The sequence below is a fragment of the Hydra vulgaris genome, chromosome 09 (genome assembly GCF_038396675.1).
Source record: "Hydra vulgaris chromosome 09, alternate assembly HydraT2T_AEP".
In the NCBI taxonomy this organism is placed as follows: domain Eukaryota; kingdom Metazoa; phylum Cnidaria; class Hydrozoa; order Anthoathecata; family Hydridae; genus Hydra; species Hydra vulgaris.
The window spans coordinates 58,800,321-58,872,409 of record NC_088928.1 but is presented as its reverse complement, the minus strand read 5'-3'; the positions used below and the strand labels follow the sequence as shown (position 1 = coordinate 58,872,409).

At 29.7% G+C, this 72,089-nt stretch overlaps 2 protein-coding genes and 1 non-coding gene across 4 annotated transcripts; 1 reads left to right on the top strand and 2 right to left on the bottom strand.

Moving 5' to 3' along the window:
- Positions 1 to 2,105: 2,105 nt before the first annotated feature.
- Positions 2,106 to 2,582, bottom strand: LOC136085617 (uncharacterized). The gene has a single exon (XM_065806941.1). It carries the CDS (start codon positions 2,580 to 2,582, stop codon positions 2,106 to 2,108), a length of 477 nt encoding a protein of 158 aa, XP_065663013.1.
- Positions 2,583 to 3,287: 705 nt separating this feature from the next.
- Positions 3,288 to 3,359, bottom strand: trnam-cau (transfer RNA methionine (anticodon CAU)). The gene has a single exon. It is a non-coding gene; the product is annotated as a tRNA-Met (tRNA).
- An 18,533-nt stretch (positions 3,360 to 21,892) lies between these two features.
- On the top strand, positions 21,893 to 58,103 carry LOC136085143 (transmembrane protein 272-like). Of its 2 annotated transcripts, XM_065806444.1 has the most exons (6): positions 21,893 to 21,995; positions 43,472 to 43,561; positions 56,609 to 56,636; positions 56,829 to 56,888; positions 57,041 to 57,100; positions 57,568 to 58,103. In XM_065806444.1, the coding sequence occupies exons 1-6, from the start codon at positions 21,984 to 21,986 to the stop codon at positions 57,876 to 57,878; spliced, it is 561 nt and encodes a 186-aa protein (XP_065662516.1). In that variant the 5' UTR covers positions 21,893 to 21,983; the 3' UTR covers positions 57,879 to 58,103. The 2 variants fall into 2 exon arrangements, with proteins under 2 accessions (XP_065662516.1, XP_065662517.1); XM_065806445.1 differs by lacking the exon at positions 43,472 to 43,561 and having other exon boundaries at positions 21,901 to 21,995.
- Positions 58,104 to 72,089: the final 13,986 nt, after the last annotated feature.

Below are 72,089 nucleotides of genomic sequence, written 5' to 3'. Positions count from 1 at the left end.
ACAAAAAAAGAGAAATCGGAGTCAGTTTGTAACATATGCAAATCTATAATTCAACGTCCGGGATCTAATACTACTGGAATGATTAATCATTTAAAATTACATAGCATATCTTTACAAAAAATAAATTGAAAATGAAAATGATGCGTCTTCTTCGAAAAACACGAAATCAGTCGGAAATGGAATAATAAATTTCATAAGTCGAGAATCATTGAATGAAATATTGGCGAAATTGTGCGACAAAAGATGGATTTAGCATCAAAGGAATTACTTCATCTGAAGCCATTAGGGGTTTCGTAGCAAGTCGTAATTATAAAATGCCATAAAGTGAAACAACGGCAATGAAATATATAATGGATTTTTATAAAGAAAAAAAAGAAGAATTAATGGCGTCGTTATTAGAGCAAAAAAAATTTGGAGAGAGATTCAGTATTACTGTCGATGAATGGAGTGATATAAACGTTAGAAGGTTCATGAATATCACTCTTCATTCAGCAACAAAGCCACCTGTAGTCTTGGGTCTATCTGCAATAATAGGTTCTTGTGATTCAAATGCCACTATCGATTTGGTAAAAGCAAAACTTAAAGATTATGGAATTGAAATGGATAATGATATCGTCGGATCCACACATGATGGAGCAACAGTCATGGTAAAATATGGGAAAAATATTTTACCATTTTCTCAGTTATGCTACAACCATGCTATACATCTTGCTGTACTTGATGTATTTTATAAAAAAAGTGGGAGTTTAATTACGAATGATGATGCGGTAATTGATACAAATTTCCAAGATGATGAGAATTTAGAATATGATGAAAATTTAGCAGATGATGATTGTGTTGAAACTACCGAACAAAATGATGAGGTAGCTGATGCATTTGCTTTTGATGGTAACTTAAATTTCCAAAAAGATTTAGTTAGACAATTACCAATCTTTCGTGAAGACATTGGCAAAATTCTTGATGAAACACGAAAAATTATTAAATTTTTCAAATATTCTTCAGTTCGAAGCAGTGTTCTTGAAAAGCATATAATAGATCAAGAAGGCAAAAAGTTACGATTGCTACTCGATTGCAAAACAAAATGGAACTCAATAATACCAATGGTAAATCGTTTCATAAAAATATACGATTGTATACAAAAGACTCTAATGGAGTTAGGTCAGCAAAAATGTTCACAAAAAAATATCAAAGTTTTAGAAGAAATATCACATGTTTTACAACCGGTTGAGCTTGCTGTTAAAGAGCTCAGTAAAGATAATAATAATCTTTTAAAAGCTGAAGGAGTATGGATTTTTTTGCTAAACAAACTAAAAGAAACAAATACGCAGTTAGCCATGGAAATGTTCACTGCTTTGAAGAAAAGAATTGAAGAAAGACGAAATGAGGATGTTGTATCACTCTTGCGTTTTTTACAATCTGGAAATTATCCTAAACCTGAGATTACCTGCCATTTTACTTATTTAAAAAAAAGTTCTAATCATTTATTGGCTAAAGAAACCTTCAAAAGGCTGTTCAATGAAGATCCTGCAAACACACAGATGGATACAGAGTTAACAATTGAAAATGAAGAAATAATTTCAAATAATGGTTTGGTTTCAAATTATGATGAACTCCAAAAAACAATTGAATTAATTATGACTGTTCCGAAAGAAAATAATGAGAGAAAATCCACATTGGAAAAAGAAATGAAGTTGTGGGAGAAAGATTGTTCAAAACGAGGTGACTCTATTGGAAAACTTTTTACAGCATTATTGACAATACAACCAACGTCAACAGTAAGTGAAAGAGTGTTTTCGGTAGCTTCAGCTTTTGTCACAAAAACCCGAAATCAGTTAAAAATGGAAACAGTTGACAAACTTGTATTTTTAAAGTATTATTTTTTAAATAAAAAATATATTTAAAACTAAAATTGTTGCATTTTATTTAATTAACACAACATGGTGTGGGTAAATTTTTTTTCGTTTACCCGGATACCCGGGTACCCGGGTAATTAAAAAAATAAATACTTGATTACCCGGATAACGTAAAAAAACGATTATTTGGACTCACTAATAGTAATACAAGCCGTTGTAACGAATATTGTCGCGGAGCATAAAATTTAAAATTTATACTTTAACAGCCGTTAACAAATGTTTATCTAGTCTAGCTTTAAAAGAATTTACTTTTATTGCAGAAACCACTTTTTCAGGTAAAGCATTCCAATGAGGTATCACTTTGTTCGTAAAAAAACTGTGTTTCAGGGTTGTTTTTGCAAATTCTCTTTCAAATTTCATTAAATGACCTATTAGACTTTGGTAAGAAGCTTTATGAAGCTCTTTATACCACAATATCTTATCAATACCAGTTGTTATTTTGAAAAACTCAATAAGATCACCTCTTGTACGTCTTGTTTCCAGAGTTGTGAGACCCAACTTTGCCAATATTTGAGTATAACTTAGATGTTTTAGTTCAGGTGCTAGCTTTGTTGCTCGTCTTTGAATTTTCTCTAGGTCATTGATATCGTTTTTATTACCTGGACTCCACTCTGGAACTGCGAATTCCAGGTGTGGTCTAACCAGCGATGTGTATAATTGCCTTACCATTTCAGTATCAAGACAAGTAAAGCTATTTCTTATTAAATATAAGATTTTTTGTGCTTTACTTGTAGCTGCTTGAACCTAATGATTCCATTTCATATTGGATGAAACTAGGTAAAAATTGCCGAAAAAATGTTGACGTAATTAATGGACGGCCCCGTAAGGGTGTTACTAAAACATAACTTTTGAAATATTAGAGATAATTTTGCTTTGTAAAAAGAATAAAAACACCAATAAAATGTTTTATCTTACGACATTTAAAAAAAAAATCAGAAAAATATATTTCCGATAGATATTATCATATATACTCATTGTTTGACTATTATATAATTTAAAAAAACCTTACTTAATTGTTCAAGGTTAACTAAAACAAACTTAATTGAAGTCTGAAAGCAAAGTTTTTGCAAAATTAAGAAAACTGTCGTTAAGAGGGGGATTCGCTGTTAAATAAGTACGTTTTTATATTTAAAGTTCTTGTTTTAGAAAAACTTTTTGCGCAGATATAGTATAAGATTTCAAAATCTTATACTATACCAGCGCAAGAAGTTTGAATTTGGTCTTTTTAAAGTCCTACCATAGTCCCTCTATTCCTGCTGTTGTGCGTGAAATGTTTATGATTGTGTCAACTCTAAATGACAAAATTATTATTTATTTAAAATATTATTATTTAATTTAAATTTTTCTTTTTTAATGTGAAAAAAAAATCGTATGTAGCAGAGGGTAGTTTCGATCTACCGACCTCTGGGTTATGGGCCCAGCACGCTTCCTCTGCGCCACTCTGCTGAAAGCTCTACGAAGAAATAATTTTATTTATACTACAATGTTAAAAAATTAAAGCTATGTTAGCGCTTTTATAGAATTGTCGCTTTGTTAAATGTTTTTTTCTTTTGTTGTTATTTATAAAAGTTTAACAACGTGAATTTTTTTTTATTTTTAATATAAAAACTTTTTCTAATCAAAAATATAGATAAAATAAAAGAATGCTTGTAAAAAAAAGTGATATTGACATTTAAATACAAATTGATAAAGTTATAACAAGTTGAGAAATACTGAACAAGAAATTCTGACCACAATCTCTTAAACAGTATACCCCAAAACTTTTTACTTGCGTTTTTTAGAATTGTTCGATTAAATTTTTTTTTAAGTTTTCCTATATATCTTTATTAATTAGTATCTAAATGTCATTATCGTGGTATCAAACGATAGCACTGCAGTGCTATCCCACGGCTGTTTCTCGCAATCATAGCGTTCTCTACTACAGGCCTATTCATTAGACACGGTCTCGAGTCTCGATTTCTCGTCTGGTATCGGTGCGATACCATACAGTATCGATATCGAGATCACGCGATACTGGTATTGAAGGTATCGTTTATGTAGGTATCATTTGATCTCGGTGCGATACCTTACGGTATCGATATCGATACTAGTATCAAAAGTTATCGGTTATGTTGGTATTGTTTGGTACCAATAATATCATTTGGTATTGCAACTCGGGTCATCATGATAACATCCATATTATTTTTATAAACGGTTTGTAATTTGAAATAGTAAATTCGTATAATTAATGAGATATATATATATATATATATATATGGCTTATTTATTATAAAAAAAAGTTCTGTAAGCTGGTTGTATGGCATCATGTCTATCATTTAATTTCTCATCTGATATCTTTGTTTTAATTTAAATAATTGTGTGGTACCACTTCTGTATTTTAATTTCTCATTTGTTATCCTTATTACAATATTTTTTACCGTGATTAAAAGGAAAGAAATGATTTTTTCAACATTTATTTCTATATTAAATTTTTTAAAATTGTTAAATTATGTTAAACAGTGTGTAAGGGCGGACAAAAAGGGAAGGGAGGGGGGGGGTGGTATTCGGGGTAACTACCCCCTTCCCCTACCTAAGAAACGTCAAACTTCAAAATATTATTGATAAAACTAAAAAATAAGAAAAATTGAAAAAAGTTTATATAACCATTCAATATATTTACTATTACTAACTATCTTATAACCTTTCTAAAATCATTCTAAATATCAAATGAAACAGTTATTTTATTTTGTAAAAAACGCAAACCTTATTTTTATATTTTTTTTGGTCCGACTACCCCCCTAGAACAATGACCTGGATCAGCCCCTGCAATGTGTAATTTTTCATGTCGTTATTCCAAACTCTATCGAATTTTTATTCCATTCAAGCGAAAATTTTCTGTGCGGATTAATTTCCAAGGGAATCGTTTTGCAATCATTAAAGAGTGTTTTTCCTATAATTTTCCAAAGAAAATTGCTTGTGATGCAATGGTTAATGATTATTCTAAACGAGTATTAGAAATGGTTGTTCAAAGGGAATTAGTTTTGTAACTATCATTAATTAGAGTTTTTCATATAATTCTCTAAAGGGAATTGCTTGTGATGTTAATGATTATTCTAATAATTAATTAAACTAATAATTATTATTCTAATAATTAATTAAACTAATGATCATTCTAAACGCAATCGTTAATGATTGTTCTAAACGCTTATTAAAAATGATTGTTCAAAGGGAATTGATTTCGTAACAGTCACTACAGTTATTTTAATTTAATTAATTGTGAGATATTGCATTCATATTTTAATTTCTCTTCTGGTATCGTTACTTTAATTAAATCTCTCGTGGTATCGTAAATATCGTAATCAAACTAATCTTCACTCGTCATGCCTTTTACAACATCTTTAATCTGGGATTATTTCAAGAAAAATATAGATAAGCACTACTTACTAAGTATTTTTTATACTTTATCTCAAAAGGTAATTGCTGGCAATGTCGAGAAATAATTCTATAATTAGTTACGGGCAAAATTATTGTTACATATAATAACATAAATCATAAGATCGTAAGTTTGCGTGGCCAAGCGGATAAAGTTATCGCATCTCAGCACGGAGTTCTAAGTTCAAGTCTTTCATGAGAAATTAATTTTTTTAATTTTTTTTTAACTAAAAATGCAGGGTTTTTTTTTGACATTTTTACGTTATAACTATTATTGTTTATTAACTATAAGGATTTAAAAAAAAATTAATTTAATTGGTGGAGCAATAATTCATAAATCGCAAAGCACAGTGTGCTAAATTGATGGCCAGGTTGTACGCCGGCCCACTCTGAATTTGTTTTTGTTTCATAAAAAGATACCTAGTAACTAATTGTAAAAAAAAAAAATTAAATTCACGCCTATTAAAGGGTCTTTTTTTGGTAATAAAATTTCTGAAATTATTTAACTCTTTTGACATTTTTTAGAGGTAAAATTTTCAGTTAATGCCCCCAAAACTTAATTTTGCCTCAGGCCCCAAGTGAATTCAAAGCGTCCCGGCTCTGTTGTTTTAATTAAAAATAAAATAAAATAATAATAAAAAAGTAAAACCTTTTTTTTTGTTATTAAACTGTATTTTACATTTTAAGGAGAATCTGCTCTGTGTAAAACTTGTGGAAATAAGCTTGTAACAAAGCAAGCAAATACTACTGGCTTGCGAAAGCATATTCAAACACAACATAGGAAGTTATTCATCGAACTTTAAAAAAACAGAAGACGAGCGGAGATCACAAGTAGATGAAGAACTAAACGTAATCGAGGCAGGTGGTTCATGATCCGCAAAAGATGTAGCCTTCAAAGCTCTCACTCTCCCGAAGAAGGCGGTTACAAAGTGGCCACTTCAAGATCGGTGTCAATTAGTAGTTGATCATGACATCATTACTTTGATTGCTACTGGGTGCTTGCCGTTTAGTTTTGCTGATTCTGAAAATTTTAAGAGGTTTATGAACAAAATATTACCAAATGCTACAATAAAACAATCAACGACTTTCTCAAAAAATAAATTCCCTCAGCTTTACCATACACTAAAGGTAGTAATGCATGAAGTTATAGAAAAAGAGCTCATAGATCTTAATCAGGTTGTCATAATCACTGACCACTGGACATCAAGGGCACATGATTCATACGTGTCCGTGACATTACATTAATCTCGCCAGACTTTGCTCTAAAGTAATTTACATTAGAAGTGTGCCTATTCAAAGAGCGACACACTGGTATCAACATTGCAAAAGCACTTGATAACACACTCTCATACCCTGAATCATTAAAAAAAATACCCAATAAACTGTGTGTTATTGATCAGGCATCAAATATAGCATGTGCTCTAAATAACTGTGTGTCTTTAATAACTAAAGAAGAAGGTTCTGTTACATGCAGTGATCACAAACTCAACACTGCACTTTAAAGAACAGTTAAGGGTACCCCGGAACTGAAAGATGCTTTTCTTAAAGCCAGCTCACTTACTAACAGGGTTCATAAATCGACAGCCTTATGAACAGATTTATGAACAGGGTTCATAAATCGACAGGTTAGATGTGAGTTATCTCAAAATACCTTCCACAGTAACCAAGAGGTGGAACAGCCATTACGATATGCTGCACGTCATGCTTCAACTGAAGGTTCCACTCATATACTTACGCAATACAGAAGGTGATGATTGGAAGAAAATCGTACCTACAGATGAACAGTTCCTACTCTTTGAAGCTATTGTTCCAGTGCTTAAATCTGTTAAAGAATTATCAGTTTTTTATCTTCTGACACAGAGATCCGATGACATGTCAGTGTGGAATATAACAACACTCATCAACATCATCGAGAAAGAAAAAAATAATTATGTTAATCATCGAAACAACAAATTAGTAGAAAAATGTATTCTGACTGATTGCCTATTTCATTATATTCCATTAAAGAGTGGAATAATGAAATAGACACACAGACAGTCTATTATTATTACTGTATATAGTCGAACTGCTTTTTTATGCAATGTTATTTAAGTGAAGATAATTCCAATAATAAATGTAAGTGAACTTTATATTTAAAAACAACTGTGTTACATTTTTTTGTTTTGTTTTAGTAATAAAATGGTTAATAAATGTGTTGTTACAAACTGTAAAACTGGTTACTCTAATGGTCCAAAAAAGTCAACATTTCATTTTCCTGAAAAATTTGATTTGAGAGAACAATGGATATACTTTGTTAATAGAAATGATTGGCTCCATCAAAATATTCAGCTATTTTTGTGAATTATTTTGATGAAAAATTTATTAATTACAGAAAAAGATGCACCTTGAAATGGAATCTTCTTCCAGTTCCAACTATTCAAACCGATGAAATAAGTGGATCGTCAACTCTAAGGGTTCCAAAGTTGTCCCGAAAAGAACCAACTTCAAGATATTTAGAAAAAGATGAGTTTGAAGATTTTCAAAGTGTTGATAAAATAATTAATCTTGATTCTTTGACAGAACAACATTCTCCGCCAGGTTTTACATTTAAAAAAATTCATGATAGTGTTGTTTATTATAAACTATGTTTTGATGAAAAATCAGGCATACCAACTGTTTTTGAGTCAATAACTGTAAATAAAGATTTTTATGTTTCATTGTCATATAAAGAAATCATATTTCTTTACCTGAATGGTTTCGTAGTGATCATAATTGCAAATTAACAAACTGTAGTATGTTAGAAAATTTTCCTGTCTATATTAGAAATAAAGCCAATGATATGAATCAATTTTGACAGAGTTAAATGAAATTAGATACTATTCTCCTCAAGACAGACCTCCATAACTTGCATCCATTATACGTTATGCGCTATTTTTACGTCACACTTCAACACAGTCTTAAGTTACTAGAACAACTACCTTTACCATCTTTTAGTTTACTTAGAAAAATCCAAAGTGGTGATATAAATGCGTATAAAGCTATAACAGTTTTGTTACAAAAACATTGTGTATCATGTGATTGTGTGCTTCTTGGGGATAAAAAGTATCTGCAGAAATCAGCCCAATATCAAAGTGGGAAAAAAGAAATTGATGAGTGCATTACCTCATTGCACCAACCAGGTTTTAAACTAAGAGCTATTGTTACAGATAATCATTCTACCAATGTTAATGCATTTTCAGAGTTACATAAATCATATACTGGAGATGGAAAACTATTTATTTATCATCCAGCTTATAATGGAGTTTTAAAAACATATCTATTCTATGATATAATCCATTTAATAAAAAATGTTAGGAATAACTTGTTGAATGGAAAAAAATTTGTTTATCCTTCTTTTTCGTTTGATTTCTTTAGAGACAAAGTTGAAGTTCCAGCTGGATTTATTACTTGGGATTTATTTCATAAAGTTTATGAAAAAGACCAATTATTAAATGGAAACTTGAAAAAAGCGAGGAAAATTAATTATCAGGTCACTCATCCTGGAAACAATAAATAAGATGTTAACCTTGCGTTGTTGATTGTTAACATTGCATTAGCAATTTTTGATGAAACAACTACAGCTACAATTATAAGTTATTTACCTGAAAGAAATGATGCAGCACAATTTTTATCATTGTTTCATAAGTTATTTATTGCACTTAATTTTAAGCAGATGTTTAATACATCCAATCAGCTCGGCAATGCTGCTGTAAAAGGAGATAAAAAACCCACATTTTATAGAGACTAAATTTCATTCCAATAGAAAATTGGAATGAAATTTGGTCAACATGTGAATATTTTACTTTAACCAAACAAACTTCTCATGCTCTTATCACAACATTAAATCTCTTATTGATTGTTTGCTTGAAGAAAGCTAAACATTTGTTCTTACTTTCAGGTCACAAAGTGATCCTTTGGAAATACGCTTTAGTAAGTATAGAAAAATGAGCGGTGGTCGATTTCTTGTAAGTCTTTTAGAAGTTTGCAACCGTGAAAAGATTTTAGCAGTAAAAAGTCTTCTAAAGGAAGATATTAATTTCTGGGATGAAAATACTTATCAAACATTTGAATACTCTACATTAGAAAACATTATGCAAGATATTGCATTGTTGTCTTCAGAGATATTAGTGTCAGCTTTCTGAAGATAGCATGGAAGTTGCTGTTACTATAGCAGGCTACATTGCTAAAAAATTGAAAAAAAGATTTAAATGATTAACTTATGGTCAAAAAATGGTTTCTACAGACCAAGATGTTTTTAATAACGAATATCTAAAAAATATTATCCAGAGGTGGACTTATATGTCCAAGTCAATCCTTGTCTGATTTTATTTGTCATCTTTTTAGTATTCTAGATATTATTTCTCCTATTCTAATTAGTAACCAGACTAGTCTATGGATAGACTTACAACACAGACATAGACAATTCTGTATGTTGTAATGGACACAACAAATGTTTAATTTTTTGTCCTTGTTGTGTCTATCAAATTTTTGATGGTGTCCTAAGATTGCTCAGTTAAAAAATAATTTTCACTTCATAAGTCTACAAAGCATAATTTTTTGTCTATTTGGTGTCTATGATTTTGTCTAAATTTACTTGATTTCATAAAACCAGAAATATTGATTTTTGCCAATAAAATCTAAATTACCCAAAAAATCCCTTAGAAACAAAAAAGAAAATATACGATACATTATATTTGAATTTTATTTCATGGTTAAAATGACTTTTATGGTGACAAATTTAAAAATAAAAAAAACGGAATATGACAATAATGTTTACACAAATAGTTGATTTTCCAAAATTTAGATCCAATCATAGTCAGATTCACAGTCTGAGGATAGAATGTTAAGAAAATCAGGATTGATTAGATTTTTTTCCTGCAGGCCTGCCAAGGGCTTCCTGTGAATAAGTCCCTCCAGACCAGGTGTTGCTTCAAAAAATGAAGGAGATTCAGCTTCTTCATCTGAGGTTTCATCCTTCTCATTCATGTCACTTTTACTAAAAAACCATTTTTCCACATAGGGGACCAGAGTTGAGAAGTTAGTTTTCACAAAAATGCATTTGCTAGCAAGATCAGGAGACAAATTGTACCTTTCGTCTGTAATAACTTGCCCTGCTTGAGAGAAGGCTCTTTCAGATGAAGCTGAAGACACTAGCATGCCTAAATACCCCCTTAGGAGCTCTGTTAACAATGGTAGTTTTGGGGCATTGATCATCCACCACTTCAGAGGTAGAACTGAAGAATCAGGCCTAGGCATGGAGAGGAAAGTGTTGAATTCTTCTTGTAGTGGAGGAATACCACTGGAATGACGATCCTGCACAAATCCATCTAGATTATTTATCTCATTGATCATTAAGTCATATGCAGCCATCATACCATCCCTTGGCTCTGGTTGTGAAACTGGTGAAGGTGGTTCGGCAAGCAGGCTCTCAGACAAGTCAGTATCCATTGATTGTGATTAAAATTGAGCTGTATTTTTGTGGCTTGACACCAAGGTTCGAACTACATTGTGAATCTCTGGTCCAAGCAGATGACCCTTAAAGTATGGGTGCAGTAAATTTCCAACAGCCATAGGGAAAATTCCAACCCCTCTTTGAGGAAATTTTTCATGCAGGTTTTTTAGAAACTCAGTAAAGAAAGCTTTAGCAGTGTTGCTGCTTTGTGATGAGGTGCACATCTTCTCAGCACATGCAAACAGACAGAAATCTCTGACCAAAGCTTGGTCCATCCTAGGCTCACTGTCATTTGAAAACCATTCACTGAGTTGTTTTACTTCTGTTAAGAATGGTAGGAGCTCCTCAAACAAATCCATTTCCTCAAGGCTGGGGACAATTTTTCCAAAGTCTTTGTTTTCAGAGCTGAGCTTCAGTAAAGGAACTCTCATCCTTATAATAGCATCAAGAATTTTCTGGTGACCATTCCACCGAGTTAGGCTGAGAGTTGGAATTTTAATGGCTCTTACATCACTTAGCCTGCAAGCTCTTCTCAGCTTTTTGTTTTTCTTTCCTGATTGATGCATGTTTGATGCCAAATTTCTGGCTTTGTCAAAAGCTTTTTCCAAAACAGGATCTTTAACAATAGATTTCCTCAGGCATGTGTTGAGCTTGTGATCCAAACATTGCATACTGCCATCTTCAAGAGACTCCACATATTTGCTTTTCCTTAGGCCAACTGCCATATTACTTGCTTGATCAACAACAGCAGTTATTGTGATATCTTGTAGTTCTTTGTGTTTTTCAATGATAGCATCAACTGTTGTGGCAATATTGTCACCAGTATGGTCCTCAGGAAAAAGTTTCACTTCATAAACTATCTTGTTCAATCTGTAATATAAAATAAACATCGATATAAAAATTATTTAAGGACCAATATAACCAGCAATAACTCAGTAAGAACGAATTTTGCGGACCAAAAACAAAAAAAAGTAAAAACTCGGACATAACTACAAGATGAATTCTATTTAGTGAGCAATACTGGCTCTGGTGCGAGCGCACCCGAGTTCGAGTCCCAGTCCATCCAAACTCGACCATTCATTAAAAACCAACAAAACAAAAATGCTTTTCAACTTACTTGAAGTTTTTGTCCATGTAATGCAAGGTTACACCAAGATAGGAATCTGTTGTCACTGAGGACCAATGATCCATAGTCAAGGTGGCCATTTTGCAATCTTTCAGGTCTGTTTCCAGTTTTTTTTGTAATGCATTTTCAAGTGTCAGGTAAAGCAAGGGCACTTTATATTTTGCAAAGGTTGTAGAGTGCTTCAAATTTGCTTTTGGTGCTAAGTACGTCATCACCCTTTTATAGGCAGGAGTGTCCACAGCTCTAAAGGGATAGCCATCACAAACAAGCCATACTGTGATTTCCATGTCAAACTCCAACTGTTTTGCACTTTTAACAGGATATTTAGACACTTGCTTCAAATCAGTTTTAAGCGAAGTAACCAGGGCTTCTCTGGCTGCCTTTTCATCTTTTCTCTCTTTGAATTTCCCAATCAGATCAAGATATTTATTATTATGTTTGGATTTCAGATGATTTTTGATGTTGGTAGTATTGCAGTTCTTAATTTTAACACTTTTTTCACAGAGCAGGCACTGTGGGTCATTCCCTTAAAGAAAAATCATAAAAATATTTTAGATTTGTGTGGCAGGTAAAGTTTGCACATTTAGGGATACGAATCCTCTTTAAAAATAAAACTCTTCAATAATAGCCTGCGTTTGGCACTTTGATAAGCTAAATATCATTTTGATGTTTCATTACCGTATTATTTGAAAATTGTTATGTAGTAAATTTATAATATTAAAAAAATATTGAAATGACATCAAAACTCCAAATGACGATCATTGCCCATGATTAATTATTGTTTAAAACTTGCGTACATATTCATCAATAAAATGAAAGTAAAAAACATTTTTCTTTTTCACTATTGTTTTATTCACAAACCTAAATAAATTTTAACACCTATTGGAATCTTCTACTTACTAATCCACATTTTATAAAGGACAACTCCTTGATCACATATTTTTAAAATAATTTTATTGAAGGTGGTAAAGATTTTAGTGACTAAGGAAAATTTTTTAAATGATAAACTTACCTTCAACTTTTTTGAAGTAATCCCAAACTGGAGAGGGCATTTTAAAAATAAATTTTCACGCACATTCACTGAGAATTGAAAAACAACTGAACTGAGTAATTAATGAACTTCAATTGAGCACAAAATAGTCCATTTTGAGGTTTTTAAATAGACATTAACTTTTTAATCAACAGCACACGCTGGACAAAAAATTAAAAAATGAACTTCTGTTAGAAAAATTGTATTTTTAATTTTGTGCTTGTTTTCAGTTTTTGAAACGATGCTGCAGTGAAAATTTAATTACTCGTTATAAGTCCAAATTATATATTAAATAGATCTTCTATACCTCATTAAAAAATCGAGATTGTTCATTTAGTGTCCGTTTTTAAAATGATTGTCTAGAAAGACAAACATTTTTTATAGGCAATTCATTTTTGATAGTTGTAATTAAAATTATTGCAATTAGTGCTTTGTCGAAGTCTATTTTTGTCCTTTTATAATAAGGCCATTAAAGATTGTCTGGTTGCTAATTCAAATCAAACATTGCAGTTATTCTTTATCAATTAACAGTTTTTCAGAACAAATTTTTAAGATTTATTATAGCAGTGTTGATTTTACATGCGAGAATCACCAAGAATGGGGAATTAAATATGGATCTCGAATTGTTAATAATATTTTTTATCATAATTTACAAAAAGAAACTACAGATCCTGCAAGAAAAGATCTGGTAAAAGAGTTTTAAAAAAGAAAAAGAACTGATAGCTAATGCTAATAAAAGATTTTTTTTTCAAATCTTTAATACATATAAAATTACAAACCTTTGTTTTTATTTCCTCATAAGAGTTGTAAGTAGTCTTTGCAATATGTAAGTGTTTTAGTAACATTTTGATACATAGCTATTTGAAGGCCTATTTCAGTATTTCATATGTTATTGGAATATACTGAAACAGGGAATCAGTTAGCGAAAAATATTGTACAGCATAATGTAATTACATGATGATAATCTCAAGTATTCCTCGACATCTTGATAAAATAAAAATTCGCCATAAAAAAACTGGCCTCATAATTTTTTACAGAAAATGCAACAAATCAGGCCGTATTAGCCAAATTCATTAACCGCGGTCCGCACACTTATGTTTACGATGTTAGGAAAAAAATAAAAATGGTAGCTTTTCAGTTTGATAAACTATCAACAAGTGTTCCACATCTTAATATTTATACTTTTTTTGGCTAAATTTTTTTAACGTTTTAATTGTATTGTGCTTCTGCTTTATGCTTTATAAAAATTTTAAATCAAAAGATTTGAATGGTCTGCTCAAATACTATCGTTTACCAAGATCAGAAAGTGTACAAACAACCTATACGAAGTTGTTTAAAACAAGTTTATAAAAAGAGAGATTTAATACAAACAGTTTGCCAGAAATACAAAGAATTTGCCAGACATTATTATTTCAGTTAAATAATAAGAAAAAAGATGCAAAAAAAAACTGACTAGCTAAAATAAAGCTTGAATCAATCATAAAAATAAAGTGATATGAAAAAACAAAAATAAAATTCAGCAGAAAGAAAATTATTGTTATGAAAATTATAAAACGAACCCTTTAAATAAACAAATTTAAAAATAAAATTTTCAAAATGTTAAAATTGCTTTTATCTCGAAAAAATTACAATGGCAAAAAACTTTAAGTTTTTTATAAATTTTCTTAATGATTTTAACATAACAAAACCAGATTGTCAAATTTGACTTTTAACATAACAAAATTAGATTGCAAAACTTGATTTCAAGATAATTTCAGTTTTTCATTTTCTTTTAATCATATATTGAATTTACTGTTTCTTCAACAATTACTAATAAGGTATTAATTTGTTTAATTTAAAAATGTTTGATGTATTGCATCTGTACACTCAATCTGTAGCTGGCATTGAACATAAAATTGAAGAAAATTTTTTACTTGTTTTTCATGGCCCAACACAATTAACAAAATCTTGAGTGTTCTAGTCTAACAAACTTCTTGATAGATCTAATTTATTAGGGCTGCAACCATATTTATTGTTGATTAGGCTAATAAAGTATTGGTATTTTTCAACTTTTGCTTTAGAAAGAAGTTTTCAAATAATTTACCTTTTTGAATATTTTCTAAATGGCTTAGGCCTGGTGTAAAAAACATTCTAAAAAACATTCCAATATAACATAACTTTATAAGTTTTCCAAAAAAACCAAGTAAGTTAGATAGTCAAGCAGCTGTAACTTTATGTTTTCTGTAATCATGCTACTTTTTTGTATTTTGTTCTATGCTTATGTAATGAATACCATATCAATTTGGAGCCATGCGGTTACTGAGGTCAATATATACAATACCAGTATTAAAAAGTTTTCTATTAATGAGAAATATGCTATGCCTTTTAAACCATCATATGTTCTTTGTACATCAGTATTTTCAGTCTTATTTCGAATGATAGCGACAATTTTGGTATAATTTTAAAAGTGTTAGAAGAAGTTTCTTCAAGTATTATTATAATTTGAATCTTCCGTGAGTTTATTAATATAGAAGTCAATATTTTCAATTTTAGTTTTATCTATGTGAAGTATAATTGGATCAAATAATGAGGTATTAAAACAAATATAATCTGATAAAACAAAGGCAGTTCTTTGTGAGCATTTATAACATAAATGTTGACAGACAAATGATTCGCTTTGAAATTTCAATTTCATTTGTACAAAATAAACACGTTACAACTAAACAGCCATTTCTTAAAAGTGTTATTACAATTTTTAAACAATGATAGATCTGTTTAAAAATAGTTTAGCTCTGGATATGCTGATATAGCAATTGTCATCTTTTTTATTAAGAACTCAGTTAATTTTACAAAATGATTACCCATTGTAACTGTTCTGTGCAAGAAAGAGCCTAAATCTTTTCTTTTATAGTTTTTATTGTATTTAGTATTTTATCATTATTGTGTTTTAAAAAACACAAAAGTGAAAGTAAGTAAACACAAAAGTGAAAGTAAACCCAGTACACAACCTACTAGAACTAACAGGACAACTTCAATGTTCTATTTTAGGAATAAATCAATCAAAAAGTAAAACAACTGATCTTAAATAGTCAATATATAATTTTATACTCATAGATTTAATGCATGTAACATTCAACCAGGTAACTCTTTTATTTTGCAACTTCGTTGCATTTTTTGTTTTTTCAGGAAGACGCAGTTCCCTTCCTTTTTATGGTCACAATATCTGTAAACGACATCTTCACTAATTTTTAATCTTGTTGACCATTCAGCTGTAATTTTCGGTACTTTAAGAGATACTTCATTAAAAATACATGTTTGCTATTTAATAACAATATTCAATAGCCTATTAGGCTTCCTTTTTTTCTTTTAGCTTTAAAAAACGTAAATACATTTGCATTTTCTTTTGCAATTCCTCGAAAGTATCTTTTAAATCATTTACGTTTTTAATCATGATGAATTAAGAACTAATAGTAGCAACGACAGTATTGTTTAGTTGATTTTTTTTAACAACAAAGTAACCATCTTTACTTTTTTCCCTACATCGAATTAATTTCGAGACCAGGCCTCTGAAATGAATTTGGCTAATAAAATATGATTCAACCTAAAATACGATTCAACCTGATCTTGTGCTTGGAAGATCGTAGAAAGAAGCAACCAAGTATACTGTTATTTTGATACAGTTAAAGTGCGTGGAGGATAACGCCGACCAAAAAATCCTCCTTCTGTTTGGATGGGAATACCTTTATCTCAAATTCCAACTGAATGAACTACCAAAAGATATTTAAGTGGCATTAGAAGTACATTAGATGACGAGCTAGACACATTTCTTAAAAGGGATAAAGCTACTTTTTTTGACATTAAAAACAAGTTTATCAATAGCAGTGATCACCAATATCCAGTTATATCGTTTATGGTTGATGGCTATGTTGTTATAAAATCTTTGCAATTTTTTAATTTATGACAATCTTACCTTTGAAACATTTCATTATGGGATTAAGTGTCACATTTTTAGCTTAACAGTAAATCGAATCATAACTGTAGACACCTGGTCTAAGTTTGATGAGATACTTCGTTTTTTAAGTTCCTTGAATATTGTTAGATATTATGACTTTTTATTTAAACAGGAGTCCAAAGGTGTTTATTAAAAAGATACCAATATCAAAATTACGATCTGATATTTTATTTTAACAGATTAATTTAACCAATCAAATAATTGATTCAGTCAGTGCAAATGTAAAAGCTACTATATGTGATGGGAATCATGTCAAAGATTCCCATCACATATAATAGCTTTCAGGGATCAGGGAGTAGAGAATCAGGCTTTTTTTTTTAATGTACACATTCGTTCCGGGAAAACCATGGTTAACAGTAGATGGAAAGTATTTACTTTATGATTTTGTGCACCTCATAAAAAATATTCGTAATCTTTGGTTTACTGAAAAAACTCAGGAATTAATATTTGATAATAACTGAGTAACAAGGATTGCAAAATGGACTCATTTAAAGCAGCTTTGCAATGCAGAATCCAGAAGCTTTCTAAAGTTATCTAACCTGAATGAAATTTCTACTTCTCCTAAACCTGTTGAACGAAAGTGTGTATTGACGGTTTTAAGAGTATTTTCTATAAAAAACTTATGCTGCTCTTTTGGGCGATTCCGTGTGAAAACATCTAGGGCATGCAACCCTAAGTCTCAGATTTTTAAACCACTTAAAGATTTTAGTAAACTATGAATATCCTGAAAATTTTATTGTCTAATTTTAATCGGTTCCTAAGATATAGCTATTTTAAATTTGCCTCCAACAAACAAAAATCCGCCATTTTTAAAAATGTTTTTTGTTTTTTTATTTCGTCATTAAAAAAAAGAATACAATGCCGTTTTATATAAATAAAATTTACATGACCGGGGCTAAAAAAAGACAAAATTTGCCTTATCACTACGCCCCTACGTTTTGGTCCTAGTTTCTGTTATATGTGTGCTGGAAAGCTGAAAATTTGTACCTTTTTCATATTTTGGGCCAACAAATCCAATGAAATAACTTAAAATATTTAAAAACGAACGTAACACCTAAAATTTAAATGTTTACCATAATTTTACTGGGACGAGTCCAATCACAAAAATGCTGATGTTGCTCAATTTTTTTTTTTTAAAACTTGTCCTGAATAGTTATAGTTATTACAAAGTTATAGTTATTACAAAGAATTGGATAGTGGTCTTTTTAGTGGTCTTTTTTTTTTCGGAACCACGATCGGCAAATCAAGATTTTTTTTATTTTTTCATTTATTTCTTTAGTTTTCTTTCATTTATTTCTTAGGATTATTTATTTTATTATGTATTTATTTTTCTTCAGTTTTTTAGCGTATATAGTTTTACTTATTATTTTTTGTTAGTCTTTTATTTATTTTTAATTATTATTTATTTTTAATGATATATAATTTTTTTTTTATACAGTTACATATTATTTGTTTTTATTTTCATTTTAGCCATTTATTACATATGTTTTATTCTACCGTGTATTATTATTTTTTTTAATCCTTTTTTTCTGTTGTTTTTTTTTTGTTTTTTTTTTTGCCAAAGGTAATTTTTTGTTTTGTTTTTAATGTTTGTTGTAACTTTTGTTTTGTTTTGATTTTCTCAGTGTTTTTCTGTTTATGTTGTATTTATTTATTTGGTCATAATATTTGCAATATATTTTGATTATTATATTATAACAACTATGATTATATTAATATATTTACTAAATCTTTATAATTTTTTTAGCAGTAGTCGTTTTTATGTCATCGTAAGTTGTTACGTTTTGTCAGTTTATTACTGTTTGTAACTGTAACTTTGTAAGTAAAAACGATTGCTGTATGAAAAGTAATACCGATTTATTTAAATTATTATAATTACTTTATTATTATTATTACTATTATTGTTACTGTTATTATTGTTATTACTATTATTAATATTATTATTATTATTATTACAAAGATTAATTGTATATAAGTAAACTATTTTTTTAAGGTATTTACTTGAGATTAGTATTTCAATACTATTTGTAAATAGCCGTGAAAATTTATTTTCAGAATATATATGATTGATTGATTGATTGATTGAAAAACAGAAATAAAGACATGGTCATATCTACCGAAATTTAGTGCTTAAAAACAGGTATTTTGATAAATTAAATGAGATAAAAAAAGGGTGTAATTTGACAGTTTTGTAACTGAAATTGTTTTAGCAACATCAAACTGTTCTTTTCGTTTTTGTGGACTAGCTGTTTCTCTTTCAAAAGCAATTTTCAACCGAACATGCAGTCGTAGATCTTGTAAATAGCATCAATTACTCATTTGTTAATAAGAATTCGTTCTAGGAATCTTTATAGATCTATCGAAAGCATTCGATACTGTTGGTCATGCTATCCTGCTCAAAAAATTGGAAGAATGTGACGTAAAAAATGTTGCATTACTCTGATTTAAAACTTTTTGCTAAACAGACAGCAATGTGTTAATACTGATGAAAATATCTGTTCAAAAATGCTTAAAAGATTAAATGAGGCGTTACCCAAGGTTCCATTCTAGCTCCCTTATTGTTCTTAATATACATTAATGATCTTTCGAAAGTCTCAAAAAAACTTGACATCACAATGTTTGCAGATGATACTAATTTATTTTATTCATCTCAGTCTATTAAAGAACTCTTTAACAACGAATATTGAACTTGAAAAACTTAATATCTGGCTAAAATCTAATAAATTATCCTTAAACACAGAAAAAACCAATTACATCTCATTCCATCCCAACCAAAAAGAAAAAAAATACCAAATATTAAAATAAAAAAAAATATAAACCATTGCTAAAAATAGAAAACAAAAGTATTGAAAAAACCTCAACAACTAAATTTCGAGGTTTACTAATTGACGAAAATATTTCATGGAAACTACACACTATTTAAATATTAAAATAACCAAAAACATTGGCGTGCTATACAAAGCTAAACCAATGTTATCCCAAGAAAATCTAGTGAAAATCTAGTGAAACTAGAAACATGTAAAACGAAAATACAAAAAATATTACAAGTACAGGCGGTTTCTTGATGAAAAGACCATCTGGTCTTCTGCAAGTTTCCAGCGTTCTTTTAATATTAATGATACCCTGCAGTTATATTTTGTGTATTCTATAAAATTGTGAGATTTTTATTTTTTTTCTCTTAACATTATATATTTTATAAACATTGTAAATTTGTATCAGTTATATAGAATCATAACATTGTAAAGATAAAAGAACAAAAAAAAACAACAACAAAAAAAAACGTACATTCATTATTAATAGAGAAATAGATGACTCCATGTTTTTCTACCTTGTCTATATTCTATATAATCAACTTGACTCTTTCTTTTAAGTGTGCTTATTTCTTATTTATTATTCTTATTATTATTTATTACAGATTATTAAAATTAGATGAGAGTAGTTTCAGTAGACGAAAGATCGAAAATTATCTGTGATCAACAATGACAAATTGATTGATATTAGTTTTAATCAAATGTGAGCTTGCTGAGAGCGTTGACTTTGAATTATCAATAAATTTTATTTCTGCCTCAGCCCAGCGGGCACAGACGTCCGTAAGACGTCTATACAACGCATTATAGACGTCATAAGTCTGTATGATGTTCATGAGACGTCCAACGAATGTACTGTACCCGCTGGAAATGAAGTTTTGCAGAAAAAAGATTGTATAAACTTTTTTCTGCAAAGGAAAGTAAATTGTTTTCTTAATGCTTGCTTTTAGTAATATGTATAGCGTGAATACATTTTTAAATAACCAAATTATTGTAATAATATTTGATGTTTCTCTTTTTTTAACGATAAATGTTAACCTAAATTAAATTCAAACTTTAAGTTGTTTAGTGTCTTTTTTACAGATTATTAAAATAAGATATTCTATTAGTTTTGTAAAGATTGGAATGATGCTAATTCACCGTAGTTATTCGGATCAGTTAATAATTTTTTATAAGATTAAGCAAGAGGTATAAGTGATGTAGACATCGATTTAGTGATGTAGACATCGATTTTGGGGCCTGACCGTGGTTAATAATAAAGTTAAAGAATTTCCTTAGCCTCTCTGTTGGGCTTTGCAATGTGCATGTTTTAAATGTTCTGCAGAGATTCCAAACGCATCTTTGGTCTTGTTAAATTTTAGGCGAGAGATAGCCATTCGATATCGGTTAAAAGTGAGAGAGCTTAAATTTTTTTCGAAACCCATCTCACGTCATTTCTTAAAATAAAATGTAAGATCTTTTATGCTCCTGCCTAACTCGGGAGTCCACCAAGATTTTGCATATAAAGATTTTGCCCTTATGGCAAGTTTTTTTTGGGAGGAAGCCTTAGAACCAGAAACCATAGCACTGGTCATGAGTCTTTGATTAAAAAAAAACAATCAAGAAAATATCTGGTTATTTCTTTTTTTATTATATTCTTTTACTCTTTTAGTATTAAAATAAAATTTACCAACCTTCTTATTTTAGGTAATTTAGGTTTTTAAAAGCTGTCACAATTCCTAAAAAAGCTAAAAAATAGCTTGTTCTAAATTTAAGTTTGAATATTTTTTAACAAATTGTCTGACTTTGATGCAACGGGTTTTTAATATTAACCTGGTTTCGAGCCAGGTTTATATTAAAAGTCACTTTAATACAGACCAATAAGAGTTGATAGTTTTTTTTTCTGTCACTTTTCCTATAAAATAAAATTTCAAAAACATTTATTGATTCTAATTAATTAAATATTTTTTATCACATATTATAACCACAATGACGCAAACACTCAGAATATATAGATTACGATTTGTTTTTATTCTTTTGGCGTGACACCACTAAAAATGCAAAAGTAGCAAATTAGTTAGTTTATTATCGAAGCAAGTTTATTTTCGTTAAAAGAAAATATATCTAAATTTATTCTAATTAAATTTTTTTTATAAACTTATTATAAAAATAATTGTAATTATTTAAAAATATTATTATTAGTCGTTTTTCATAATTTTGCTGGACAGTTTTTGAAAAAAATACAATATCATAAAAATGGCTGATAGGGTAAGTTTAATTTTTTAGAATATTTGGATTTAAAAACTATATATTCATGTATATAACTTGTATATGTACATGTATATATACATATTATGTATATATACAACTTTATATATATATATATATATATATATATATATATATATATATATATATATATATATATATATATAATATTGTATATATTATATCTATTATATATTGTATAAGTTGTATGTATTATATTTATTATAATATAAGATCTTTTTTACTTAATCTATTTTTATATAAGATACCCAGTTTATATTGATATATTGTTATATAACGAATAAGGTTGTGAAGAGAAAATAAAAAGAAAAGAAAAGTTAATGCTGCAAACTAAAAAAATTATATTTTTACATAAAATATATTGAAATATCTACGTACATATATTTTTAACATATATATATATTTTTTTAATTCAAAATAAGTTCAAATTTATTGACAGAATTTCAATTATCAGAAATCATAATAAATTCTTTTGGCGTTCAGAAGTAATGACCGCAGACCGCAATATTTTATGCGTAAAAGTTTTATTAATGCTGAAATATTTTTTATCACGATTACTACTTTTTTTTTTTTCTTTTTTTAAAAACAACGGGTTTGTATAATTTTAAAATTAGAGATAAAATAAATATATTTTGTCAACTTTTTATTATTGTATTTTTATATATTAACAAAATTTATCATGTATTTTTATGTATTAATTTATCAATAAAAATCTAAATTTGATTAATATAATATATCCGGATCGGATTCGTCGTCTAAGTGTAATTTATAGGTTTCAAATAAATTGACTTTTTTTTCAAAATCATTATTAGCTGTTCCATTTTCGCTATAATTTAGATTTGGCAATAAATAATAGTATGCGACAGTTTGAAAGTCTTTCAGGAAGACTTAGTGGTTAACTTTTTTTTTTTTTTTTTTTTTTTTGTTATTCACCTCCGAGAAGGCCGAGAAGGCCACTACAGATGAAGAGACTACTTAATAGTGGTTATAACCCTCTCTCATCTCTATAACTCCGAAATACGAACCTTGAGGAACAAGGCCGCTGCGCGGAGAAACAAGTTGAGCGCGGTACTACCAGGGACGTGGTGGGGATCGAACTCGGAACCTCTCGCTTATGAAGCGAGCACTACCACTACACGACTACCGCATTAAAGTTATTGTATGCCATAAAAAAAAATTTAAAAAGATAAGATATTACTTTTTTTGGAATTCCAATTCCGTACAATAAGTTTGTCGTATGAAAAATATACGCGTATTTGCCAGCTTGTATTTCGACTTTTATTTTTTTACGTAGTGTCTTTCGTATAATATTCGTTTCGTTACAGTAATCTTCATATATGAAATTAATTTTACCTTTTAATTTGGATGAGTTGTTGACAATTTCAGTTTTATCTTTAAAATCCAGAAGTTTTAGGATTATTGTTCTATGTTTGTTGTGAACAACTTTATAATATGTCGTTGAATATTTCATTTACCTTTTTTTCACATTCAGCCCAGCTTTCATTGTCATTTTCAGGGACACCATCAATTCTTAGATTATTACCTATCCTCAATCTCTTTGAGTTTGTTATTTATTTTTATAAGTTCATGATTGTTATTTTGTATTTTTGCCAGGTTTTCTTTTGCAGGATGTTTGCCAGGTTTTCTTTTGCAGGACAATCAATGGCGGTTTTTATTTTTTTTATTGAAAAGATCTTCATGAAAATTTAAACTTTCTTTTATTTCTTCTACTTCCTTTGCAATTGATGCTATTTTGTTTGAGTCTTGAAGGATGTTAAGTTCAACTCTGTCTAACCGATCATTTAATATTTTTGTGTTAGAACTATGTTGATAAAAGTATTTTCTTGTTGCTTAAGCATTTCTTGCGTCTCGATCTTAAACTTCATAAACATTTCCGTTATCAATTTTTTAACTTCAACAAGTGTGATAGACATGTTTAATAAGTATAAATAGTTATAATATAAATATCTATACTATTAACGATTTTTTATTTTATTTTCTTAAAGCAGCGAAAAAAGCATGCGTTCACTTCAGCGTTCTATTTGTTAACTCTTTAACTTTTATTTGTTAACTGATTAATTTCTCACACAAAGCAGAACGACGTTGGTCACCTTAAAATATTTCTATAAATTGTATAATAGTAAAAGTAATAGTAATATATTTAAATAAGTCCTCAGATAAAATAACAAATAATTAAAAAACAAACAAACAAAACCAACAAATTATACAAAAATTTATGGTTTGTAAAATATAAACTTTAAGTAAAAAAAAAGCAATTGTATTTCATAGCAAGTAAGTTGATATCAAAATTACTTTTACAAAAATCATACTAGGGGCTGTTTATTAATTATGTCAACATATTTTTGGCAATTTTTACTTCCCTCCCTCTTGTCAACAACTTGTCAAACTTCCTGAGACCCCTCCTATAAAATTACGTCAACATTCGATGTCCGCCCCTCCCAACTGAATGATACAATTTCAGTGATATTGTTAAATATTTATCATAACTTATGTACAGTGCAGAGTCACAACCTATGAATGTGCCAATCTTGCTCACTTTAATTTTAGACCTAATCCAATTTCACTGCGAAAACCAATTATTTGTTAATAGAATCTAGTATATAAAAATACATTTAAAGAAATAGCTAAAAGTTACAATTTACAAAATTTTTCAGTTTTTAAAGAGCTTTCAACATCTTTATTTTAATATTATATTAAAATTTATGCAAGGATCTAAAGAGCCGCGTTTTTTTATGTTTGATTTTTGACACATACAGGCATTTTGCAAACTCTAAAATTTTTTATATTCATGCTTAAGTCAAATGGGAATGTTTTGCAAAGAATATTGGTGATTGGAGCTTGGGAACAAAAAGCCCCTCAATTTTGGGCCCACCCAGCCCTTAACGTGGGAGCAACAAGTTTATAAAATATTTTCTCCACTATTTTTATCTAAATTTATATTTATCAACAAATTTCAAGTTAAATTCCCTTAATTTGCTCTCTATGAATAAAAATTTTGAATCGTTTAAAAATCTCTATTACTCTTTAAATTATCTGTTTGATGTAATTTGTATTTCGAAAACATAGGAGGAAGCGAAAATACCTTCGTTAGAAAATTCTCTTTATAATTTATCATTTTATAAATTGATTAGCCAACCACGAGTGAGTGGCATTGGAGGCGAAGTTGCTATCTATATTCGTGAAAATTTTGAATTTTAAAAAAAAGCGTTCAGCAAAATAAATATACACATAGAAACCTTATGCATAGAAGTTTTGAATAAAACTAACACATCATTACTTATTTCCTCATTATATCGACCACCTTGTGGAAATCAAAATAATTTTAATAATATTTTAGAAAACATAACATCATGAAGGTGTAAACATGATAAATATATATTTTTGGGGGAGGAAGCATTTGCCCCCCCCCCTTTCCCCCTTCCCCCAATAACTTTTCAAATAACTAATTTTGAGAAAAATGAATGATAAAAGGACTAAAAAAAAAAAAAAAACTAAGAAACAGGTCCTTGAAACTATTTCGGGGCCCCTTAATCCAGCACTAAAACCAACATAAAGTTAGATTACGCAACTATAACCAAAAAATGTTGAGCAATTTAAAACACAATTATCGTTGCTTCATTGGAAGAACATCGACTTGTGATAACGCAAAAACATTTACGATAATTTTTTTAATACATTTTACTCTGTTTATGATGTCAATTTTCTCCTATATGAAAAAACAATAAATCAAAAAAGCATTAATTCTCCCTAGGTTACCAAAGGTTTAAAAAATCATCAAAAGTTAAGCAGAAATTATGCATAAAATATCTAAAAAACAAATCGTTCGACAATAAGAAAATATACAAAGATTACAGAAATCTATTTGAAAAAGTTCGAAAAATCTTCAAAAAACATTACTATTCTAAAATTCTCAATAAAGCAATAAATAATTTTAAACGTTTCTGGAAAATAATAAAAGAAATTACCGGTAAATCAAAGCCATGCTTAGGTTCCCTGCGACACATGATCAAAGTGGATAACAATAATATAAATAATTCTCAAACAATAGCTTACGAATTTAATAAATTCTTTGTTGAAATTGGCCCTAAACTATCTAAATTAATTCCGAACACTGATGCCTCATTTAAAGATTTCTTAGTACCGATGGATAAAAACATTCACTCGAATGAGTTATCTAAAGAGTTACTATTTGATAAGTTCAAAAAAGTCTTTAAAACACTAAAAAAAAATAAAGCAAAAATTGGACCGGATGAAATTAATGGTAACATAATTTTAGATTGCTTTGAACAAATAAAATATATTCTTTTTAAAATAATTTAACTAAACTTTATTATTCTTTTATTCATAGTTATATAAGTTATGGAGTTATTGCCTGGGATAGTACTGATCAAAGAAAGTTACAATGTCTCTATCGCCGTCAGAAACATGCAATCCGTTTAATTAATTCTGCGGATCGGTTCGCACATTCCTCAATATTTTTAAATCAAATGAAAATCCTTGGTATATATAAACTAAACCTATATAAAAATTTATCTTTTGTTTGTATGTGGAAGTATGGCTTATCTTCTTTAATTTTTAAATAACTTTTTTATTTTGAAACCATTAAGCAAGTTTAACATGAGAAATAATAATTATTTAATAAACCACTCTGTCGAATAAAATTCAATCAATTCTGTATCACTTATCGTGCAGCTCATCTTTGGAACAAAATTATTTTGCCTAACTTCGGCTTACCCCTAACTTATCCTGTTTTTAAAAATAAAGTAAAAGATCTCATTCTCTCCATTGAAAATATCTTAGAATATTTTTAATTTATCTTGTGATAAAAAAAAACTTTTCTTGTCATGTATGTTCAAACTTTGTTTTATACTTGTTTACAATTTATTTTCATTTATCTAAGTACGATTTATTCTTTTTATGTTATTTTTTACGTTCTCTATTTGTAAAAAGGCGTTTTTATAATATTTTACGTACTCTCTTTTGTAAAAAGCTTCTGACGATAAAATCATTGCGATCTTCTTTTAGAAGCCTTGTTTGTATTTGAAAAATATGTAATTTATATACAGTTGTGGCCAAAAGTCTATTGTATTCGTGTTTTTTCATCAAATTCAAAGTTTAAATGGACACAGTGTCTCTAACACATCTCACAGTTTATCAAAACATTGTTTAAAATTACAAAACAGTAATATAGTTCAGTTTTACATATCACTAATATTTGCTACACTGTCTCTTATTCTTAACTACTTCATCAATTCTTGCAGGCATAGAATTTACGAGATTTTTACAAACATCAACAGTTATGTCTGTGCACCACACACGTGTAATGATGGCACAAAGATCATCTAAATTTGATGGTTTTCTTTGTCAATCTTTAGTTTCATTATATGCCACAAGTTTTCGATGGGGTTAAGGTCTGGGCTCTGCCCCGGCCAAGGACCTAGAACCTTACCCCATGATCCCGAAGCCAGTTTTTCACTAAAGCTGCTTGATGACAGGGAGCACCGTCATGCATAAATAGTTTGTAGTTGTGAGTCTGCATAACTGTCAAAAGCTTTTTATCCAGTATAGTAATATATTTCTTTGCATTCATAGTGGTATTTTGTGGAAGAAAGTAGAGAGAGCCTCGGCCAGACGTTGAGAAGCTGCCCCATACCATCAAGTATGCTGAATTTTTAACAGTTCGTATGCAAAACCTTGAATCAAATCTTTTATTGGCAGGACGGCGAACATATCTTGGTGCTGCAGAAAACAATTTTATGTTACTTTCGTCACTAAACATTACTTCATTCCACATTTAACTAGTGTAATGTTTGAATTTCCTGCAAAAAAGTAATCTATCATGAACGTTCTTCTTCGATAACAGCGGTTTTCGTGCTGGTCGGTATGCTTTTAGATTAAAATTGTCACTTAAACGTCGTCGAGTGGTTCTTGCACTAACTCTGTGTGGCAGTTGACTTGCTACGGCAGAGGATGATATCATTGGATTCTTCAACACGTGTCGTTTTATCGCTCGATCTGTTGCAGGAGTTGTAACCCTAGGGCGTCCGGTTCAACATTTTGATTTCACATCACCTGTCTCTCGCCAACGTTTCATTGTCAATGAAACTGCTTTCCCGGAAACAATAAGATGTTGTGCCACAGCTGCTTGTGTTAAACCCGAGTTAACTAATGCAACAATCTGACCACGTTTTTTAGGTGAAAGTTCCATTTTTGGTATAAAATTATTGATCTAAAGTAAACAAAGAACACAACATAAACAAATAAGAAATGAAACTATTTCATTTTTTTAAATGAGAGATCATCTCAATTAGTTCAATCAATAAAATCAACAGCTTTTTGGTTCATTTCTAGGCTTTCAACAAACTTAAAACAGCAAAATGACGCCAAATGCAGTTATATTTGAGCATACAACAGACTTTTGGCCACAACTGTATATTTCGTAAAATGTAAACAAAACATTAAATATATATATATATATATATATATATATATATATATATATATATATATATATATATATATATATATATATATATATATATATATAACTTTTGTTTTCTACGGGCCTGAATTTAAAAAATGAACTATTCGAGGAGCCCTGTATACGCAGCTAATGATCAAATTCAGGTATTTAATAACTTTACGGCTACTTTTAAATGTAATATTGACACTGTCTGTCCAATAATAACATCTGAAGTAAAAAAAAAAAAAGATTTAAAAAATCTATGGATGACGAGTAATCTTATAAAATCGTCTAAAGAAAGCAAAACTTTTTGAAATCAAAGGATGAAGTTGATGAAAAATTATACAAAGCCTATAAACAGTTTTTTCAAAAAAATATTAGTTAAGCTAAAATAATGTATTATTGTAATCTGTTAAATAAAAATAAATTAGAAATAAAAAAAATATGGTCGATTATAAAAGAAGGTAGAGAAAAAAAGAAATCCTTTAGCATACCTCAAAAAATATTTTGTGATAATAAATACATTACAAATAAATCAGATATTTACCATGAACTTAACAGACACTTTGTAAATCTTGGTCCCAGTCTAGCTTCAAAAATAGTCGCGCTGATAGAAAAAAAGGAAATGGCTTTTTAACTAGAGAACTGTTTAACATTTTGAAGTAATTTATTAACAAAGCATCAATTATGAAATATTGTTTGTTTATATATATATTTATAAAAAAAGTCTAGTCTTTTTTAAAACCGGTTTTATTCCGGGTTTTTAGGTGGTTTATCCGGACTTATTCGATTTTTAATTAAAAGAATATAAAACTGATAGTTTTTGGTATTTAAAACTCGACGTCTGATATATCAGTTTATCTTTTTTAGGGGTTACAGACATTTTTTGTCTCCTACTTATACTTTAATGTTAAATAAAAAAGGAAATAACATGCACCAGCAACGTGTCTAAAATGTATATTTTCATGTGACATTCAAATGGCTTTTAAAAACTGATCATTAAAAATAAGACCAAACAGATGTTCAGATTTCTGCTTGAAAATTTTTACATCTGGTCTTGTGGTTGTACTGTTCATATCAATGAGCTGGTACCTAAATAGTTTGATCATATTGGAATTCAAACTTAAAACTTTTCCAGTCACAGATAAATTATTAAAGAATTTTTGTGCAACAATGCCAGTATTGGATGTTTCACTTTCCTTCCTGACAAAAGATACCCTTATTTTTAATTGTATTTTAAATAAATGCTGGAATTTTTCTTTGTTTTCAATAAATACTTGGCTAATTTTTGCTGAAATATTTTTTCCTTGTTTCACTGCTGAAAGTTTGCAAGCAGTATTGAAGACCCACTTCACGCTGCATATTCACAAATGAAGACTGCAAATTCCAAGTTTCGATATATTCTTGTCTACAATTTTATCTTTATTCCGTTTGTGCATAGAATGGTAGTTGGTGGTGCTTCTTTTATTAAATATTTTAAGTATCCAATAGGTTCTTTGTCTGAGAGTGCCATTGAAGCCAGGAACAAAGCCAAAAAAAACTGCTAACTTTACCTTCTTTTGCCGAAAATGCTAGGGATACTGTTAACTGTTTATTTATGATATTTGAAATGTATCTATACTGCAAGAAGAACAAAATGCAAGAGCTATAAAAGCTATTGAAGATTCAGCTGGTAAATATTGGAGAAAGCTATGTGTATCTTTAAACTTAGATATTTAACGTTATTGTTTATTTTTATTAATGATAGATTTTAGGTGCTGGTGGTAGCCAATCTGATATTTCTGTGGTCTTTTCACATAGTCAACACAGTATGTTTTTTTTTATGCTTGCAAAAAAAACAACTAATTGTCAGGAAAGTTGAAACATAAGAATTTTAAACTTTTATGTTTGAGGAAAAATTGCGTCAATTGACCTCAAGTTGACTTAATTTTGTAATTTTTTTGTTTTCCTCAAAAATGTCTAAAGTCCTATTTCTATTTAGGGATGCATTGTGCAATTCCTGATGGCTTCTTTTAAATATTAGATGTTGCTTCACATAAGGATTGCTGAAACATCTTTAGATTAAAAATTTTAATTATATTTCAATTATATTTATTTATTACAGTGAATACAGTTTTTTTTCTTGAATGTATAATTATTGGAATTAGAATTTGATAATATATAATTTCTATAATAAAAAGTTTATATCTTAAACTATACTATTTATTACAATAATGAAACTTTTTTAAATTTTAATGTTTGTTGGTAAATAATTTTAGGAAGTCAAAGAGTAATGGTTCGTATTAGGAAAAAAAATCAAGGAAGTATCCATTAAACCATGCAGTTGTAATTAATAAGTAAGTTTTAAAAAATGGTTATTTACATAGCCACATATTGTTAAAAACCTATTTTAGCATCAGAACCTTTATTCTGCAATTGAAGGGAATGGAACTTCTGGAGTATTTGTTTTACTTTTATTTATAATTAAATACTTATGTTATTCCCTTTTTTATTTAACGTGAAAATATACATTTTTGACACGGTGCTGGTCAGTGCCCCCCCCCCCCCAAGTCTGCCAAAATCACGGTTCCTTGAGATTTTACAGCTCTGCACGTTTTACTCGTTTATCTGCTCCAACACACCTGATTTGAATGAATGGATGATTTTCAGGCTTCTGCAGAATTTGGAAGAGATAATTCACTGACTGAATCAGGTGTGTTAAATAAGAGAAAAAATTAAAACATGCAGGGCTGTGGACCTTGAGGACTGAAATTTATTATCCCTGGCCTGAAAATACCATTAGGCTCTGAGGGTCAAAGGTTTTCATTTTCATACTCCAATGCTGTGAACCATACCATAAAATCAACGGTTTTTAGTAAAAAGCTCTAAATCAAGTCTTACATCAAAATTCAACTACACTAACTTAACATAAATGATTAGAAATTTGAACAATGTAGTAAGAATATAATATTTTTCTAAATTGAAGATTTTTATAAATTTAATTACTTTAATTATTACATATTCTGTAACAGGGAAAAATTGTCAGATAAATGTGAAAAAGTCTGTGTTTGAGATGCAGTACTTGGAGATGAATTCATACACTGGCCCAATATGGATAGCAAGATATTCAGACAAGAGACTCTCTTGTGCAACCTGTAAAAAGGACAATAAAAAGTTGTTGGTTTTTTCTTGTAAAACTTGTGATTTGTCTCTTGACTTTATGAATTTCAATAGAAATACACAATATATCGAACAGCAGAGGTTGTTGAAGATTCTGAGTCACCCAGGTCATATTAAATCGCAAAAGTTGAAAAAACAAAACAAAACAAACAAAAAAATAGTAATTAAAAACAACAACAACTGGACTGAAGCAGAAGATGTTTTACTTCCCATTTTGGAGGCTTTATCAATTCAAAATTAACCATTTATGGCTTATTTTAACTTTAGAACTTTAACTTTTAACTTAAACCTTTTTATAATAACTTATATAATTAAGGTATATAACTGGTAGTTTGTGCTTAAGAGATGAATGATTAATCTCTGTCAACTCTCTAAACCAGGGGTTTTCATCTGGTAGTCTGTGGGCCTAATCCAACCCGGTCTGGTGGACCAGACCTTGCGGGCTGTGTGAGGCATGCGGGCTGCTAGTTGAATACCCCTGGTTTAAGGAGTTGGATAGATTAATCGTAAGGTTTGTATGGATAATAATTTGTACTTACTGGTCTTCTATTATGTGGGGTTAAAAACTACATCTGAAAAAAATAATGTTGGAGGAAATAAACTCACTGTACTAAACTGTGTTTTTACAGCATTAGGTGATCATGAATTACCTTGATTATTCAGCTGGACCTCTGCTTATAAATTGCCTTCTATCTTGTTTTACTGAAGAAAAATAATCACATGAGAGCACAACAGGTTAAATATAAAAGGTATACATTAATGAAATTTACTGATTTACAAAGTACTACCTGTACTCTTTTTCTCTCTTCTATTTCTCCTATTTCTTCTAGATTTCTGTCTCCTCTTTTATTCCTCTTTTCCTAGAATGTATTCTTCTCTTTGTCCCTTTCTTTCTCGTCCTTTCCTTTATTTATTCTCTGCTTTTGTAACTGTACTCCTCTTCGTTTCTTCATTATGTTCCCTTTAAGATCTTTTTTGTTTGTTTGTTTCAAGTGTATTTTTTGGTAATACTGAATTCAGCTTTAACAATATTCTCACTTTTGAGCTAGCTGGCACAGTTGGCAACACTTGCTGAACTTAACCATGCGGGCTTTAGCCTATTCAAACCCTTGCATAAGTGTATCCATGTCCATTGTTTTCCTGACCTCATGTTCAATGCCAATGACAGCAAGGGAAGACAGTCTGTCCAGTAACATGGTGGACCTTGGCCTTGTTAAGAAGCGTTACGCAGCTCGCATTTTGCCTGCGAAAAGGCGATTTGCCTACGCGTTCAGCAGCTTTGCGCTACGCAAAAACTTTTATATATTTTAGAATTTTTTAAATTATCTTTTGATGTCGTTAACGTGACTCTTTTGTCGTTAACGTGACTCTTTTGATGTCGTTAACGTGTTTATTCAGAAAAAATAAAGTCGTAAGTAAAAGCAATTAGCTGCAATTGAAAACTAATAGATTTTTTGTTAAAGAAATTTTGTTAAAGAAAGATTTTTTGTTAAAGAAGTGTAATAATTTTTTTTGTTGTTGTTAAAAATTAGTTAAAAAAAATAAAGTGTTTTAAGTTTTATCTTAAGGAATTAATATATAAATTACTTTTAAATATAAAAATTATTTTTTGTCATAATAGTTTAAAAATGCACGAATTATTTTGATGTAAATATTTTATTAATAAGATATTTTGTTTATTGTTAATTCAATAACGTAAAGTTTTAATGACGTTCGTTTAATTTATGAAAATTAGTTATGATAACGAATATGTTATCGGTAACTGATAAATAATAAAAAAAAACTCTTTATTGTTTAAAAACATTATTAAAAAGAGTTCACAAAATAAATAAGAAAAAATTTGTTTTTAACAGTTAATAAAATAACCAAAACCCAACTGTAAAATTATAAGAAAATAATCAAATATTATTTTACGATTAATGAAAAAAATTTTTTGAAAATAAAATTTAGTTCATATTTGGAAAAAATAAAAAAATGATTTTTCAAATATTTTATAGATTTTATTTGTAACTTTTGTTATAGTGCGAAAAAAAAAAAGTTTGTATGATTTTTAATGCGTTAATAAAATAACTTTAATTGCAATGCGGTGTACTAGAAAAGGCGCCAGTGACGCAATATAACTTCTAACAATACAAAATATATTTGCCGAGTTTAATTACTTAGAAATGCGTTACGCGTTTTCGTTTCGCAGCGAAATCTCGTAACAAGGCAAGACCTCAGGTATGTTTTTAGTTGTTTAAGTACAGAGAAACTTCTTTCACCTGAAGCTACAGTCACAGGTAGGGTGAGTAGCAATCTTAGAGCTATGCTTAAATTTGGATGCTAGTCAAGCACATTCTGTTTATATATATAATATAATATCTCAAATGGTGTTAAGATCTGTGAGGGGAAGGATCTGACAGCCCCCATTACTTCCATTTTCAGGTCCTCTGCATCAACATCTCCTATAACCTCCTCCAGTCTGTAGCAGCATTCACCCAGCTTCCCTTCCTGAACTGTGTTTCTCAGTGACTCAGTGGAGTAAAGGAATCCATGCAAGTCAAAGAAGCCCTATAGGTGAGAAAATCTCTCCCTTAATGTGACTATGGCTGTGTCAACTGAGTGGCGAAAAAAGTCTATTTTGAAGCGCTCCTCTGGAGTTGAAAGTGTTTCCTCTCTTCCTTCATACTTAAACTGCCTCTTTGCCCTGTTCTGTCGCTCCTCAGGCCAGCTCATCTCCACCTCAAGTGTTTCTACAATCTCCTTAGCATCAGTTTTTGCAGCATTAAATTCATTCTCTCTGAAATCTTCAAGATATTTTGATACAGACAGTATCATACAGTATCTTCTTACTGTTTCAATGGATGTATTGGGGCTCTGCAAAATCTTACTGTTTATGTGATACAACACATTATACCAAACAATGGTACTCACCAAGAAAGGCATTTTTGTCATGTCCTTGCAGAGGCTGTCAGCACTTGATACACACTCTGCATCTTTTTTCCCCTGTGCATGCTCTTTCAAAGCAGTTAGAGCTTTCACAAGGTCTGCGAGCTGATAACGTACTGCTTTCAGAGCCTCCACCCTACACCCGATAGAAAATTATTGAACATGCTGCTGGAGAATTGTCCATCGATAAACAGACCCACTGAACAAAGTGTACAGCCTTTGCAATAAACCAAAGAAGTTGAGGAATATCACGGAAAACTTTAGGGTTGAGGAATATCACGGAAAAGTTTAGGGTGTGGCTTCCACACACAGGAAGCCACACCCTTAACTTAGTGGTTGGTGAGTTCTAAACACCCTGGTGTTTCCCTTGCAGAATACTTCCATTATCATAGGATTGTCCACGAAGGTCAGAGATGTTCAAGTGCAGTTTGTTGAGGTGTTCTAGAAAAAGGTCTAGCGGACCTTTCCCAATAGTGTCCTCGGCCACAAGAAAACCCAAAAAATGTTCATGGATTGTAACTCCTTTTGTGATCTCACAGTTTACAATGCGTAACACTACTGAGAGCTGTTCAACATGGCTAATATCTGGTGTGCAGTCCATGATAACAGCATAGTATTTTGCATTTTTGACTCGCTCTACAATGACATCAGTGACACTCTGTGCAAAAACTCCTATTAACTCATTTTGGATGGTCTAGCTTAGGTATGTATCAAAGATTTCTTTATGCTGGATTCTCCTCAGATGCTCCTTCGTCAACGGGTCAAACTTGGCCAGCAATTCTACTTTGCCCAAAAAATTGCCATTGCCATGTTCATACAACTTTTCTCTGTGACCTCTAAAAGCAATACTTCGCTCTGCAAGGTGAGTAACAATAACAACTAATCTTTTTAAAATTTCTTTCCATCTTGTAACTTCAGCTTTTATTAGACCTTGGCTTGTCTGATCAATGGTTGTGTCAGTTTGAAATCTGTCACTCAGGGTGTGCCATTTTTTCATGTTGGTGATGTGTTCATGAGACTTCTCGTGCTGCTTAAGATGTGCATGGATATTTTTCCAGTCGCTGAAACCACTGGAACTCAATTGGGTTTCTCCATTTCCAAACAGTCTTCAACAAAAGCATACAGCTGAGTTGTTTGCTCTACTGTAGATTAGCCAGGATCGTGTAAATTTCTCTCCGTTTTTAATTACCATGTGATAATAATGTGATGTAAATCTGCGGCCATTTGGATTTCTAGGGAAGTTGATGTCTAGCTGAACAAGGCCTTTTTAAACAATAGAGCATCGTTCTTTGTCATTCAAGTCTTTTGACCACAGTGTTGGATCATCTGCCAAAACACGACTACCAGACAGTGAAGGCACTTCCTGATTTACAGCGTCACCAGGCTAAAAAGAAAAAGAAGACATTGTTGAAGTTTTAACCGTCAAATATTTTTGTAAAATGGTTAAGAAAGATAATTTTCATGAATAACATTGTAGAATATTTTAGATCTGTTCAATGTATGGTCCATGAAATTTATTACATCCCTGTGAAGGCTCTCAGTCATCCAAGTCTCCATAATCAAGACTGAAGGTTTTGACTTCTTTTTAAACCTTAAGACTTACACAAAATGACTCAAATAATGCAACTTTTCATTTAACATTTCCAACATTTTAGATAATAATTAAATTTACTACCTCTAGCCTTTTAATTCTGTTTTTTTAAACTAACAATGACATTTCTTTCAAATGCAAACAAGTTAACATAATAATATTTTTTGCATTATACTGACAACTACAAGTTGTACTTTGTATTGCAATTAATGGAGGTAATATGGGGGAAATGATGTAGCAATGATGGTTGAAGTTTTAACAGTCAAAAATTTTTGTATAATGGTTAGGAAAAATAATTTTCATGAATAACATTGCAGAATATTTTAGATCTGTTCAATGTATGGTCCATAAATCTTAACTTGAAATATTTAAAAAATGTAATAAACAAGCAGGATTGGGAGCTAAAGCAGGTAAAATATCAAAATCTCCTATATCTCTCCTGTTTTAAGTCAGAAGAGTTACAGACCGAACATCGTTTTAATATTTTGATACACTACACAAAAAATGAAATAGTGATTGTCTAAGCTATTTACTGTCAGTGAGGGTCTCTTTTACCTAAGCTTAATCTAAAAAATAATTCCTAAAATTTTTAAATACATCTACGTAAACTGTAATGTACATCCTTCTATCATCATACCTCATCTTGTGAATCCTCCTCTTCGTCTTGAAACGCCACTGCCTTGGCATTTACTTGTTCTTCCTGTATGCTGTCCTGTTCTCTATCCTCCACACTTTTAATGAGCCGCTCGTCATTATCAGCAATCGACGACGTTGTAGACACATTAAAATATGTTGTCAATTTTGGTAGTGTAGAAACATAGATTTTGTTTTTTTCACGCTTTTTCGGTTTTTCTGCTCCACTTTCGTATGTTCGCTTCATCTTTCTTTCTTCTCGTCTCCCGCTTCCCGCTCAAGCAAGCACCCAGCGCTTCCTATTTTTTTGGGTGATGTCACGTACGGAATTGTCCATTGGGGGGAAGGGATTAACTCAATCTAACATTATATTGCGTTTGGTGTGATAGTTTTCATCGTACCTATAATTATTTTGATTTCAAACGTACATTAACAATGCAGGGGAAATGTTAGGGGCGTAGATAACTAGAGGAGGCCCGGGGCCCTTGCTGATTGGGTGCCCTAGACAGCCGCCTGCCTTAATGGTAGGTCCGCGTCTGGTGCTGGTGGATGTTAATTCCTTTTTTATTTAACATTAAAAAATAAGTAGGAGACAAAAAATGCCTGTAACCCCTAAAAAAGATAAATTGATATATCAGATGTAGAGTTTTAAATACCAAAAACTATCAGTTTTATATTCTTTTAATTAAAAATCGAATAAGTCCGGATAAACCACCTAAAAACCCGGAATGAAACCGGTTTTAAAAAAGACCAGACTTTTTTTATAAATATATATATAAACAAACAATATCTCATAATTGATGTTTTGTTAAAAAAATTACTTCAAAATGTTAAACAGTTCTCTAGTTATAAGGCCATTTCCTTTTTTTCTATCAGCTCGACGCATAATGCGGCGTTTAGACTTTTGTTTTTGTCTTTGTGTTTTAATAGCTTCAAAACTGTTGTTCTTGGTAGTTTGCTATCTCTTGACTTGCTTACTCAATTTTCAGTTGTTTTTTGAAAATATTTTTTCTGTATTTTCACAGTCACTCCATGTTTCGTTAGGTTTTTCTTCGACTCCGTCTATTTGTAGATTATTTCGACGAGATCTATTTTCTAAATCGACTGTTTTTTGTGTAAAATATTTAAATTCTTATTATGACACTTTTTAATTTGTACAACCTTTTCCATTAGGTTTGTTTCTTGGAAGTTTAGAGTTGTTTTAAGATCACTTATATCTTTTTGAATATTCATCACATTAGATTTGTTATTGTTTACATAAACTTCTAGTTTTTCAATTCTGTCCGTTAATATTTTTAAGTTTGCACTCAAAGTATTATTTTAACAGTCAATGTTTAGAAAGCTGGTTAATATTTTTTCGACCTTGTCAAATTGTTGTTGTTTAATTTTTACTCTCAAGTGCCTAATACGAAGGAGGGATAATTAGTTAACTTTTGGAAATTACCCACCCTGAGCGTATCAAGGTTTATTAAATTTATTCATTTATTAAATTTTATTTATTGCCAAAGAAAACTATAAAAATAAAAACTTCAAAATGAAAACTTTTGTTGTAATCAGCTCTTAAGATTTCACAAACACTTTTATAAAATAACAATTCATAAACAAGAATTTAAAAAGTTATTGAGAGTTTGTATTGATAATTTGATATTATGAAGTTATTGATAGTTTGCATGAATAATTTTTGTTGTTGTTATACATTTTTAAGTCGTTTGTCCGCATTTCGATCGCAGAGTTCTTAGTTTTAATTTATTCAATATATGCGTGACGAAAGCAAAACGTAATCCATTTGCTTTTTAGTAGTATTATTTTCCCTTTTTAGTAGTTGGGCGCCTCTGCACCTGTGCCCCTTCTCGCTGCGTTTATAAGCTAGTTCGAAAACACAAATAAAAAGTATTATGTCTTTATTTTACTCACTTTTATTTACTTTTTTTAGTATATAGTTTGTTATTTTTTAAAAAGATTTGTTACTTAAATTCAAGTTTTTATTTGTATGTGATTCTAAAGCTATTATAAATTATTTTGCTTTGCGTCGTAGATAATGTTTATTTTTGTATTTTTTTATAATATTATTTGTCTGTTTATTGTAATTATTATAATTAATTACTAAAACAACGGGCGCATTCATAGTATTTAGACTGTGAAAAATGGAAAGCCAACAAACGCAAGTAACATCCTACACCCATAGGCGATTTTACGGGTGTGTGTGTAGGGGTGGGGGAAAAGGTGTCCCATCCCCCTTCCTCACAAAAAAGGTGGTTTTCAAGTTATAGTCGGTTTTTTTACTAACTTTGTCGGCTAGTCGAGTATTTGACAAAATTCATTCGTGTAAACGAGGACCTTTTATATATATATATATATATATATATATATATATATATATATATATATATATATATATATATATATATATATATATATATATATACATATATATACATATATATATATATACATATATATATATATATATATATATATATATATATATATATATATATATATATATATATATATATATATATTTTAAAGATATATATATACATTTTTTTTAGGGAACCAGTCGGTACTTTTTAAGGATTCATCCCCTACCCCTCATTATATTTGTAGAATCGCCTCTGCCTACACCATGTTTCCAATCAGCAATAACATTTACCACATTTACCATACAATAGTATTATGTAACTAACTTTTCAACAATAACTGTTTTGTGGGTGTGAGCTTTTTTTTAATTTGTAATGATACTTAAGATTATTTTCTTTTCGTTTTATTATGCTTATATAAAATTTATACAAGCAATACACGTTTAATGGGGAGATTATGAATTATAGATTTTTTCCCTAGTATTTAAAATTTTAAATACTAGGGAAAAGAGTTAATATGGATGTTATAAATTGTAGATATTAAGGAGAAGAAGTTGTAATTATTGCAATGTTTATTGCAATATAAAAAGCTTCACCTCATTCGCAACAGCAAATCAACAAGATGTGACCGTATTAGCCCATTTGTGTCCGAAGCATGTTCCGAAGCGGTGGCTGCCCGACTTGCTATCATTTTTCAGAAATTGTTGGATCGTGCAGTACCTTATAGCCAACAATCTATTGCAAGTTATCTTAAGCTTTCATTAAACGTGCTCTTGCTTGACTTTGCTAAAGCTTTCGACAAAGTTCCTCATAAAAGCTAAAAAAAAATTGAATCCTCAAAATTGCAAGTAACATTCTGAACTAGATTAATGCTTTACTGTCAAATAAATTACAACATATTTTTATGATATTACATCATCCAACAGGGACAAGTTACCAGGGGAGTTTACAATATCATGCACATTAACAAAAAGGAAGTTTTCCCACACGTTTACTTAATTAAAGAGCGCGATACTAACGGCAAATTCATCAGAAAATAATTTGAATGAACAACATCCGAAAAAGATCTTGGCGTTCAAATCTTCAAGACTCAAGGCACAATTATTTATTATTCATCGCGCAAAAATTGCCGCTGTCAAACCCATGTCCTTGAAATCTTAAAATAGACCTTCATCAGCAGAAATGTCAAAATATTGAAAAAGCTTTACACCCTCTGCATACGCTCACGTATTTAGATGGTGTTAAGTACCGCACAAAATGAAGCGCTCTGATTACAAAATGAGGTGCATTAAACTCGATATGATCAAAAATACAACATCGAGAGCATAATTGACTAAATTAGCTGGCATATTGCTCCACTTAACATTCCACTAAGCTACGGTCATTGCAAGTGCTTTTATCGTGAATTATATAACAATTGGTTTATTTGTTTCAACCGCCTTACTTACCCATGGAACCGTAAACGCAATACCAAACAAATTTGTCAGTGCTATCAGTGTCGACTGCTTTAAACCAAAGTTTGATCAGCTAATTACCACAACGCATCATCTTCCATGTAATTATCCACTAGCCAGCCCGGCTAACTGTTTGTGCTTATGGAACTTACACCCGCGTAACGCCCAACTACAATATAACTAATACCCCGTTCATACTGACTATATTTATTTATTATTTAAAGAATTGTCATTTTAAAAGCGTATTAAATTGTTATTGCAAAAAACTTTATAAAACAGCAATAAACAATACTGCGTGATTAATTTGTCAATATAAAAATTTTTTGCTAATATAAAACAATTTCGCCATGTTCTTTTATATTAACACAAGCTTTTTTATACATTTTACAACATTAAAAAAATAAAACGTGATTAAAATAAAATGTGTTTTATCGTCAGTATAAATGGGGTATAACTATTTAACACGTTTATTCGACATAAATCTTAATATTCAAAAGTTTTGAGTTTTTCTTTTTTTTTTTTTGTTTAAAATAAAACTTTTAAAAATTCAAAAAGTACATTTTATAATTTTCAAAATAAAAAAAAATATATAAAAATAAAATAAAAAACTACTAGTAAAGAAGACAGGGTTTTAAGGGTGACAATGCATCATTACAATTTACTCATAGAGATCTGCATATAAAGTTTTAAAAACCGTAACAAATTAAAAAACAAATAACAAGTTACCAGGTTTTTTCCTTTTTTTTTAGAAACGAACTTAAAGAACTTTACTACACATTTATGTTGATTTTTTATATAAGTGTTCCATAGTTTTGGCCCTCAATATATATTTTGTAATTTTTTTACATTTACAAAGTAATTTATAATTGTTGCTTAAATCCATTACATATCTCATTAAAGTCTGAACGCATTATTCATATTTTAAAGAAAGAGTTTTAATATGTTAGTTACAAACTATCCTCTGTATCAATAAATGAGCGGACTCCATATATCTTTACTGATTGTTATTTGGATATTATTAGTTAAGGATAGTCAGGAAAAGTTTTTATCACCAAGATTTTGTACGGACATTATACTGTTTTGCTTTTTAATTGTTATATCTGGAAGCTACTGAATACTTTTTTCGTATCATTAACTTAAAATGAAGAATGAAGTCTAAGCATGAGTACTTCAATTATTGTAGCTATTGATTAAATTTTATATTTTGTACTGTTTTAAGCAAAGTTGAACTTTATTTGACTAAGGAAACTAAAAAGCTAAACAAACAGAAAAAAATATTGTTTTTCTGTTCATCAGAAAATTTTCTAAAATTGAAAAACCATCTTAAATCACTTAAACAAGATTTTTTTTTCCAGGGACGCCCAAAGCATTTTTTGGTCAATGAGCTAACTTCCAGACATGGAGCAAACTCCAAACACTTTCATGTTTATACTTATGTCAAATAAGGATGCTTTGCAAAAATTTGCGATGATTGGAGTTTGGGAACACAATAGCTCCAAAATTTTGGCCCCCTCCCTGCCCCAAATGTGAGTGCAACAAGTTGATGAAAAATTTTTTGCACAACTTTCAACTAGACTTATATTCATTGATAAATTTTAGGTTGTACAGTATTATCTGACAGCGTTCAAAAATTATGACAATATAAAACTTGCAAACCCCTCAAATTGAGGGGGATTTAAACTTTATATGGTCTTAATTTTTGAACAATAAAATATTTTACTATGAAATTTAAAATTTATTGATGAATATAAGTCTAGTTGAAAGTAGTACAAAAAATTTTTCACCAACTTGTTGCTCTCACGTTTGGAGCAGGGGGGGGTGGGAGAACAAAATTTTGGGGCTTTTTTGTTCCCAAGCTCTAATCACCGCAATTTTTTGCAAAGCATCCTTATTTGGCATAACTATAAACATATTAATGTTTAAAGTTTGCTCCATGTCTGGAAGTTATCTATCTCAAAGACCAAAAAATGCTTCGGGCGCCCTTGTGTGTAACAAACCTTTTGTGTGTTTATATCAGTTTTCCTAATGCATCAACATTGACATTAGGTTGTTAATCGTTTTTATTATTTTCTATTGTAACCGTGAATGCCATACCAAAACCTATTGCATTTCTTAAACCTGCATCTTCAATAATTCACCTAAAAACACTAAAAATCAAGTCAAAAAAAAACGTTAGTTTTGTTTTGTAGTGTTATATATAATCCCATATACATTTATATGTAACGCAAACCAAAGAAATTATATGCACATAGATTTAGTAGCCAGTTTAAGCATAAACTGTTATAAAAATGCTATAGAATATTAAAAAGAAAAACTCAGAATTCATACTATATTTATTTGAGGCTAAGAGGTGGTTAGAGGGGAGCATAAGTTATTTGGGGTTTAGTTCCCAGGTTTTAATATTGTGGTTTTTTGAAAACAATCTTTAGTAATACAAAACTATAATATTATATCAATTTACTCGTTTTATTTCATGACCTTTTTATTGGCCAATTCTACATCTTAGAGCAAATACGTTGTTATTAATTTTATTTTTTGCAATTTCAAGTTGAATTTTTTATTTAACAATGGTTATTTTAACAATGGTTATTTTAACAATGGTTTTATTTAACAATGGTTGTTTTAATCTATAAAATGTTATCAATAGTAGTTATCAATTACTAGTGAGAATTCTTTGTCCTTTTTTAGCTTGTTTATTTTCCACTAAAATTCTTGATATTGGCTTGTAGTACTCCTTTATGTTTAGTCTTTATGATATGTCTCTGTTGTCTTTTAAAAATATTAGATTACTTCAAACTAAATACCTTTTAACAATATTTCATGTACAAATATTACAATTGATATAGAGGGAAAAAGCGGAAAATGTATTACAAGAAACACAGGAAGAAAAAGCTGACAATGTAATGAAACTTATACAGACTGAAGATGCTAAGAAGGTATTTGTAACTAAGATAATATTTGTATCTAAGAAGGTTTTTCCTACCTAAGGAGGTATTTTGTACCTAAGAAGGTATTTTGTACCTAAGAAGGTATTTTGTACCTAAGAAGGTATTTTTTACCATATGCAGGTATTTTGTATTTTAATGCATTCGTTAAATTATTTAAGATCAGACAATAAAATAAATATAAACTTGAATATTCTACAAAAAATTAATAACTACATTTGAATTTTACTTGGAATATTTTTAATATACATTTTTTATGTCAAGGTTGTTTTTTTAATTAAATAACAATTAAACATGTGATTGGAGGTGTAGTTTAAGACATACTTTTATTTAGGATTTGTAGATTTAGGTGTTGTTTTGTCCATTTGGTCATGCAAAATGTGTTTTGTCAATTTTTCAAAACAAAAAATAATAAAAAAAATAATGCAGGCTCAGTATATCTTGAAGGGCATTATAACTTATTCAGTTAAACAATTTTTTATTTTTAACTTTTGGATAATTCATTAACATCTTTTTAAATTTGTTTAAACTATAAATGTTTTCTTTTCTCAGTTTCATACCTATGTGACATATCACGTTTTAAATATTCTTGACACATTGCCGCGTTGGTTTGACAAGGTACTAATTAAAATTTTTTATATTAGAAAAGTTTAGAAAAAATCTTTTAACTTTTTTTTAATGTTTAATTAAAATTATTTATATTATTGTTATTTTAATTGTTTATAGACTCTTTTTTTAATTGATGTATAGAAATACATAAATAAATAAAAAACAATCATGTAAATGTTTTTATTTAGACAATAAAAAAAAAAGAAAAAGTGATTTATTTGCTATTCTCCTAATGCGAAAAAAAATTAGTTAGAACCCTGTCAAACCAACGCGACGATATCACGTTTTAAATGTTCTATGCTAGATCACGTTTTTTATATTAGGAGAATAGCAAAATAGATCTTTTTTTCTTTTTTTTAATGTCTAAATTAAAATATTTATATTATTCTAATTTTTATTTATCTATATTTATACATCAACCAAAAAAAAAAAATACATAAACAAATAAAAAAAACAATAATAAAAATAATTTTTATCAAACATTAAAAAAAATTTTTTTTTCTAATATATAAAGTTTCAGTTAGAACCTTGTCAAACCAACGCGACAAAGCATTCCAAAGCAACTTTATTTGCTTGATCATGATTTTCACAAAGGATACAGCTCCGGATGCGTCATATCATGACTTACTATAATTAATTACTGTAATTATAATCGGCCATGGTCACACGTTGATAAGTTTACAAACGCTGATAATGGCTGTAACATCAGAGAAAAAGTTTTAGTGATTTGCGAAATAACTGACAAAACAATTAACGATATTGCAAATTTTTTTAAACTTTTGAAGAAGGTATTAACTAGCTATTAGTTCTAAAGGAGATATGTTTGAAAATAATAAATTACCAAATGAATATTTAAAATTTATACTGTAAAAATATCTACTAAAACTTTTTACACATAAAATTAATTATTTTATATAATATGTTAAAAAATATATTATTAGTTTAAACTAATGTACATGCAAAAAAAATCAATTTTTAATTTCATCTGAAAACAACTGTGTTCGTTTAGCTAGGAGTGCCGAGAGGAGGACGGCAAAAGGGACAGCTTGTCCTGTGCGGCAGATGTCCAAAGGGCGCCAAATAAAAAAAGGTTCCTGAAAAAATTGAGCACGATACGTGAGCAATGTCTTCATAACGCGTCTTTGCATCAAAACTTTTTGCTTCACTTATACATGACGGACATAAAATCAAATTAACAAAAATTGTCAAAGATGGTTTATCTGATCACCTTGTTTCACCAACTAATTTCAATCTTTTTTTTTTGTCCATTCCAATTTGTGTTTCAACAAGTTTAATCCGTGTTGCCATTTGCTTATATGTTACTTTTATGAAACCATTTAAATGCAACAGCTGGCCTTATTCACAAGTTGAAAACATGACAATAACAAAAAATATGTACATGGTGGTCTGCACCTTCAGTAATCTTTTATAGCAGTCCATTTAACTGACCTTGAAACACAATCAGTGTTGTCTGATAGGTAGTATTGTAAATTAAAATCAAGCCGCTGAAGAATCCCATTTAAATGATTAAGCATCCTAGGCCAGTACCGTCACAAGAGTACATCAGTATTGATCATTTATGATCTGCAAGTTCGACTCAATTAACCTTGTGCTTGTATATATTGCTGATGTATTCATCTCTGTAAATTTGAATCAGCATTGTAGTTGTACTGACAAAAATGTGAAGAATTTGCATTTCTTTGCAGAAACCATTTTCTCTATCCGTAGTTTTTCTTTTCGCTTTTTTTGCTCTAGATTTTAGCATGATTATGTGTGACCTGAATGAATACATTCAAATAAAAAATGAAAATGAATATCAAATCTAAACTCACATGTTTTTGTTTGTAACTTAAAAAAACAGTTTTCAAATTTTTTTGAAAATTTAAGAGTCTTTTCGACTGTAGTTTAATTCAATAATAAAATTTCAGAAAAATTGTTATCTTATTGTTGTTATCTTAAAATTTTAACGTCATCAAGTCCTAATAAAATAGCCTGCCAATAAATATGCTTTATATGTATATAAATAACTTTTTTTCCAAAAAATAAATAATAGTAATAATTAGCTGCAGGATTGTTTATGTAATTTTTTTTTTTTTAAGTTTTATCAATAAGTTGTAAACTCATGTATGTGGTTAAGACAAAACAAGTGACATCTATTTTATTTTATTCAACATACTCAGAATGTGTTAACGGACTGATGACAAAGTTAATGATTGACATGACGCGATAGTCGCAACAACTTAAGTTTTCATAGCATACTGCGCATGTTATGCTATGCAAAACCTAAAACAATAGTAGAAAACAAATTACTAGATAGGAATTTATACTAAATACTAAGGAGCCCGTGGATGATTTTGTCTCAGGGTCCCGCAATTCCTAACTACGCCACTGCACAGTGGGCCAGTGACTGAACAAAAGTATAAAAACCAAAATCAGAATTTTGATGTCTAAATGGTTTCAAACCATTATAAAGATATTATAAAACAATTTAAAACCGATTATACACTTAAAGTTTTAATGAATATACTAACGCTGTGGATGAAGTAGACGCGAATGAAAATTAGAAAAAAAAAATTATTAAGAGAAAAATGTTGTTAAAAAAATCGATGAAAATAAATAACATTTACATAAAATATTGCGCTTTTTAAAATATTATGTTATAACTCTATATATTATTTAGATTTTAAAAGTTTTGGGCTAAAATTGGTAAGTAATTAACATACTTATAACAATTTTAAATATGCTTAATATGTTATATTTTAAAGTCTAACTTTTGCATTTATTGATAATATATTTTTTTTGTTATTACATCTTGCTTTTATACTTAGATATTTTAAAGCTTATATATGTTTGCTTTAATAATTTCATAAATCTGGCTGCCACTAGGCGCCACTATGGTTTTCTTTTACCTTTGAACTCTTTTACCAAACAAAAAATCTGTAATTGCGCTCAATAATTTTAAAAAACGCGGAAAATATATAATACGGTTTTACTCATACTAAACCTATTACTGAACAATAATATATAATATATATAATATATATAATATATATATATATATATATATATATATATATATATATATATATATATATATATATATATATATATAATATATATACCCTAATTTAAATTTTGTTCTTATTAACTTAGCTCTTGTCAAACCAAATGGATTTAATAATCTATTTTGGTTGGTTTGGTTGTGGCTACTCATTTTAGATGTTGAAATGCTGTTTTTATTAAGGCTTAATGAGTGTCACAAGAATCAAAATTCAATAATTTATTTGACTCGACAGTCTGTCAAAACATGAAAAAGAAGACAGTATACTTGTATACGGCTTTATTAAAGAACATGATTTGGAGCTTCAAAGCAAAAAGTTTGAGAGTCAATTTCGTTTATTTATTTTGATTATGGTAAAAGATGGATTGAAAGTAAACTAACGGGTGCAAAGTTTATTAGAAAGAATTCAGCTTGGCTCGAAAATGATTTTAATACCACATTAATGAAGGATAGTAAAAATAAACATCTCAGCAGACCTATATTATCATTTCAAGAATCATCATTAAAAACAAAGAAAAGAAAAGTTGCAACTTTGTCAGCTTCAAATTCTTGTGAATTATTATTTGTTAAGCTTGTACTACTTGTAGCATACATTGTCAAAGATTTTTGGTAATTGTGAATGCATGGGAACAATAAAACCATACAAATTTTGAAAATTTTGTAGCCGCTCGTAAAATCTGCTAATTAGAAAAACTAATTAATTAAGCTAGAATATAATTTTTTTCTACAGGAAAACAAGTTTATCTAGCAACGTGTTATAGCACGTGTCATAACACTAGTTAATCAAATTAAACTTAAATAAATTTTGCTTTTCACGAGCGAGGATCTCATAATAAACACGTGCTAAATAGTGTACGTAGCACAAATAAAACATACGCAACTAATAAAAGTTAGTTGCTGCTAAGCAAAATTAGTTATCCATAGCAACTAAATAAAAAATATATTCACTTTTTTAAAAAGCGCGACCTCTTATTGGTACTTATGTAAAACTTGGTAAACATAGCACTCGTAAAAATATCTGCAAATACCAAAACTAGATTTTCGCTATCTAAAATTTAGTATCCATAGCAGCGAATTAAAAAAATGACACCTTCATAAGAAGCGCAGACATCATATTCTTACTCATCCTAATTTTAGTCAATACAGCCCTAATATTAATTTAGTTATGAATTTTGTCCTGTAAAAATGAATTCTGGCCCACTGTGCCCACTATGAAACTGATGCATTTAAGGTTTACGATGATGATAAACCTGACGATGATAAATAGACTATTACGATGATGATAAACGAAGATGATAAATATACAATTTGTTCTATAAACATGTATCAATATCAGGCCTTCCCAGGAGAGGCGTGCGGTCGCACGCCTTGAGTGAACACGGATATTTATTTTTTTTTGGATAACTCGGCCACGCTTTTTTAGCATATATTAAAAATAACGCATTTTTAAAAAGGCGCTGAAAAAATCAAATTAAATTCGTTGTATTATTTTGTAATTTTTTAAATAATTTATTCTTTCCATTAATAAGGAAATAATAACATAAAAATAATATATATATATATTTTTTTTTTTTTGAATTTTTTTTTCTTATAACAAAATTTTTATTTTTTTTTATTTTACATATTTTTTTTTCTAATTTTAAATTTTTTCGCATAAGTATGTCTTTCTACAAAAGTTAACTTCTAAGTTCTAGAAGAATTATTATCTACAAGGTTCTTAAGGCAATCTTGAGGCAAAAATAAAAAATATTTTCAGAGGTATTTAAAGCATTGAAGCTTACCAACTGGCCACACCTATCCAAAAACAGTCCCAACCTCAATTTTGAGGACCAAAAAAACGTTTTGATACGTACTGAGCTCTGGAGGGATCTGGAGTAATAGTTAAAGCTTTACCACTTTCTCTGCTCAACCTAATTGTGCCCTGTGGAGAGGATACCTTTTGAGTTATTACAGAGGACGCAATTTTTTGAGCAGTTCTGGAATCATTTGCTATCATTTTCTTTAAGTTTTTAAACTTGGTGGCTTGTGAACAATCATGTGTTATTCCTCTTTTGACTATACTGAGACAGTTTGAGCATAGTATATCAAAGTTACTTGATGGTTCTTTCAAATCTTGATCGGTTGAAAAAGTGAGCTTTCTAGAACGTCCTTTTAGTTGGCCAACCCGGCAAATTAAACAGTTATAAGAATCAAATCCTCTTGTCTGTGGACTAATTATCACTTTTTTAAAGTCATGTAGCTTGGGAAGAGGCAAGTTTCTATCTCCTTTGCCATGCTTTTGTACCACTGCTCTGCAGGAATTGCATATGCCCAATGCAACTCGATCATCCTTAAAATCAATGGAATTTCCAGAAAAAATACCTAGTATTCTTTCCTTGATGAAAACAGAAATATGTCTGTCACACTTTGAAAAACAAAAGAACCATACAGATTGCCGACAATCTTGATGAGTTTTTCTTTTATATGGCATTTCAGTGGTTAAGCAACTGATTTTTGAAAAATAACTTCAGTACAAGCTTGTGTTGGTAAAAAATCTTTTCAGTTGTTTAGACTGTTAACTGCTTAAATGTAATTACTTTGATGTTGTGGCTTTTCCCGGAATATAAGAAACATTTGTTTTCACATTTTTAAATAGTAGAAAAACTTGATCAAAGCAATAAAGGATTTTAGGAGATACTTCAATGCAAGAAAAAAAGCACAACAAGGTTATACATATTTGATTTATATAAAAAAAAACTTGATTCTAACATTAATTTTAAATTATTTTATAAATTACCAATTAATTTTGAATTTACAATTCTAAAGTAATTTTTACAATATCGAAAAAAGTTTTTATTATATAGCCTGTTAATAAATTTGATTGATTGATTTCATTTCTGTATGTATGTGTTTTTTCAATGGTAGATTAAGGTTAAATGGGATATTCTTTTGTTTATTATCTTTTTAAAATCCATTTCAGTAAAGATATATTTCTTATTTAAATTTAAAAAAGTTGTTATTATTGAGTGTATTTCCAATATTTGGTCAATCATTTTAAACAAAAACAACAACACAAACCTGTAGGTTTAACAACTAAAATATAAAGAGGTTTTTATGTGTTTTAAATTCAGAACAATTAGAAAAAATGCCTCTAACTATGTGTTTTCTGCCCCATATTTTATACAAACTTGGACAAAAAAAGCGCTCTTTTTGCAGACAAAGTACACTCAAATGTGAAGTCTAACAACTATAGAATCCCATATCCACTAGTCACATGATATTGTTACTAAATTAATTATTTGATGTAACTTTGAATCTTTAAAAAGCATAAAAACCACAAAATGCTGCTATATTTTGGCCGTTTTTTCAAAGGCGAGATTCCTACTTTAAGAGCTATATCTTTGCACAGATAAAAGATATCTTGCTTCTATTTTTTTTGCCTGAAAGATACATGCCAAGGCTTCATTCTATTAAATTTTGAAACTTCCATAGTCGATAATAAGGTTAAAATAAAAACGTAAAGCATCCGTTGTCTCTTTTTAAAAAGGCTTTTAATGCCATACCCTATTCTTTAGGTTCCTGTACACAAACCACAAGTGTTAAAGAGCTAATCTTTTGTCAGGTTATAGCCAACACATACATGTAAAGAGTTTTTGATATGTTTTAAAAACTCCATAACCCAAAAGTGAAAAAAATAAATAAATATATTTACAACGAGGCTCAAAGTGCGATCAATAGCGCAAAGTGCTATAAAACTTTAAATGTATTTTTCTCCTTTGGATATAGAGATTAGATTTTAATTTTTACATCTGGTGATACCTAAGACTTTGTAGATTAATGCTCCATCGGTCGTTTTTTTAGTCCTCAAAATTGAGGTTGGGACCGTTTTTGGATAGGTGTGTGGCTTTACCACATGTATCTGTTGCCATCAATAAAATAACATTTTGTAATTAAAAAATGCTCAAAAAGATTTGAAAAATTTGTGAAATTAGGTTTGTCTGTGTTTCGAATCAAGTCTTTTAGGGAAAAAACAACGTGTTCGAGTCTTTTAGTAAAAAAAATAACTTTACTTTTTCTTTTTCTTTCTTTTAATGAGTTCTTGAGATTCTTTTAGGAAAAAAATTAAATAATTCAAATACAAATACATCCTAATAAAAAAATTTCTTTCTAAACTATGTCAACCTGGTATTCAAAAGACGCAGAATAAAATTCTAGTTTTTAAAATATTACTTACTTTTTTGCAAATTATATAGAAAACAAGGGTTTTTAATGAAAAAATAAAAATATTTTTTACAGTTTTAATTTTGATAGAAAATAAAAAATATTTTCAAAATAAGTATAAAGTTCTGCATTTTTTGAGTACACGGTTGACATTGTTTTGAAAAAAAAAAATTTCACTATTATCCATTCAAATTTTTGTGTCAGACCCATCTAAATTTTTGTGTTAGAGAAGGATCCTAAGAACTCATCTTATTCCAAAAATTTTTTTTTACTTTTTTGTTATAACTAAAAGAATATCATTTGCTTTTTGTACATTTTTCATTTGCTATTTGTTATATGCCTTTTAAAAGTTATAAATTACTTAAACATTGAAAAATTAAATATTCTTTTAACAAACATAATTATACTCTTCATTACAAAGTTAGTTATGTTACAAAGAGCCGGTTTAAGTAATAATTGGTCTCGCGACATGTTAGGTATTCTGGGCCCTGTTGGTCTCCCGGTATTTAATTATTCTTTGGTAGAGTTGGATCTATTGATTCCAGAGCCATTATAGCAGAAACGTATTTATATCTTAGGCGCCCTGGGGCATTATTACTTTAAGCGCTCTCTTTTAAGAATAACTGTCAACTTTGATATGGGCCAATTATTAAAAAACAAAAATATTTGTAATACAAACATATATACTAAGTTTAATTAATCACCTAAAATTAAAAAATATATATAATTTTCTACGTGAGTTTTGTTTGGCAAATGTATTTATAATGCTATTTTTTATTTATAATGCTATTAAAGTTCATATGTATGGTAAGTGCAGATTTAATAGAATTTCTAACCTATTAAGCCAATCACCAGTCATTCCTAATCTCAAATAACATTTAAACCTCTTTAATGGTTAAAGTAATCTCTCGGCTCAACAATTGCACATTGGCAGCAGAGATATATCATTAATGCTAAATCTACTTTAGGAAACAGTTCTTGAAGTTTATCAGTTCCTGAAGTTTTCATCAGTTCTGATCATTTTATAAATATCTGTTACAGTTTTAGGTGTTTTAGTTCAACTCGTTAACTTCTGAACTTTATACACTCGTTAGCAAATGAAGACGAAAGATAATTTTTATATTTTGAAGTATTTTTGATTTTTTGTAAACTTCTGATGGTGAGTTTTATTATTTAAAACAAAAAAATAAGTTTTTTTAACGGCTTCATAATTGCACAGTTTTCTTCTTTCTAGTTCAGAATATAGTTTATCAATAATAGCATAATATGTATTATTCCTTAAAGAGTCTTGAACTTTAAAATTTATTTATTCTTCTATTTTTCATCTGCAGTTAATTTTCTTTTTCTTTTGCGTATTTTTTGATAAGTTTTGTGTACCGGTTTATTAATTGCTCTCTTTTGATAGATAACAAACAAATTCCTAAAATCTAATACATATCGAATTAACAGTTTGTATACACTTAGAACTGTATCTAAATCAATCTCAACTGATTGCAATTGCTTATTAGTTTTTTGAATCTTTCTTGCATATCACCCCCTGATATGGTCATTATAGCTGTTTCAAGGCCATCTAATTCTAAATATGTCCATTAGCTTCTGATCTTGTAAAAAAAAAAGTTGCTAGACAGCAGTTTCCTATTAACCTTGTTGAATCATTCGAAGGTCTCTTCTCTTGTTTTTGTATTTTGATCGGCCAAAATAAAAATAGTGAAAATAAAAAATAAAAAATAAGACCGGATGGGAAAAACCGGGGTTGTCACATTTAAAAAGTTTTGAGAAAGTATATACTGATTATTTATAAAAGTCTTTATATATAGCAAAGAAAGTAAAATACTTTATATAGAATTTATAAAAATTTATTTTAAATTAAACTTTGTGTAAATTTATTATTTAGTCAAACTATAACTTTTTTTTCCAAATTTTTTTTTTATAAAAATATTTTAAATGCGACATGCTGTTTTTTCATGGGTGCTTTTCAGTTTCAGTCGGAAGCTTCAGTACATACACCAACTATCTTATACCGCTATATCGACTGAGGGTTTGGGGTTTGGTAGCAATCTTTTTGGTGACAGGATTAGTGTCGAAAAATGAACTTCAGAATAGTGTTGAATGTATTAAAAAGGCCTAATGTCGCAAAAAAAAAAAGGAATATTGTCGCAAATTAATTTAATGAATAGTGTTAATTACTGAAATTAACTAATCGCGACACTATTCCGTTTTTACTATTTGCGACACTATGCCTTTTATTTTGACACTATTCATTAAATTCATTTGCGACACTATTACTTATTTTTGCGACATTAGACTTTTTTAATACTTTTGACCCTATTCTGAAGTTCATTTTTCGACACTAATCCTGTCACCCTTTCCTCTGAGAATAAATAAAATATAAAACTATGCTCAATATAAAAAATAGTATTTTTAATAGTATTATCATATAATAATTGTTTCATTAAAGTATTTATGGCTATTATTCTAAATTTATGTGAATTTTCAATATATTAGAAACCAAAACAAAAGATTGATAACTTAAAAATAAAACGGCTATTTGTCGCAAAACTTGACATACTTTTATTTTGGTACAGCATTCTAAAGATAAGCTAAATCAATTTTTTCCTTAACTGTTACACTTTGAAACAAGAATGCAGCAATAAATTTTTACTTAATTGACACTTGTACGCATTACATTTTATTTTTGTTTCTTTTTCTTTTCATTCTTTAACTATTTTCTTTCTTAGTATTGTGCTTTTTTTTTTCTATTGGTTGTTTTCATTTTTGCTTGATTTATTAGTTAGTTATTTTTTCTTTTTTCATTCTTTTGTAGGGATATACCGCAATTCCGTTCCAGCCGAAATTTGTGACTTTTAGGGTATTCCGGTTCCGGCCGGAATTACAATATTTCAGGACGGAATGCTAAAATTTATTTTTTACCTTTTTTTTTAAGACATATGACAGGCTGTGTTAATTAAATCAAAAAAATTATTGTCCTGCAGAGCAATGAAGAACTATAGATAAACCCTGCTAAAAAATGCAAATTTCTTAACAAACGCAATGTAATTTTATTTGCAGTAATCAATTATGTAAGGATTTCTAGAAATTTAGAAATATTGTGGTGCAAAAAGAGTTGCTATCCAGTTTCGGGCAACAAACTAGCTCTTTTTTTTATCAAAACCTTACCTGCCTCTGAGAATACTCTCATTTTAAATGTTACTTAAATTTTAAATAGTTAAAATGCCACACACTGTAAATATTTCAATTTTAATCTAACTGGAAAAATAGAAAACAAGAAAATAATTTTAGATATAAGTATTATGCAGGAAACAAATAAAAATAACAAATTAGGTTTAAATGAAACAAAGATCAAATTAATGAAATAGGTTATATATATGTTATAAATATATACTATATAGCCACGATGCTGATGTGCACTTTCAATCTTGAAGGTAAGTAATAACATAAATATAATCATGTTTAATTTTAGTGAAAAATCCGGCAAATCCAGTTCCGATCGGAATTCAAAATTTCCATTCCGGTCCCTACTCTTCTGTTACTTTTCCGATACACCCCTACTTTTCTGTTACTCTTTTGAAGATTTTTGTTACTTAAAACTGCTGTTAAATTTGACTACTGCTAAAAAATGTCTAAATATCAAACCACGGAAACGATTATGACAAACTCTTGAAACAAATAATAACAGTAATACATAGGTGGATGTCAATAAAAAATATTTATTGAAATAAAAAAAATTTATTGACCAAGAAAAGTTATAAAATTTAAGATTTTTTTTTAAGTTAAGTCCTCAAAACTCTTTGTTTTGAGGAATATACTTAAGTTAAAAAAATATAGACCTTTTATTGTGAAAACAAAGTTGTTTGTTTTCACGATAAAAATTTTATGTTGTTAAAACGAACACATTTTTGACTAACGTAGTCTTACACTAGATAAATATTACCAAATATATTATTATCTGGAATATTATGCATTGAATTCATGTCCGTATAAAGGAAATAACTTCCTCCATCCCCCCCCCCCCTTACTTTCATTTTTTTTTTTTTTAAATGCTTAAATTTTTTTCCAAATGCTCCATTTTCTGAAATGCCTTCCTTCCTATATTTAATAACATTATAAACTACATTGTTTTCAGTCCCGTTTATTGTACGGACCTGGAATTTATTATATTATTCTTGATGTTATTAAAAAAATATCTAGAGTATATTTTATGTATATTCAGGCTGTTATATATTAAAGTCAAAATAAAAAAAGAAAATTTTTTTAATTTAAAAGATGCACAATTCAGGTGCAGAGAAACTGATAATATAGGCATTTCAGGCGGACCACTTTAGTTTTGCTCATTAGTTACTTAGTAGACCATTAGTGGCAGCCGCCAAAAGTAGACAACCGATGACTAGCCACTACTAACATGACGGAAAGTTATCGGCTTGCCATTTATAGCGGCTGCCAATAATGGTCCACTAAGTAATCTATGAGCAAAACTCCTATGAACTGCTAAAAAAAACTTATAAAGGCCCACAGCAAATCCACTAAAACAATGTTTGCTGGGCATGGTTGAGTTATTTTTAAAGTGTTGCTTTTACTTAAGCAGTGTACATAAAAGCTGCAAATATTTTTGTGAATTAGGTTGCGTTAACATTTCCCTAAATTTAGTGTGGTAATACTTTATGTCTTTTCTTTAATTTGTTAAATAGCATAATTATAAATTTATGAAGATATGGATACAGGATTATAGAATATAATTATTTAGACAGAATAAAAATCTTTTCTTTAATTTGCTAAATAGCATAATTATAAAATTATGAAGATATGGATACAGGATTATGGAATATAACTATTTAGACAGAATAAAATAATTATTAAAACAAGAATACAGGACTTAAGAAACAGTATTCATGTCTTAGAATAAAAATAGGTTGTTTTTTCAGAAGTAAATAATTAAGTTTATTACCTAAATGAATATATTAAATATATTAACTTTTTTGGGAAACGAGTAAATGAGCATATTAACTGTATAACTATGTAAGCATATGAGCATATGAGCATATTAACTATGTAAGCATATGAGCATATGAGCATATTAACTATATAACTATGTAATATATAAATATTTTGCATAACCGAAAAAGTTTATTTTTTTACAACTTGTATTTTAGGATGTTGCACTAACAAACGAAAATAGGGGTAAGTCTGAAAATAATAACGGGTGAGAACCTATGAGAATGTTTTTGTGTAAAAGTAGTTACAGTTAAAACGAGAGTAAAAATGTGTTTTGTGTTAAGAGTGAATTAGTTTTATTTTGTTTTTTTTTATGTAGTTTTTTTAAACTATAAAATATTTATATATGTATATATAATTTTGTTTTTTCCATTTAAGGTTTATTATCCCGTATTCTGTTATGTATGGAGAAAGCACTTGGTGCCACTGGTTATTGCTGTGAGCTTTTATGTCAAACTTTTTGTTTTTGTTTTGACAATCTTTTGAGTGTTGTTATAAATTTTCTTGTATTTTGTTTTTTTCTGTCTTTTTTTGTTATTTTTCTTTTGTTTTCTTATTTGTCTGTTGTTTTGCCATTGCTATTGTTTTAGTAATTGGATTAATTATTGTGATTTTATTATCTGGTTTACCTATTGCGATGATTGTCATAGGTAAGAATTTTTAGTAAAACTATAAACAGCCATTAGATACATATTTGCATACATACATACATACATACATACATACATACATACATACATACATACATACATACATACATATATACATACATACATACATACATACATACATACATACATACATACATACATACATACATACATACATACATACATACATACATACATACATACATACATACATACATACATACATACATACATACATACATACATACATACATACATACATACATACATGTATATAAGTATATACATATATATATATATATATATATATATATATATATATATATATATATATATATATATATATATATATATATATATATATATATATATATAATATATACATATATTAACATTTATATGTAATAATATTTATATGTATTAATATTTATATGTATTAACATTTATATATATTTGTATATTTATAGGAGAATTAAAAAGAGAGAAATGTTCTGTTGAACCAATGATACCAATATTTTTAATAGTTGCTGGAGCAACAAGTCTTGTACTTTTATTGCTTGCAGTAATAAATGATTTTAAAAAACTATCAATTACTAAATTTCTTCTTTCACTGATTACTATTTTTTGTTTTTGCTGGTTTATAACAGGCAATGTTTGGGTGTTTAGAAGCTATAAAACAAGATTTTACTGTGACGAAACAGCATATAATTTAGCTTTTTCTTATATTATTTTAAGTTACATTTTATTTGTTTCTAGTTTTTTTTGTTACTTGTTTTAACTGAGGTGTTTATTTTTAAAATTTTATAGTAAAACTTTTTTATTTACATTTAAAAGGTAAATAAAAAAATATGTTCAAATACATCTTATATATATATATATCTTCAATTTAAAAAGTAAATGTAGATTATTTATCACGAGTGTGTTTTTTTTCTTATTTCTATGTTTTTTAGGAAAAAATATGTTAATATATGTAGTTCTTGCAATAAAATGCGGTAAACTTGTTTTTGGTTGCATTTTTTCCTTTGTCGAGTGATGATATTATCTAGACAGCATAAATGTCATTGCGCTTGTAATTTAGAAGCCTTGCCTGAATTTTTTTTTTTTTTGGGACCAAAAGTCGTACACAATCCTTAATAGTCCATAAAAACAATGGCTATTACGTTTCATTCTTTTTTTATTTTATTTATTTATAACGCAATTACAGCATTTTACTTAACCTTTAAAATTTAACGACATTCTTATCATATTAACTCATACATAAGTTTGTTTTTAAATAGATGCTAGAAATATTTGAGCCTATGAGATGCATAGTAATATAATTCACTTTTTTTAACAAAATTAAATTAAAATGAGCAATGCTGATGTTGTTTCAAGGGTAATGGTGAGAGATCTACTGAACTTACAAAAAGAGACGATATTGTCGTTCTTTACAGAAACAGTTAAAATGATTAATATAAAGTTTGATTTAGTTCAAAAAAGCATTCAAGAAGTAAGAAAGGATCTTGACGATATCAAAGCTGGCTTGACATTCGTTGGAGATGCCTGCGACGATAAGGTTAAAAGTGTAAATGAAAAAATTAGTAAAGTTAAAGAAGAGCTATCCAGCGTAAAGATAATACAGGGAAAAATTTCAACAGACAACAACGACCTAAAACTAAAATCTGTAGATGCAGAGGATTGAAATCGAAGAAATAATTTGCGTATTGATGGTTTGCCTGAGAGTGGAGATTAAAAAGATTGGGAAAAAACCAAAGAAAAAGTAAGGAAATTATTTGCTGAAAATCTTAATACCAAAAGAGAAATCAAAATAGAACGAGCGCATAGAGTGGGAGTTTTGAACGAGAATCGCGAACGAACAATTGTTATGAAACTGTATGACTACGAGGACAAAAAAACGATCACTGATAACGCATCAAAGCTAAAAGGTACCAATATTTTTATTAATGAAGATTATTGTAGTAGGGGAGACCGGGGCTAGTTGGCTCGGTTTTTACTCTATGAGCTCTGTAGCCCTAACAGTACATTTTTTAAAAAATATTAAAGTGTAGTCTTAAAGAGTATGGATTAGGGTATCTTATAAAATTTGTATTCATTTACAAAAAAAACTACTTGGGGCCTTTTCGACCCCTCAAAAAAAAAAAAAAATTTGCGCTAACTTACCCCACCACGGGGTAAGTTAGCGCAAACTATAAAAATGATTATTAATGCACTATTAAGTGCAAAATTAATAGAAATTCTTTTTAAATTAATTTTTTCAACAATTTTATCTCAAAATTGAATATTACTTTTAGCTGGTACCAAATATTATTCCGTATAAAAGCCAAACAGTAGCCCACCTTTTATCTGTGGAAAAAAAAAACTAAAAAAAAAATTTTTTGAATTTTTTTGTAAGAATAAATATTTTCAATATTGTTAAAAATAAAAAAAACAAAAAAATAATAATTTTATAAAAATAAATATTTTTTTCCATAGTAAATGCTATGAGCCAACTTACCCCGTGAAAAATTTGTCAACTTACCCCGAAAGCTTTTTTTTTAATAAACAGTCTATAGATCCTGAAAAACGGCGGCTTTGAAACAAAAGTCTGACTGGATATAGTAAACCAATTGTGACTGGAACTTTTACAATAATTTTTTTTTCATACGACTAAATATTTTCTTTGTAAAGTAAAAAGGAAGCGATGTTCTAAAAGTTACGTTTTTGTCCAAAAAACGCATAAATCTCAATATCTCCCGCGAATCCTGACAATACTACAGTGAATGATGAAATGGTCAATTAGGAAGTTTCTGAGTAATTTTTGTCATTTTCTGATGAAAGGCTCTAAAGATAAACGCAGTTTCTTCAACTTACCCCTGCGGCCAACTAGCCCCGGTCTCCCCTACAACTAGAAAAGTTCGAAAAGAGTTATTCGCTATGGCGAAAATTCATAGAAAAAATGGTTATTGTGCTAAAGTTGTGTATAATAAACTAATTGTCCATGAATTTCAACAAAAAAACTCTGAAAGAACAGAAAATTTAATATTTCAAGGTGAATAGTTTATTTATTAATATATTAATAGTTAAATTCTTTCATATTTACTATATTTAAAAATGGATTCGAATAATGCTTTTGAACAAGGTCTTGAAAATATAAAATTTGACCCTTTTGAAGACAATTATTAAATAACACAAATATTTTTTAAGAAATTCAAAGGAATTTAATGAAAACACCGTATTTTGATCCTTATGAATTTAAAGGGGAAAAAGAAATAAATTCATTTTCTATATTACATGTAAATATTAGGAGCATAAATCAAAACTTTGACAAGTTTAAAGAATTTTTAAATATTATAAATTACACCTTTGATGTCATATCCTTTACAGAGACTTGGCATGAAAATACACTTGATTCTAATTCTAATTACGAATTACCTAATTATAAGCTAATTAGTCAACCGCGAGGAAGTAATAAAAACGGATGAACTTTGGTAAATATGTTTTAGAGTTATATTCATACCAAATGAAAAATAAATTATGCTCATCAAATCTTAATTATGAAAGTCTATTCATTGAAATAATTTGTGACAAAAACAAAAACATTGTAATTGGGTGCGTATACCGACCGCCGAGTGGTAAAATTAAATGTTTTGAAGAATTTAATAAAAATACGGTCCTAAAAACAAGTAAAGAAAAAAAAAGTTTGTATATTGCTGGTGACATAAATTTGAACGTTCTGATAAACCAACTAGGGTAACAAAAAGCTCTGCAACTGCAATCGATAATATTTTTATTAATAATTATTTAGAAACGTCATTTGAGACAGGTATTTTTAAAACTGACATTAGTGATGACTTCCCAATATACATTAAAATTAGAGATGGGCCGATTCCGATTCCGATTCTCCCAATTCCACCGATTCTCAAGGAATCGTAAGAACTGCGATTCTCAAGTTTTTTTAACGATTCCGATTCTTTTTTAAAAGACTTTTTAACGACTTCACTTCTTTTATTATTACTCCCTTGATAATTTAAGTTAATATTTACACTCTTTGCGGTTGAGATTTTTTTTTGTTTAATTTACGTTAAGGTTAAAAATACGGTCCTACGTTAAGGCTCATATAGAAAAAAAAAATTTTCTTTATAGAATAAATTGCAACGGTTCATAAATATTTTATTGTATTTTTGGTGATATAAAACTGTAAATAAATTATATTTTAGGCAACTTTCAACAAAATAAGAGGTAAAAAACGCAAATTTGAAAAAATTCAAAACAATGTTTCTTGATTAATTTTGGTTTAAACTCAAAAACCTTTTGGTTATAGCTTCATTACATTATTTTCATTCATTTCTACTAAAAGAATAAAAAAAATAATAGAAATATCAAAAACGGGACACAATACTTAAAAAAATCACAAACTTTTACGTAATAAAAAACGGGTGTTGTGTTATAAAAATTGATAAAACTATTCTTAGTTGATCATTTAGTTGATCTGAAATCTTAATGATTAAGGAACATACACTAAAAATTTCAGCCAAAAAGCTTTTCTTAATCTCGAGATATCATGTTTTGAAGTTCAAAAAAAGAATAAAATTAAAAAGCTATAAAAACCATGACCAAAGTTTTCCGATAAATAGAAATTATTTGCAAAAAAATGAAACTGACCAATAAAAAAGTTTAAGTAAGGTAATATTAGTAAGTATTTTATGCAAAATGTATATATTTTCTGAAAGGATTATAAATTTCGAATCAAATGGTATATTAAAAAAAAATAGAATTTTTTTTTAAATTGAGTATTTTTTCTATATGAGCCCACTTTCGCATTTAATATCATCGTTGAAGTAACTGCGAAGGAAAACCTTAACAACAGTAAACGTTGAAAATAAAAGTAAAAGCTTTTACTCTAAGTTTCAATTGATTTATTATTTTCAATTTTAATCAATTTACCGAAGGTAAGTATTATCATAAAAATCTTATTTGCTTGTTTTATTATAATAATTATTATTGTTAGTATTATTATTTTGTATTATTATAAATGCTATTTTAATTTCAGAATATAAACATATATATATAGTGTCATTAAATGCCGAAACGTAAAAAAAGCAAGGTATGGGACTATTTTGTGATCAATTCAAGTGACACTAACTCTGCAATATGCAACTTTTGCAAAACTGTTATATCCAGGGGCGGTGGCGGAGTTTATCAGTCATACACAACATCGAACATGCTAAAGCATTTAAAAACCTTTCATAAATCTGAAATCAAAAATCAGAAACATGATAAAGCTAGCGTTATCGATTTTAATATATGCGAGGATAGCTCTACCGCAGGACCATCTTGTAAATCCAGTCCTAATCCTGCTTTTGAAACTCCTATGCCAAGGGAACTTCGATCTACTACACTCGCATCCGCATTCACAAGTCTCAACCCTAAGTCTGAGGATGCGGAGATCAATACTAGAAGCTCTTATTCCACAATTAGTTCTATAAAAATGAAGCCTAGATCTTCATCTACTAAGCAACCAACAATACACCAAGTGTTTGCAAAGACCAGGCCTCTCACATCTACAGATCCGAAGGCAATAAAAATTACAAGGCTTATTGCTGAAATAATATGCACAGATAACCAACCTGTTAGTATAGTAGAAAATCCTGGTTTCAAGAGGTTACTACAGTTTTTGGAGCCAAGGTATACGATACCAAGCAGAAAATACTTCTCGACTATTGAAATTCCTAGCATTTATCAGAAGGTATCAAGTAAAGTTCAGTTCTTGGCAAAAAAAGCTAATCGTGTTAGTAATACTACCGACATGTGGATCTCAACAGCCAATGTTGATAACATGAGCCTAACAGCGCATTTCCTCACAGAAGATATGAAACAAATTCACATTTGTCTTGACGTGGTATCTTTTCCTTATGAGTCCCACACCGCAATCAATCTTATTAACTTTATGAATGAATCACTTGAGCGTTCGGGACTACTTGAAAAACTCAATGTAGTAGTAAGAGATAATGCAAGAAATATTGTTTCTGCTATGGAAGTTGGGAAGTTTAAAAATAATCCTTGCCTTGCCCATACACTTCAGTTGGATGTGAAAGACGGCTGCCTCGACAATAAACGCATATCTTAACTAACTGCTACCTGTAGAAGAATAGTAGGACACTTTAAACATTCGGTTAAGTCATACAAACTTTTGAGACAATCTCAGGAGATTCTGGGACTGCCTAAACACAGCATTATTCAAGATGAGCCAGCTAGATGGAATAGCACCTTCCACATGCTGAACCGTTTAATTGAACAAAATGATGCGATTCTGTTGGTAACGCCACATTTCTCAAAAGCTACTCGACAAAACAAGGAGTTGTCAACCGGAGAATGGGATAGTTCGGTTCCTCTCGTTGCTGCTTTAAAAGTGTTTGAAGAGGTCACGCTTACTGCAAGTTCATCGAAAGTGACCACATCAGAAGTTATCCCAATAATAAATGCAGTTAACATGTCAATTGATCGCATTAAGGACTACGGAAATTTTAAAGAATCTCTGTGTCAATCTTTGCATCGACGTTACGGAGACTGCGAGAACGAACCTATATATGCTTTTGCAACAATACTAGATCCCAGATTTAAAAACAAGATTTTTAGGAGCAGGACGATGGCTGAGAAAGCTGTTACTTTATCAATTGGCGAGTTAAATGCATGGGGTCATGAAATTAAAGCTGCTGAAAATCAAGAACCTACCACACCTACTCCAGGTGCTGTCTGGTCATTATATAACCAATTAATCAAATTCTGTAGTAAGTATTGTGCTTCTATATTAGTATTGTACTTTAAATATTGCAAGCCTATAAATTGTTTTAATGTTTTAGATTTATACTGCGCATTGCACAATGTCAGACGAAGTAGCAATGTAATTGAAAGAACGCAGATAAGACGAAGTAGCAGTGTACTTGAAGACCCACAGATAAGAACCTTGCAAGTCACGAGGACGTGACTTGCAAGGTTCTTATCTGCGGTTCTTATCTGCGACCGGAAAAGAAGCCGGTCAACTCCGCAACGAGTGCAAATGCTTGTGTCATTAAACAAGAACCTCCCGTTTCTTAACTATCAGTACTAACGGTACTAATATCATATGTAAAAGCTGATTGAAAAGAAAATATTCTGTGTATCTGATCACTTTTACCATTACTTATGACTATATTATTTGTTTCTTAATAATAATAAGTTCCATACAAACATATATATTGTTTAATATTGTGTTACTTGTTTAGTTGCTATTATTTCACAGGGCCGACGACACGGTTTTTAAAATAGAGGGGGAACACTCCCTTATTTCGAAAAAAAAAGTCTATTTATAGGTCAATTTTTTTAAAAAGGGCAATCCCCTGGGCTTTGTTATCTTTGATCCTGTTTCACCTGTACCAATATAACTAATTTTGGTGTTTTCACTTTTAAAATCTGCATAAGTATTAAATTAACATGATATAACGGTTAAATTATTAATTTAATTACCAGTTTTAATTAAAATAATAAGAATCTCAAAAGAATCGGAATCGGTAAAGAATCGAAATCGCAACAGAGAATCGGAATCGGTATTTTTCGGAATCGGCCCATCTCTAATTAAAATAAATCTTTTAAATGTCACATCCAAAGAGGATTCTAAAATTATAACTCTAAAAAAACGCAACTTATCTACAATTAATAAAAATAATCTTTCTAATAAACTAAAGCAAGAGACGTGGAGTCAGGTTTTTAAATGTGATAATACAGATAAAGCTTTTAATATTTTTCTACAAACATTTCTTGATATATATAACAAAACGTGCCCATATGAATTAAAAATAATTAAAAAAAACAATACTTAATCCTTGGATGAATAAAACTCTAATAAAATGTTCAAAAAATCAACAAAAATTTTACAATAAATTTTTGAAAAACACAAGTGAAGATAATGAAAAAATATACAAAAAATATAAACGGTTTTACGAAAATCTTCTCATGAAAGCTAAAAAAACTATTATAGTGAAGAACTTCCAAAAAACAAATTCGATATAAAAAAAACATGGGATGTAATTAATAATATAATGGGAAGAAACAAAATAACTACGGCTTTACTGCCTCAAAGACTAAATATCAATAAAACTGTTATTTATTGTCCTTTAAAAATCTCGAATGAGTTAAATAAATACTTTACAAACATTGGCCCGAACCTTGCTAAAAAAATTTTAACCACACCCAATTCATTTCAATTATATCTTAAATCGTTAAATGACGTAATACTTTACGATGGCGACTTTTCTCTTAAAGCATATGAAACAACCTTTTCTTTTTATTAAAAAAATAAATCACCTGGCTTTGATGACGTTTCTAGTAATATAGTTATTTTAAACAAAAATTACATTTCCAGATCTTTGATAAAACTTTCAATTAATGAAGTTATTTTGCCTGAAGCACTAAAGTTGGCAAAAATATGCCCAATTTACAAAAACAATGTTCAATCAGAAATCTCAAATTATAGACCTGTATCAGTACTTTCTGTATTTTCCAAAATATTCAAACGTGTAATCTATATAAGAATTTATAACCATTTTAATGTAAATAATTTATTTTACACAAAACAGTTTGGTTTTCGAAAAATCCATTCAACTGAACACGCAATAATTGAAATAGTAGACCAAATTACAAAAGAATTCGAAAACAATAACTTTACTCTAGGATTATTTATTGACCTATCAAAAGCATTTGTACGGTTGATCACCTCATTTTTTTTTTAAAAATTAAACACTATGGAGTAATAAATAAAATCTATGATTGGTTAAAAAGCTACCTCACTGAAAGAAAGCAATATCTCATTAATAAGAAATCATGTGTACTAAAAATTATGTGTGGATTTCCACAAGGGTCAATTCTTGGTCCCTTGCTGTTCTTGATCTAAGTCAGATCAGGTTATCCTGCTACTGGTAACATGTAACCCAGTACAATCTGCTTCATGTCCTGCTGTCTTGTAGGATACGCCTTTTTAGGCAAAGGCTAGGAGATGCCAACTCCGATTTAAAACACCCCCTACCTTGGGGCTCTTGGTTGAGTAAAGGCTAGAGATGTTGTCTCGATAAAAATACTCATCTTGGACAGATGTTAAATGCACCCGGCTACTGTCTTGTAGAAGGCCTCCTAGGCAAAGACTTAAGGGGTAATCAGATTCTATCTGTTGACCAGCCTCGCACCCCTTCTTCATCTATTAGGCTGGCGCAGATGTATTTTTAATACATTGTTTCCAGTTTAGGATGTTGAATGCTGGATCTTTATGACTCAATGCGTGGGTTTTGCTTGTGACTCTATTTTTATGACTAGGCAACTCATTCTATTATCTCCTAATGAGGGTACAGCTCTAAAACTCAGTTTTATGGTTCTGAGGCCGGCTGGTAGTCAGGTTTCCCGAACTCTGTGGTAGCTCTCAGAAAGGCTGATTCCATTAACAGCTGAAAAATATCAAAGTATTAACAGTGCCATGTTGCGCATGGATGGTGTCCCTGTTTGTACTTTTGGTGTGCATTGCGGAGGCCACATTTGGAGCCCTTTGCTACGGCTTAGGGTTTATTAGTAGTAATGAGGCAATTACTTGGGCTATTAAACGGTGTTCTGAGTACTATCTATGCTTTGAGCCAAGATCTTCAATCTAATTTAAAAATGAATAAAGTACCAAAAACTATAAAACACAAAAAACCATCATCATCACCAAGTTCTCTAAACCTATCATTCACTAATATTCGTGGTCTTCGAAGTAACTTTTCTTCTGTTGAGTCTTATCTCTTGCAAAGTTCACCAGACCTACTTGCTCTTTTTGAGACTAATTTGAGTTCGGCTGTCTCATCTTGTGATCTTAATGTTGATGGTTATCTGCCTCTAATTCGTAAAGACTCCAATAGTCACATGCTTGGCCTGGGCATTTACATTCGTAAGAATTCACCCATTTGTCGTGAAACTAGGTTTGAATCCACAGACTATTCTTTCATGTGCTTTCGTTTAGCACCACTTCACTCTATTGCCTTTCTCTTTGTTCTATATCGCTCTCCTTCATCTCAAGACTGCACCCTTTTTGACATTATTTCTGATCATATTGACCAAGCCCTCTCTCTTTATCCATCAGCTAATATAGTTGTTGTCGGTGACTTTAATGCTCACCACTCTAAGTGGCTTGGCTCTAGCGCCAGTGACTCTGCAGTTTCAACTTTTGCCTTTCTCAATCCCTCAAATAGTCAACTTTCCAACTCGCTTTCCTGACAACCTGAATCATCTACCTTCTCTACTCGACTTATGTCTTGTTTCTGATCCTAGTCAGTGCTCAGTTTCTCCACATTCACCCTTAGGTGCTTCTGATCACAGTTTGATTTCTTTAAAACTAATATCTCATTCTTCTTCATCACCTGAATACCCCTATTATCGAACCTCTTACAACTACCGTAAAGCTGACTGGGATTCTTTTCGTGATTTTCTTCGTGATGGCCCTTGGGTAGAAATCTTTCAACTTCCTGTCGACAAATGTGCTTCTTACATAACGTCGTGGATTCAGGCTGGCATGGAATCTTTTATTCCCTCTCGACGATTCCAGGTCAAGCCTCACTCTCCTCCATGGTTTTCCTCACGCTGTGCTGCTGCGATTGCCAATCGAAACCGTTACTTCCATATTTATGAGCAAAACAATTCTCCAGAAAACAGACGCCTGTTTATTACTGTTAGAAACAATTGTAAAAAGGTTTTGTCTAACGCCAAAACCCGCTATTCTCAGGTCATGAAATCTCGTATCTCCTCTCAAAAATTAGGCTCTCGTGACTTTTGGAGAATCTTTAATAACATCAATAATAAGTGCAAATCTATAATTCCACCTCTCTTGTATGGTTCAGACTTTGTCACCTCACCTAAAGACAAGGCCGAATTGTTTGCTAAAAACTTTTCATCAATAGCATCTCTTGATTCCACTAGTTGCGTTCTACCTGATATTGCCAACAAACAGGTTGATCCATTGCTTAACATTCATACAACTCCAGCATCTGTATCTAAAGTGATTTCCTGCCTAGACTCTTCTATAACTTGTGGCCCGGACAACATACCTGTTATTGTCTTGCTGAAGTGTTTTCCGGAGCTGTCATCTATACTCTCAAAACTATTCAACAAGTGCTTATCAGAGTCTTGTTTTCCAGCCTGCTGGAAAGCGGCATCTGTTATTCCTATTTTCAAAAATTCTGGAGAGCGATCTGATTCGTCTAACTACCTTCCCATAAGTCTTCTTCCTATCATTAGCAAGGTTTTTGAATCTTTAATTAACAAACACCTAATTTCTCATCTTGAATCTAATAACTTACTTTCTGACCATCAATATGGATTTCGATCTTCTCGTTCTGCAGCTGATTTACTAACAGTAATAACTGACAGGTTTTATCATGCATTACATGAAGGTGGAGAGGTTAAGGCCATCGCTCTTGACATTTCAAAAGCATTTGATAAAGTTTGGCATGCTGGTCTTCTCCATAAGCTTTCTTCTTATGGTGTATCCGGCAACATTTTTAAGATCATTGAATCCTTCCTTTCCAATCGTAGCATAAAAGTTGTCCTCGATGGACAACACTCTTCTTCTTATCCTGTAACTTCAGGGGTTCCTAAAGGTTCTATCCTTGGCCCTATACTCTTTTTAATTTACATCAACGATCTTCCAGATATTCTCACATCTAAGGTGGCATTGTTTGCTGATGATACTACCATTAATTGTTGTCGTGATAAGAAACCAACACCCTCTGATTGCTGGGAGGGGGCATTTGAGCTTGAAAAGGATCTCACTTCTGCTACAGCATGGGGCTCACAGTGGCTGGTGAACTTTAATTCAGATAAAACTCAATTTCTTTTTAGCCAATCGTTATCGCAATAATTTAGATCTTCCTATATTTATGAACGGTAATGTACTCGATGAGTCACCTACTCTTCATCTTCTAGGATTAACTCTTACTTCCAATCTTTCTTGGAAACCATATATCAAATCCGTTGCAAAATTAGCATTTGCTAAGGTTGGATCTCTTTATCGAGCTCGTCACTTTCTTACTTTGGACTCTATTCTCTATCTCTATAAATCTCAAATCCGGCCTTGTATGGAATACAGTTGCCATATCTGGGGCGGATCTTCTAATGATGCCCTTTCTCTTTTAGACAAGGTGCAAAAACGCATTGTAAACATAGTTGGACCTGCTCTTGCAGCCAACCTCCAACCATTATCACATCGTCGTAATGTTGCTTCTCTTTCTCTTTTCTACAAATACTATAATGACACTGCTCTAAAGAGCTAGCGTCTCTTGTGCCATCTACTAAAATTCATTCTCGTGTTACTCGTCATTCAATTAAGTGTCATCCTTTTTCTGTGGCTGTTCCTAAGTGCTCCAAAAACGCTTATTCGTATAGTTTTTTTCCTCGAACATCAGCTCTTTGGAATTCACTTCCTTCATCTTGCTTTCCTGATTCATATAATTTGCAATCTTTTAACTCATCCGTCAATCGTTATCTTGCTCTACAATCTTCATCTTTTCTCTTTCAGTAACTTCCAACTTTAATTAATGGCTGCTTGCAGCCTTGTTGGAAGCGAAGATGTTTAAAAAAAAAATGTAAACGATTTGCATAATGCTTTAGCAAAACTTAACGCGATAATGTTTGCTGACGATATAAATCTTTTCTTATCGAACATTGACATTAGGCAACTTTACTCTGACATGAATTATGAACTAAGGAATGTCAATAAATGGTTTAACTGTACAAAATGTGACTTTTCAATAGACAGACATAAATTTTACTTCTTTTATTAAATTTTCAAATAGAGTAATAATATCCAATTGTAATTTTTATATATAAATTAATGTAGCCTGCCAAATGTTTTCTAAACCTTCAAAAAGTGTTTAATGGTTTAAAGGACGAAGTTTTCTTAGAGTTTTATAATGAAAAATATATATATATATATTTTTTAAACATCTTCGCTTCCATCAAAGTTGCAAGCAACCACTAATTAAAGTTGGAAGTTACTGAAAGAGAAAAGATGAAGATTGTAGATCAAGATAACAATTGACGGACGACTTAAAAGATTGCAAATTATATGAATCAGGAAAGCAAGATGAAGGAACCCTATCTTTGGAATTAAAAAAATATATCAGTCTCCTCAAAACTAAGATTGAAACAAAACATTAAAACAAAATTTCCTTAAACTTCATATATGAACATGGAACATATAAGCTAGTTTTGCAATCAGTACAAATTTACTTCTTTAAAAAACTCTAATGTTCAATTCTTTACAATTAACTTATAAATCAATTTATAAATAAAGTTCTTCACCAGCTACAACTGCATATTAACTGCATATAAACTTTGTACTTGAATATGCTTCAAAGCCAAGGACATTACATTTTAAGAGAAACACATTTTTAGATCTTTTCGAATTTACTTTAACACATAATTTTTTTTCCATTTCTTTAAATTAACAACAGGTAAAATCCCCATCGTCAAGATAAATTTTACTGAAAGTTGAAAATTATCTTGACGATAGTTATCTTGTAACAAATAGATTTTGATACCTTTTAAATGCTCTGAATAGAACTAAAATAAAATTAAATAACACAAGACTTGAATTCATAATCTTAGTTGATTACTTTTATATTAATTTGCTTGTTTTGATTTTAATTATATTGTTTAATTTTGGGTAATCAAATTTGGTGATGAAACCGAAACCGAAATTTCGGCAAATATCTTATCGAAACCGATACCGAAATTTCGGCCAGTCAAAATTTATTTTATTAGAAAAAAATTTTTAAAAATGAAATTTTACATTTTTAAATAAATATAATTGTTTTTTATATTCTTATTATTTTAAAATTAATTACACGTGTATCCTAAATTAAGATTTAATGCATAAGTCGACGATAAAAGTTAATAGCGAAATTTAACAACTGGCAGATTTTCTCTGCAAAACAAGATTTTTTTCAAGGTATTTTGTGAAAATTCTCAATATTTTTGTGAAAATTCTCAAAATATTTTGTGAAAATTCTAAAATATTATTTTTTTCTAAATTAAATAAATATCGGTTTTCGGTATGTTTTTCAATCAAAATTTCGGTTTTTACAGAATTTATAAAAAGTACCGAAACCGAAATTTCGGTATTAAATTGAAATTTCGGCTGAAACCGATACCGAAACAGAATTTCGGTCGATCACTAGTTTCAAAATATGCATACCAGCTGTTAGGGAGCGTAGTCGTGCGCCACACAAAGGCGGCTGGCACGGAGAAAACTGTCCGTCGGAGTAAGCTGTCCGATAGGACATTTTACTCCAGAGTAGATTGTCCTACATTTGAGTAAGTAGTCCGCTTTGAATAATATGACATTTCATCAGACAATATAGCTTAAAAAAGATTGCGAACGTTTTTAAGTAAGACAAATTAAGAAAGTACTTAGAGACTTTTTAGAGAAAAAGAGGTTTTATTTTGTAAAATTAAAGTAACTTTTAGAAATACTGTTACCCTAATTCGTATTCGTAAGAGTGTTATTAGTTCCTGAATTTAGTTATTATTATTATTTAATAACAATATTTACTACAATAATAATAATAGTGTAATAATTAATTTAATTAGTTTTAGATGGAGCTAGAGATGATAGCTCCTTTTAACAGTGATATACTGCATTAAAATAAAATATACTAGTATTTAGAAATTAGTAATTAGGTAAACATGTTGTTTTTTTCCCTGCATTTCAACCTTTTGTAACTCTCTCCCATTTTCCTGTTTTCCTGACTCATTCAACCTTCAACTTTTTTAAGTCAACCGTTTCCTTGCTCTGTAGTTCTATTTTTTTCCAGTAACTCCTTACTTAATAGTGGTTGCTTGCAGCCTTTATGGGAGTGAATCAGAATAAAATAAATAAAAACTTAGTATATGAAATATATAATTATTAGGGTAAAGCGGGGCATTAAGCCCCATGTTTTCAAGAACTTTCAGTTCT

Excerpts from the sequence above, each read along its gene's own strand:
- LOC136085617 (XM_065806941.1), bottom strand. The coding sequence starts at position 2,582 with ATGGTAAGGCAATTATACACATCGCTGGTTAGACCACACCTGGAATTC.
- LOC136085143 (XM_065806444.1), top strand. Across the intron at positions 56,889-57,040 it reads TGGTGCCACTGGTTATTGCT|TAATTGGATTAATTATTGTG; the intron begins GTGAGCTTTTAT and ends CTATTGTTTTAG. Across the intron at positions 57,101-57,567 it reads TATTGCGATGATTGTCATAG|GAGAATTAAAAAGAGAGAAA; the intron begins GTAAGAATTTTT and ends GTATATTTATAG.